We start from the raw sequence: 72,089 nt of genomic DNA, 5'->3' as shown, positions 1-72,089 counted from the left end.
TCGTTTCAGGCTCATCCTTAGCCATGGACACTCTGATCTGCAGAGCAATGGGTACGATACAAAATGAAAGTGGTTGAATCGTCTTGTTGAATACAAGAAATAACAGACATTGTTAATCAAGATAATATGTAAAAAGTTTGCGCAGACCAAGCCCTATTTGTTGAGCTCTTGCTGGAAAAGTAGGGATACAGTGAATCCAGATTTTGCCAAATCCAAGTTCCTTGGCCATATCAAATCTGAATTCTTAAAATCATGTGACTTTTCATCACACAATTTTTTTAACCCTTCCTTGTCTTAATCTGCATAAGCAAAGTCCATCAAGAAAGGATTCACCCTGGCACTATGGTGTCTAAGAGCCACATTTATCAAAGGTCGAATTTCGAGTTTTTAAAAACTCTCATAAATTCTAAATTTATTTTAAAAAAAATTGAATTTTTCAAATGCTGATGAATTAGATCTACCCGAAAACTGGAATTGAATTCAATTCGAATTTAAAATAACTCTAATATCAGGAAGGCTGCTAACAACTCCAAATTGAACCCCTGATGTCTCCCATTGACTTAAACAGCAATTCGGCAGGGTGGTGAACAGTCGGATTTGAGTTCTAAAAGGCCCAGAGTATGATAAATCTCGAAAATCAAATTTGATTTTTTTTTTTAAAAAAAAAAAAACTTGAATTGAATTTGAATAACTACCTAGTCGCATTTGACAGATTTGACCATAAAAAAAATAAAAAAAAATTCGAATTTAGAATTTTCAATTCGACTCTTGATGAATCTGCCCCAAGTGATAATTTTACCTAACAGAAGTTATCTGCTAGAATGAATTTAGCATTTCTTTGTTTTAAGTAGGGATGCACCGAATCCACTATTTGGGATTCAGCCGAATCCCCGGTGAAAGATTCAGCCAAATACCGAACCGAATCCTAGTTTGCATATGCAAATTAGGGCCAGGAAAGGAAAAAGTGGGAAAAAATCTTCTTTTGTGACAAAAAGTCACCTGATTTCCCTACCCGCCCCTAATTTATATATGCAAATTAGGATTCAGATTCAGTTCGGCAAGGCACAAGGATTCGGCCGAAACCGAATCCTGCTCAAAAAGGCTGAATCCCGAACCGAATCCTGGATTCCGTGCATCCCTAGTTTTAAGGCTGTATCCAGTCATGCCATTACACACTGCTCAGACACTAGGATTTGAGGACTAGATAGGACTGCAGTTACGCTTACCTCTACTTCACTGGGATCATTTTCATCTGAAAGGTTTGGAATCTCCACATATCCTTTGTATTTTACACCAGACTTTGAGACCCCTGCAAAATAAGACAAATGAATATGTGTGGCCCACAAAAGTTAAGAGAATAATTTTACACAAATGCCTGTTTGCCCTTACATAAGATATATAGCATAACTGAAAACCCCTCTTATAAGGGTGGTCCACCTTCAAAACGCTTTTTCCAGTTCAGTGGTTTTCAGATCGTTCACCATAAACCTTTCAGTTGCTTTCCATCATCTTTTTACAATTTTCCCAAAATTTAAGTTGAAAGTTGAATTTTCCTGTCTCTAGTGTTTTAATCAGGAAGCTCAGTTTCAGTCTGACAGCTCAGTGATCCAGGGGCATTTGGAAATGGTAAAAGTTGATACGTTTTGATACGTTTAGTTGATACGTTTAGTTGATACGTTTAGTTGATACGTTTAGTTGATACGTTTAGTTGATACGTTTAGTTGATACGTTTAGTTGATACGTTTAGTTGATACGTTTAGTTGATACGTTTAGTTGATACGTTTAGTTGATACGTTTAGTTGATACGTTTAGTTGATACGTTTAGTTGATACGTTTAGTTGATACGTGAAAACTCCTATTTATTGAATGCAGTGTGGAAAAGGAAAATCATAGTGACAAAGTCAGACCCTTGTTGAAAGCCCAATTGACAAATCAAGCAATATTACCGGTTGATTTAAATCCTCTCAACAACAACAATAAAAAAATTCTTCTGAATAAGCCACAATAACGTTTTTTTTTTTAAACATTCAGGGGCAGATTTTTCAAAGATCGAGGTGAATTTTTTAATTAAAATTTTTTTTAATTTCAAGCTATTTGTGTGTACTTCTATTAGGGAATAGTCCAAATTTGATTTGAATTTGATTCGAATTTGAATATCGAAATTTATCATGTACAGTATCTTTAAAAATTCGACTTCAACCAGTCGCCATCTAAACCCTGTCGAATTGCTGTTTTAGCTTATGCGGGACCTCCTAGAACCTATGTGGAGTCAATTGGTGGACTTTGAAAAACACTTTGATTCGAATTCGAACTAATGCACTATTATTCGTACGATTCTAATTCGGCCGAATACGGACCAAATCGATCAAAAACAGACCTATTCGACAAAAAAAAAAAAAACTTCGACTCATTTTGGTTGGTCTTTTTGAATTCGAATTTCAAAGTTTTTCAAATTCAACCCTTGATAAATAAAAAATTAAAAAAAATGACTGAAAAGGGTTTTTATATCACAGGCTTTTTTTTTAGCAGGGGCAAAGCATCATTCATAAAAAAATAAAAAATATTTTGTATTGTGTATGTTTTCTTGGAGAAAATCTTAATATATATTTATATATATATATTTCAATGTTTAAATGGCAACACTTAGAGTGACAACACAAATAACCAAATTTAGAATAAAAACATTCATGTGGTGAATAATGAAAGCTATTTAACAGTTTCCAGAATGTTCTTGGTGTATAATAAACTGCTCACCTGTCCAGTTCAGCTTGATATCCCACTCATAGAAGAAAATTAATTTTCCTTTTCGGTTGTTGATAGATGCTTCCCCTTCCAGCTTGCTTACTTCCGTTATATCACATGTCCCTTCCTCACTTTCCACTCTTATGCCCATCATTAGTTCTTTAATTTTGGCCAAGGACCAACTAGTGGCGTCTCTTTCAGTCCTGAGGAAAAATATAGAAATTTAGAAGAATTGTTATTAATCTTTGCAGCTAAACAAGTCACTGTCATTCAAGTTGCAACATTTTTTTCTTAAACATGTTCACCAAATGTAGTTTTTCCTGGATGTGCCGATATTAATACTGTCAATGTCAGAATGAGTAAGACTTGATGTGAGCTCAATGGTGATAGGTACCCTAAAGGAAGTCTTTCGAATATATATTTTCATATATGGTTTCTTGAGCTTTAAAAAGAAAACAAACAGCAAACCTAAATAGATGGATTTATCTCAATATCTCAATCTCTTTTAAAGGAACAATAACACCAAAAACTGATCGTGTTTTAAAATAATAACAATACAGTATAACCCCCATGTTATGTTTTTCAGGGGACCAGAAAAAAAATGATGTAAAATCCAGGAAAATGTAAAATCAGGGAAATGTATTATGCATAATATATAGGTGGGACCACAAAAAAATCAGTTCTGCTGTATAATGTACTGCTGCCCTGAACTGGTACAACTGGGGTGTTTGCGTCAGAAACAGAATTATAGTTTATATAAACAAGCTGCTGGTTAGCCATGGGGGCAGCTATTCAAAGCTGAAAAAGGAAGAAAGGCACAGGATACACAGCAGATAACAGATACGCTCTGTAGTATACAATGGGCTTTTTCTGCACGTATCTGTTATCTACTGTGTATCCTGTGCTTGAATGGCTGCCCCCATGGCTACACAGCAGCTTGTTTATATAAACTATAGTTGTGTTTCTGAAGCAAACACACAAGAGAAACCGATGCTGAGAGAGGAATAGTGAAGATAAACTTGATTACTTCAGAAAAAAATGCAGAATTTTTAATGGATTGTATTTAGAAAGTGTTTTACAATATGAAGAAAACATTTAAATATTAATTTCAGCAATAGTTGCCCTTTAAGGGTCAGGCCACACGGGCATATCCGGGGAGATTAGTCGCCAGGCAACAAATTTCTTCTAAGGGAGAGACAATCTCGCTGAACTGCCTTCCCCCTGCCCTCGGCTAAAATGAAAATCGCCTGCGGCAATGCTCATGTGGCGCTTCGTTTTCCGAAGTCGCCCAAAGTTGCCTCACGAGGAAACTTCAGACAACTTCGGAAAACGAAGCGCCACATGTGAATTGCCGCAGGTGACTAATTGTTGCTGGGGCAACTAATCTCCCCGAATCTGCTTGTGTGGCCTGACCCTTCTATGAACACAAAGAGCACATGTTTAAACAGCAACATTTTTCACCCTCATTCCAAACATCGTGCCATTAAGTGTAATTGTATTAATGGCAGTGCAAATGTTCTGCTCATTAAAATGTAGAATAAATAATGTACAAACATATAAGGAGCGGTTAGCCTTTAGGATTGTTAGGTACTTTTGTTGCAAATGCATTGGAAGGTACCATTAAATAGATGAGGAACTTACCAGTGCCAATTGTTCACGTTGGTGGCATCGGCTCTCATCTCAACGATCCACCGAGGATCCCCCTCTCCCCACTTTGCCATGGCTAAACCAATGAATTACTAACTACAAGACACTATGCTGCTATTTGTGCCTGTCACAGCTCTTCTATATTTTGTTCCCAGCTCCGTTTTTCCTGCCACCCTCTGCCTATTGGTTTGATCTAAACATCCATGAAGCCTCTCGGAACCCGTTGTAGAATCTCTCCCGCTCCCCGGCGCGATCACACGTTTCTCCTCCCTGGGTTCCTGTGACAAATATGTCCCAGCCTCTGTAGAAATTGCTAGAAACGCCTGGAAAGCCGGCTCAATGTTTTTCCGGTGTCTCTACATAGACTCCCCGCCTTTTCTTGGACGTAGCCACCAAATTTTGCTAGCTCGCCATCTTTCTTTAGGAGACCCCAAATCGACAGGATAGTATTAGCTATAGACCGTATCTCAGTATTGCCCGCCATAAAAATGGCTGCCGTATCGTTCCATCTGCGCCATTTTGAGGAAAGGCGTGATCCGGACCCCAGGGTTGGCTGATTTCCAAACAAAACTGGGCTACTAATATAGAGTCCAGGCGGATTTTAAAAGTACAAACTAGCCAATGTACGGATTCTTGCTACTTTTTGGGCTTTTGGCCTGTTTTTTACTTTGGAAACTTTGCCCTAATGTGCCAAGCCTGTATCTCCCAATGCATGTTGGGTAATGTAGTTTTTGTTCAACAATTTGCAGAATGCTGCGTTTAATAAAAGACTACAATACCCATCATGCAGTGGGACTGAAGGGTAGAATTTGGGAGTTACCATATTTTGGGCTTAGTATTCTTGCATTTTCCCGGTGACTTTCTTAAATTATGGGGCAAAAATCTGCTGACCACCAAAATGTTGAATTGTTTTACCAATATTTATTGAAATTGGATATGTATTTGGGCCTCGGGTTGCCACCTTTTCCGGAAAAAATACCACCTTCCTATATATTTATCTTTTTTCCCTATTAATAACATTGGGATCAACCATCATTTTTACCGGCCAGATGGCAGCCCTACATGGGGCCCCTATTAGGGTTGCCACGTTTTAAAAAAAAAAATATACCGGCCAGTGGTGGGGGCGGTAACTAAATGGGAGGGCCGGGCCACGGGTCGTGGCGCAAAAACGGGCGGGCCACTTTGCGAGAGGAGCAGAAGACGAAAAAAACTTAAGTTACCACCCGAGGGCTAAGGGCTTTTGTTGAGGGTATTACAAATTACCGGCAGCTACATTGCCGGTAAATTTGCAATACCGTCCCCGGCCCTGGCAGGTGTTTTACCCTAGCCCCTATACCTCCAGGGCCCCCCTTTGTAGTTATGGTGAAGGGGGTGAATCTTTCCCATTTTGCTTCACGGAAAAATGCGCAAATCAGTGAAAATTGAAAAACGCGTATTTTCACATATATTCATTTATTTTTTAGACTTTTTTTTTCACTGCACATGTGTTATTTTGGGCTACTTTTGAAGTGCCTCTTGGCTATTATTGGGCTGGTTTTGTAGCTGACTTTAACTGGTTTTGAAAAATTGGCAACCCTGGACATCCCACACTGCACTCGACCATACGGCATTCTAAATGGCTTGGCTAACATGAATCTGTGTGCACTTTCATATGACGTTTTATTAAATGGTCCTCAAGCTACAGTTGTAATAGAAGAACTCCAGTAGGGTTGCCACCTTTTCTGGAAAAAAAAACCGGCCTTCCTATATATTTATCTTTTTTCCCTATTAATAACATTGGGATCAGCCCTCATTTTTACTGGCCAGGTGGCAACCCTATCAGCCAGCCTAAAGTGATGTTGGAGAAAGTGTGATTGTTCTAGTTCTCTATCAACCGGAGCGTTTACTGTAATAAGCCTTTTTCAAAGTATTTTTTTGGCTACTTCGACCTTCGACTAAGACTTAGACTTAACGAACGTTTCGAACTAAAAATTGTTCCACTATTCGACCATTCGATAGTCGAAGTACTCTTTTAAAAATATTATGACCACCTACTTCGCCACCTAAAACCTACCGAGCATCAATGTTAGCCTATGGGGAAGATCCCAATAGGCTTTCTAGCCAATTTCTGATCGAAGGAAAATCGTTCGATCGATGGATTAAAATCCTTCGAATCGTTCGATCGAATGATTATTCCTTCGATCGTCTGATCGAACGATTATTCCTTTGATCATTCGATCGAACGAATAGCGCTAAATCCTTCGACTTCGATATTTGAAGGATTTAACTTCGACCCTAAGTAAATGTGCCCCTTAGTGTTTCATATTGCTTATGCTAATACATAGCTGGTGTATATAGTTTTACTAAATTGCCCATCTCGGTGCTGAGAACAGGTGGCATCCATAGGCTGCTGTATGTAAGAAGAATAAAAAATATTCAGACCGCAAATTCTCTCTTTGTTTTATGTATTGAATCTACCCTTAACATCAGGCTTGAAGGACTTGTGTCTCTATTCTATTTCGAAGTTAGACAACGATCTTCCGTATGTGTATCATTTCATCACATAATTTGGATCTGTTATTATGGCAAGATGGTCATTCCTTGACTATTTTATATATTTTTCGGGGATTTCCTGTACCTTTTGTTATTATTACCTGTATGAGGCTATCACACAGGCACTCATTGCCAGCCCAGTATTTAGCTTTACATTGGTCTCTCTATATCTCATACAGAACTACAGGGGAGGGGCTTTTCGTCATCCCCAGCTCTGCAATTTTTACATTTAAAAATCTCTTGAATGATATCTTAGATAGCTTGTATTTTTTTTTCGTACATACCAAGTTTTCATCCTACTACACTGTGTGTTTTATTTTCTTAAAAGTCATGTTAACCCCAAAATAAAAATGTACCTAATAAAATAAAACATAATTCTAAGCAACTTTCAAATATAGATTTGAAAAAAATGCTTTTAAAGTTATTTGTAAAAACAACTGATATTTAAAGCAGCATTTACCTAACTCCTGCTTGTCACTTTTTCAACAATTTTGCAAAGACAGGCCTGTTAATCAACTTTCTTATCTTACATTGTTTCAAAAGTTTGAGCCATCAGTGGAAAAAATAGAAAGGGACAAACACTTATTTTAGTAGCAATACATATACAAATAACTTAAAAACCTTACAAAATTTGTAATCAATGTATATTGAAAAGTTGTTTAGAACTGTGTTTACTTTTATAAGGCAAAACAATTATTCTTTTGGGTTGACTTTAAAAACTGGTTCAGTATTTATTCATTCTTTGAGCGAGGTCCTTTTTTGTCCTTTCGGGGATAGGTCATTTAGGGTGATTTTGTGGGTGGTCCCACAATTTATGTAAATTGTTCCAATAATTTGTTGTTTATTTCTGTTGACTTTTTTATCGTTGCTTGACAGCTGAAAGAGTCCAAGCACATGGTGAACAGTCTAGCCATAGTTGATGAAGATGATGGGGAACCTGTTGGAAGTAAGTACTTCTCAGACCTGTTGTTGATTCTGTTGATTATGGAGATACAGTCATATGAAAAAGTTTGGAAACCCTTCTCAGCCTGCATAATAATTTACTCCACTTTCAACAAAAAATATAACAGTGGTATGTCTTTCATTTCCAAGGAACATCTGAGTACTGGGTGTATCTTGAACAAAGATTTTTAGTGAAGCAGTATTTAGTTGTAGTTGTAATGAATTAAATCAAATGTGAAAAAGTGGCTGTTCAAAAATGTGGGTACCCTTGTAATTTTGCTAATTTGAATGCATGTAACTGCTCAATACTGATTACTGGCAGCACCAAATTTGTTGGATTAGCTCGTTAAACATCAAAATGAAATTGTTTTAAAGTAATACAAATATAATGCAGTGTTGCCCTGCACTAGTAAAACTGCTGTGTATGCTTCAGAAACACTACTATTGTTTATATAAATAAGCTGCTGTGTAGCTATGGGAGCAGCCATTCAAAGGAGAAAAGGCTCAAGTTACACAGCAGATAAGCTCTGTAGAACATAATGTTATCTGTTATCCATTATATAACCTGTGCCATATAGCCATTTTTCAATTTCCGACATTGCTACTGAGCAGCTTGTTTATATGAACTATAGTAGTGTTTCTGAAGCAAACACATCAGTTTTACCAGTGCAGGGCAACATTACATGATATTTTCATTACTTTAAAACACTTCCAGTTATTGGTGTTACTGTTCCTTTAAGCCTTGATTTCATAGACAGGTGTGTCCAATCATAAAGGTATTTAAGGTGGCCAATTGCAAGTTGTGCTTCTGTTTGACTCTCCAACAAATATTGTTCAGTATCATGGTTTAGGGGAAGGCTACAAAAAGCTATCTCAGAGGTTTAAACTGTCAACCAGGGCCGGGCCGAACCAGCCAGGCGCCCCAGGCAACCCTGCTGGCCGCATCGCCCCCCTCCGCGGCGTGCATGCGCACTCGAACCTGAGTGCGCGCATGCACACTGACCGTATACGTCACCACTCACGTAAGCGTGCATGCGTGCAAATGAGCACAACGAGAAAAACTGCAGACCAGACTGGGGTAGGCAGCAGTGAAAGGTACGTGTCTGGCACCCCTAAAACTTTGCGCCCTAGGCACGTGCCTACTCTGCCTACCCCAAGTTCCGGCCCTGGTTTCAACAAAGGAATGTAATCAGGAAATGGATGGCCACAGGCTACATCTTGCTGCAGATGGTGTATCTGTACATCGTTTTACTATTCAGCGCAATTTGCACAAAGAACATCTGAATGGCAGGGTAATGAGAAAGAAGCCCTTTCTGCACTCACGTCACAAACAGAGTCATTTGTTATATGCAAAAGCTCATTTAAACAAGCCACAGTCATTTTGGAACAAAGTGCTTTGGACTGGAGACAAACATTTAGTTATTTGGTCATAACAAAAATCGATTTGCATGGCGGAAGAAGAACACCGCATTCCAAGAAAAACATCTGCTACCTACTGTCAGATTTGGTGGAGGTTCCATCATGCTGTGGGGCTGTGGGGCTAGTTCAGGCACTGGGACCCTTGTTAAAGTCGAGGGTCAGATGAATTCACCCCAATATCAACAAATTCTTCAGGATAATGTTCAAGCATCAGTCACAAAGTTGAAGTTACACAGGGGTTGGATATTCCAACAAGACAATGACGCTAAATACTTCGAAATCTACAAAGGCATTTATGCAGAGGGAGAAGTACCAGGGGTGCTTCGCCAATGAGGCAAGTTGAGGCTGTCGCCTCAGGCAGCAGCGCCCCACTAGGTACCAGGGGCAGCAAAAATGCTGCTCCTGGTACTTTAAGAGCAAATTTCCAGGGGAGGGGGGGCAGCAGCAACTGCTGCTGCCTCAGGCAGCAGGGGCCAGGATCGCCCCTGAGAAGTACAATATTCTGGAATGGCCTTCACAGTCCCCTGATTTGAATATCATCGAAAATCTATGGGATGATTTGAAGCAGGCTGTCCATGCTCGGCAGCCATCAAATTTAACTGAACTGGAGAGATTTTGTATGGACGAATGGTCAAAAATACCGCCATCCAGAATCCAGACACTCATCAAAGGCTATAGGAGGTGTCTAGAGGCTGTTACATTTGCAAAAGGAGCTAAGTATTGATGTAATATCTGTTGGGGTGCCCAAATGTATGCACCTGTCTAATTTTGTTATTATGCATATTGCATATTTTCTGTTAATCCAAAAAACTTAATGTCATTGCTAAAATACTACTATTTCCATAAGGCATGTTATATATTAAAAGGAAGTTGCTACTTTGAAAGCTCAGCCAATAATAAACAAAACTCCAAAGAATTAAGAGGGGTTCCCAAACTTTTTCATATTTTAGTTGAACAGAAATGTCAAACAATCCTCCTGTGTGCTATGGGTTCAACGCAAGAACCAGGTCACAGTTGTAAGCGGATGAGTAAGGCGAAAAGTAGGTTGGCAGCATACATCTTCTATAGTTTCCCATTATTTCTATAAATGTGTGATGGCTGGCAATACCATTAAAATATATTATTACAATGCTGTCTCTTTGGCTGTAAGAGTAGTATTGTTATGAATGAATGAATGGTATATTACATTGCTATAACTCTTGCAAAAGGCAGAGTGCAATTCAGAGCAATGTTCTAAAGCATACTTTATTAATGCGGGGTCTACTTTTTGTGATGTTGTCCCAATATGATCTCCATTCATAAAAGCATTGTTAGCATTCTGTTCCATGGAAAATATTGATTTATGAGAAAATGTATATTGTTATATTTAAACATGTTTTTCTTATGCAACCCCAAGGGATTTTTAAAAGTAATGGAACCTCTCCAGGGCAGGCATTTAAAGGGATTCTGTCATGATTTTTATGATTTTGCTTTTATTTCTAAATTACACTGTTTACACTGCAAATACATCACTCTACAATATTACATTTATTTCCAGCAAGTGCATTTTTTTAGTTGTAATATTGGTGTGTAGGCAGCCATCTCAGGTCATTTTGCCTGGTCATGTGCTTTCAGAAAGAGCCAGCACTTTAGGATGGAACTGCTTTCTGGCAGGCTGTTGTTTCTCCTACTCAATGTAACTGAATGTAACGCAATGGGACTTGGATTTTACTATTGAGTGCTGTTCTTAGATCTACCAGGGAGCTGTTATCTTGTGTTAGGGAGCTGTTATCTGGTGTTAGGGAGCTGTTATCTGGTTACATTCCCATTGTTCTTTTGTTAGGCTGCTGGGGGGGGGGGGGAAGGGAGGGGGTGAGATGACTCCAACTTGCAGTACAGCAGTAAAGAGTGACTGAAGTTTATCAGAGCACAAGTCACATGACTGGGGGCAGCTGGGAAACTGACAGTATGTCTAGCCCCATGTCAGATATCAAAATTAAATATAATAAAAATCTGTTTGATCCTTTGAGAAATGGATTTCAATGCAGAATTCTGCTGGAGCAGCACTATTAACTGATGCGTTTTGAAAAAAAAAAAAAAAAAAAGAAATGAAGTGATTGTGTTAAAAAAATGACAGATTTTAGCGAAGTCCGACCAACCCATCAAAATTATTGTTCGGTTAGTGGGATACGAATGATCATACATCTTACGATTTTTCGGCCGACATCTGTCAGGAAATTGATCGGCCAGGTCAAAAAATCTTTGTCGGTCCCAGTGCAATCTATCTATGTTTGCAGGGCCAAGCAGGCAGCTCCCCTTTGTTTTCCTGGCCAATTGGTCTTTTTAGTCGATGGACAATTCGTACGATCGTTCCAAGATAATCGTGGTCTCACGATGATGATCGGATCTTTTAAAACTCTCTCCATCTTCGGCAGGCATAAGTTCCTCGCATTTTTTTTGTGCAATCTTTGTTCAACCCATTGAATTAAAGCTGAAAGTTTGCAGTTCAACTGCATCTGAGTTTTAAAAAGATTTAAAAATCATTGTGGTAATGTACAGAACCAAAATCTGTCCAAAGATTTATGGGCCTAACTGTATGCCACAGAAGCTATGGATCATCTCTACAAAAACTCTCTCTGTTCTCTTCACCGTTATGGGTTCGCCAACACACTCGGCAATGAGTTGTAAGAGATGCAGGCCGCTGAATAAGAAAGTAAAGGACTGAATCTGCATAATGCAAGCCTTCTCTCTCCTGCTTCATTTGCATATATTTAATCAGATTGGCTGACTATTGCCAGCCAATGGAATTGAAGATATGCAAACATTTAGGTAATAAAGATAAAAATGTTTTTATGACATAGGCTGTTAAATTAGCTATATTATCCAAAAGGTGAACCTCCCATTTAAAGGCCTTTGTAAAATGCTGTTCTATAAAGTTAGAATGTTGAGGGCTGGCTGCTAAGGCCCTCCAGAACGCTGGGAAATATAGTACAGAGATTTTTCATCAGAAGAGCATTGGAAGTCATTTTTGAGAATATTGCTTATCTGTACCCCTCATACATCATAGTAAAATAAAGAACATCTCAGTATTGCACATTTCTCCACAGTCTAGCCTTTCTCAACAGCATACTTGTGTGTGCAGGCACATTTCAGGGGCTGCTGCCACCTGAGGCAACAGCCCTGATGCCGCCCCCCCCTCCCGACCTGTGAGTGTGGCATTCTTTGCTAAATTGTTCACAATTTTAATTCTGACACGGGAGGAATGGAATGCTCGGGACCTGTGGTTTTCTGGAGAAGGGATCTTTCCGTAATTGGGATCTTCATACCTTAAGTCTGCTAAGTCATGTAAACATTAAATAAACCCAACAGGCTGGTATTGCTTCCAATAAGGATTAATTATATCTTAATTTGGATCAAATACAAGCTACTGTTTTATTATTGCAGAGAAAAGGGAAATATTTTTTTAAATTTTGAACCATTTGGTTAAAATGGAGTCTATGGCAAACAGCCTTTCCGTAATTCGGAGCTTTCTATATAACGGGTTTCCAGATAACGGATCCCATACATACACATATATACACAATTCATTATAGTATATTCATTACAAGTTCAACTTTAAATTCTTGTAAAAAAAAAAAAAACACAAAAAAATAATTGGATTTTTATTCTTTTTAAGCAGCTTACAATCTCACAAATCAGATATTTCACTTTGACTTGTGTGCCACAACATCCATGACATACTGTTTTATAAGAGCATTAACAAGGACATTTCTCAATCATTACCAAAAAGTAATGAACATAAAAAACGTTAAAGTATTATCACATAGAAAGGGACATACAAGTCTGAATTCTTTCGGGTCAGTTACTTTGAACTTCATACCAAAAACATACAATTTAAGGCCATTTCAGAGATTTCAAGTGAATAAGACAGACTGCAGGACTCAAAGAAGCTGAATGGGGGCGTTTCTATAGAAGCTTGTTTTCAGAACTGGTGAAATGTACATTTAGAAAAAAAAGTCTGCATTAGCAAACATTAGAAAGTTACATTTGCACAAGTAAACATTAGAACCCATATTATCCAATCAGAACTTTCTTTATACATCTGCAAATTATCGGATCTCATCATCCTCCATTTATGCAAAGTTTGGTCTGATATTTCAGCCTGTAACATTAAAGGGATTCGGTCATGATTTTTATGATGTTTTTAGTTCTAAATTACACTGTTTACACTGCAAATAATTCACTCTACAATATAATATTTAATTCCTGAACCAGCAAGTATATTTTTTTTAGTTGTAATATTGGTGTGTAGGCGCCATCTCAGGTCATTTTGCCTGGTCAGGTGCTTTCAGAAAGAGCCAGCCCTTTAGGATGGAACTGCTTTCTGGCAGACTGTTGTTTCTCCTACTCAATGTAACTGAATGTGTCTTGAGTGGGACCTGTATTTTGCAATTGAGTGCTGTTGTTGCATCCACCAGACAGCCGTTATCTTGCATTAGGGAGCAGCTATCTGGTTACCTTCTCATTGTTCTGTTGTTGGGCTGCTGAGGGGAAAGGGAGGGGTGATATCACTTCAACTTGCAGGACAGCAGTAAAGAGTTTATCAGAGCACAAGTCACATGACTGGGAGCAGCTAGGAAAGTGACAATATAAATTAAATATAAAAAGAAATCAGTTTGCTCTTTTGAGAAATGGATGTCAGTGCAGAATTCTGTTATAGCAGCACTATTAACGTCTGCGTTTGCAAAAAAAAACATTTTTTCCATGACAGTATTCCTTTAATATGTATATATATATATATATATATATATATATATATATATATATATATATATATATGGTCCCAGATGTTTTAGTAAAATAAAATCCACCCTGCAGTGTCCAGTGCCAATTAATTCCCCCGATATGGATCTCATCAAACAGTTCGCAGAAACAATGGTCATGGCAAAGTGACAAGCCTGATTTCAGACACAGCTATCCAGCCAATCTGTGTCAGAGTACTCCTGACAGCAAGTTGTATTGCAAACCCCAGACAGCATATTAAATAGCACCTATGCTGTTAACAATTTGAAATGAAAGCATTCCAAGAGCAGGTGCAGCAACTCACTGCCCACAGCTCTGGCGAAGGTAAGGTTAGAAGGTTTTTAAAATGAAAAAGACAGGAGGAATCAACAGTGTGAGAGTTGCGCTGTATCTCAATACTTTGTGCAAGTACGTTATATACAAATGAGTGTAAGTAATAAGCTTGAGTAGCTGCCAACAAATCGTATCCACAGTGCTGAAGGTTAGTACGAGGAAGACCTCAAGCTTAATGATGTGGAGTTTTCACTGGTCCCGTTTCCAAATAAATAGAAAACATTTAAATATCTATAAAACGGCACCTCCTCTCCATCCAAGAAATAATCGAAGACAGAGGTGTATAGAAGGAGAGATTGTCGTAGCCCTCCCAGCATGGGATGCTGACAAGGTGTATATATATTCAAGAAGTATCCTGTTAGTTGGCACAGACTCCCTCCCCCTCACTTCTCCATCAAGATATTAATCCTCCGTCTCCTCATATGTGGTTTCATCAAAAGGTCGGTCCAGTAAAGGTACAAAAAGATGACGAGAATATTTCAGTTGCAGGAGATCTCCCACTTCATTAATCTCTCTCAGGGCCTGCAAAATAAAGGAGAGAGACGGTGTGTTGGTTAGGGCACATGAGAAGCACTCACATGCAGCACACAGGAAGAATGGGAGAAGAACCTATGAATGATGGCCAAAGAAATCAAGGAAAGCCTACCAGGAAGCAGGAGCAATATATTTTGCAGGGCATACAGTGCAATACTGCTCACTCGCATATCTATTTTTCATACAGTTATAGGATTTGATGCTGAAAAATTACCAAATTGCATGAAAGGGGAACTATTGCGAAAATGAAAATTTAATATAAGCTTGCGCATACTGAAATAAGACGTTTTCTTAATATAATCCATTAAAAATTCTGTAGCGTTTCTTAAGTAATTAAGTTTATCTTCACTGTCCCTCTCTCGGCATCTGTTTCTCTTCATTCTGTCTTCATGCAGCAGTTGGGTTATAGGGGGCTCCTTTTGCCCAGAAGATGTATTAGAGCTCACTCTATTAAAATCACCAGACATCATGTCTCTCTACATGCAGAATTTGTGAAAAAGGCAGTTATTTTGTTAGATTTTGTTTGAGTGAGCTCTAATACATCTGCTAGGAAAGGAAGCCCCCCTATAAGATATATTGGATCTAACTGTCAATGAATATCTGACACCCAACTGCTGCATGAAGAGAAACAGATGCTGAGAGAGGGAAAGTGAAGATAATCTTGAATATTTCAGAAACTGTACTAAATTTTTAATTGATTATATTTAGAAAATGTATTATTTCAGTATGCAGAAGCTTATTTTAAATTTTAATTTTCCAGATAGTTCCCCTTGAAACATAGATCAGCCTCCTTGTCTGTTCAGATTGTTGATGAAAGAAAACTGGGCCAGACAAACTCCCAATTTACCATAATGGGGTCATCAACCAACCTGAAACTGAATGAACCTTAGTTTATAGATGAATCGGTGTGGCCAAATATTACAAGTATTACTGCCTTCCAGGTGTCAACCTCCAAATTTTACCGGTGTGTTCCTAGCTTACTAACATGTACAGAACAGAAAAGAATGAGAGCATACAATAGTTTGTAGAGGACAAAAGTAGCTCACCGCATCAAGCATCTCCTTTGTGTGGGCAGCAGATACACAGAATCGAGCTCTGGATTCAATAATTGGGGTTGCTGGGAATCCCACTACCACTACCCCAATATTTCTCTTCAGCATTTCTCTGCCAAATGCACTGGTAATAGAGAAGAATAGGGCATGGTTATAGGAAAACTATGCAACCAGACATCAGTTTCCATTGATACAAAGTTTGTTTGATAATTCCCAGGGTGGGATACCCACAAACAGTATGGGAAAGTTGCTGTCATTGATTCATCACAAATGGTTTGTGGAAAGACTGTTACCATTTAGAAATGTAAAGTCATATAATAGATACCAAAAGGTTCATCAGTAATTTATAGAAATGTCTGACAATTTATATAGATACATTTATATAGATTATCTATAGATTATTATCTATAGATTATTTAAAATAAAGTGCTAGTAACCCAGTCTTGCCAAATATGTGCTCGTGTAACACAATTTATACAAGCTTTAACAAGCTTTTTTGCAACCATGGTTTGGACAGGAGGGCAGACAATATTATCACTGGTCCTCTACATATCTGTAAGATAAAAAGCTTTTCTATACAAAATAGGACTGCTTCTCCAAACAATATTCTATTTGCTGCTGCTGGACTCCTGCAATCCTTAAAGGAGAAGTCAACCCCTACATGCAAAAATCCTGGCCTACCTGCCCCCCTGGGCAAATGCCCCAAACTTGTTATTAACCCCCTCCATGCAGGTCCTCTCCTGCTGCGTTCACAGCAGCCATCTTCTCCCGAGCGCTCTTATTCCTGGATTCAGCAGCGTTTTCTGGCGCAAGCGCAGTAGGAGGCATTTGCCAGTGCGGATCTACTGCGCATGAGCCGAAAGTCACGAAGTTTCCGAAAAAAGAAACTTTGTGACTTTCAGGCGCATGCGCGGTTGGAGGCATTTGCTGGTATGGAGCTACTGCGCATGCGCCCGAAAGTCACGACGTTTCAGGCTGCTGGGGGGGAGGAGGGAGGATGGTGATATCACTCCAACTTGCAGTACAGCAGTAAAGAGTGACTGAAGTTTATCAGGGCACAAGTCACATGACTGGGGGCAGCTGGGAAACTGACAATATGTCTAGCCCCATGTCAGTTTTCAAAATAAAGCTGGCCATAGACGCAAAGATCTGATCGTACGAATCGAGGATTCGGACCGTGTGTGGAGAGTCCCGACATTTTTCGTCCGGCGGAGATCGGTCGTTTGGTCGATCGGACAGGTTATAAACTTCCTGTCAGCTGCGGATAATATCTCTGCGTGTATTGCTGATTGTACGATTTTCAGTGGGAGACTGTCACTAGCTTTGTCGGACATAACTATTGTATGATTGCTGTTAGGGGCAGAACATCGGCTGATCTGTTCTTACTACTTCTGAATGGCAAGACTTTGATCTTTATGGTTAGTGGCAGGTAGGGATATGGGAAAGTCCGATCGTACGTTGATTCGTATGATCGGATCTTTGCGTCTATGGACAGCTTTTAACATAATAAAATCTGTTTGCTCTTTTGAGAACTGGATTTCATTGCAGAATACTGCTGGAGCAGCACTGCAGTCATTAACTGATGCATTTTGAAAAAAAAAAAAAAAAAAAAAAGAACATTTTTCCCCATGGCATCCCTTTAATTTAATTACTGTAAACACCGTTTACAGGCTTACACTGAAACAAACACCAGTACTTACCCAATCTTGGCTGGCATATACAACATTAGCGGTACCACTGGGGAGTCACTGTTTCCATAGATAATAAATCCCATCTCAGTAAGTCTGTGGCGAAAATACTTTGTGTTCTCTGCCAGCTGTTCCACATGTTTCCGGCCTGGGTAGAAAGGATCACAAGAATCTAGGAATATTGTATGCAACTGACGAAAAACAATTGTTATTTTGTCTTTTAACATCTTGTCATTGCAACTGAACTGAAACACAGATTTGCTTGTTTTGTATAATAAAAAAAGGTCCTTCTTGTACCATTTACATTGTATGGGAAGCATGTGGCTAAACAGGTACTAAAGGAGAAAACGATTGGAAACGCATCATCTGCTGATGTTCTAGTCAACATTGGCATATAAAAATGTACCCGCTTGCGCTCCTCTCGAGAATTAGGAGGCTTTATGCAAAATTTGGGGGGTTGTGGAAGCACTCTAAAGGCTAAATTAAAATATATTTAAGTATAATGCAAGTGCTACTTACAATGCACTTCCCTGGTCCCCTGTCTCATAAGTAATTCAGTATAAATGCAAGTGCATGTGTTTACAAAACAGGGGTTTTTAGTTATATTTTCTATATTTCAATTTAGCCTTTAGAGTGCTTCCACAACCCCCCGAATTGTGTTTATAGGAGGCTTTGTTTAATTTGTCTTGGTGTTTTTTCTATGTATACTAACAAATTTTTGATGTTGCTGGTCCTTTAAAGATTCCTATGAAAGTGTTTCAATATGTGATTAAAAAAAAAAAACAACAACAACAACCTGATGTATTTCTAGCTGCTGATAGACTGAAATTAAACTTTTTTGTACAACTACTTTACCACACATACCAGGAAAGCAGAAACATTATTTTACTTCTTATAGCAGCTTAATAGGTAAGAGGTCTATTATACGGAAACGGTTATGAAGAATGATCTGAAATAGCATTTCCTATAATGTTCTATTTAACCAAATGTCTTTTTTCTCTAGAATAAAAAGACAATGCCTTGTATTTCATATTAACTAAGTTAGCCTACATTCATACGGATTAAGGTAATGATAAAATAAAATTGATCATAGTGCGTTACAAGTTTAGCTTGTAAAATCCACTGGGCCAGGGGCTGATGTGAAACACCGTGGATTATGTCCACACTATTTCAGGAATAATACCCATAATACTATAGAGTCATTTGCATATTAATTTACATAAAGAAAATATTAAATACTAAGATTTATTAAGGGTTGAATTGAAAATTCGAGTTTTCAAATTTTTTATGGTCAAAACTGTCAAATTCGACTAGGGAGTTATTCAATTTCGATTCGAGTTTTTTTAAAGAATTCAAAATCCATTTTCAAGATTTATCATACTCTGGCCCTTTAAGAACTCAAATTCGCCACCTAAAACCTGCCGAATTGCTGTTTAAGTCAATGGGAGAGGTTCAGGGAGAAAAAAAACTCGGATCGAGTTTTTAAAATTCGAATTGAATTCAATTTGAGTTTTCGGGTCGATTCCATCCATCAGAGTTTAAAAAATTAGGTTTTATTAATAAATTTCAATTGGTCGAATTTAAAATTTCTGGGGGTTTAGGGGAGTTTTTAAAAACATGAATTTGAAATTCGACCTTTGATAAATGTACTTCATACTGTATTTATTCTGGTTTTTATTTATAGTAAATCTGATATACAGAAAAGGTGTGTACTTTACATCTTGATTAGCTATGCCTTTCCCAAGACAGGCCAGCAGACCTTGACCTGATTGTTCTCAGAAAAGGGTCTCCCCACATGTCCACCACTGCATTCAAGCAAATGCCGTGAAAGTAATTGGCAGCAGAGCTTTCTAAAACTGGAGTGGCAAAACACCCAGAATCAAGCTATGTGCCATTGCCCTAAAGATAAAATGCCAATTGATCTTGCTTAAGCAATACAAGACTCCCTTTTGAGACACCCGAATAACACTTGCCCATGCAAGAACAAAAAGTCTTTCAGGAGTAATCTTATCTTTCCAGCTTTTTCAGCTGTAAACAGACATTTATTCTGAAAACAGTATCCCTTGGTTGGAACCAATTGGATCTTGTGCACAAAACGTTTAAGGCTATGTATTAATCTACTTTTGGCCTGAAATAAAGTTCTCAGTTCTTTTACAAGCCTGTCTGTTGGATTCACGAGTGCCTGCCATTTTCTGTTTGGTTGAATACCTCCACCTTGAGCTGTAGGTCTGGGGCATGTGCACCCAGACTACATGTTTATACTGGTGAGATTATAAACTCAAAGGCCTTTTTTTTCTAAATCTGTTATCTAGAAGTCCATTATCTGTAAAGGCTCCAATATTTGTAATTTTCCTTAGGGACCTATTTTAGCAAGCAAGTCTAAAGCTAGCCATACACGGGCTGATATATAGCTGCAGACAGACCGAGTTGGCGGCCTATTGGCCCGTGTGTGGGGCCTTCCAATGGGATGCCTCGGGCGATATCTGGCTGAAAGTCGGGCAGATGTCGATCAGTCAGGGTTATTGCCTTGCATTATGATCTGATTATTGGGCCCTAAGAGTTTTCTGACTTAAATAATCATTTTGCATGAAGCCCGGATCGCTCACCTCAAAGTGGGCATATCAGGAGAGATCCGCTTGTTTGGTGTGTTCTATGTGTATTGCCACCTTAAAGGAGAAGGAAACCCTGTAGAAAAAAGCCCTGTACCCCCCCCCCCACCTCGATGCATCATACCTCCCAGTCAGCTTACCGAAGACATGGAAGAAGGATGCCGTGAAGTCTGCTGCCAGAATCTGCGGCAAGAGGTAAGTATTAAGTATGGGGCGTTTCCCGGGGGGGAGGAGGGTCTACGTGGGGTGGGGGGGAATGGGTTTTCTTTCTACAGGGTTTCCTTCTTTAAGAGGACAGATCCCATAACTATACCAGAAAGTCAGCAAACGTGCCCTATAGTCTCTCTCTATATAGTCCCCCATGTCTTTTAGGTCGGACTAATTTTAGCCACTGTGTGCCTGCATGTCCCTATACAACAAGTCCTGGAAGTGACAGGGATGTGGGTTAATTAAAACCTGTCAGAATGTGATCCACAGCTCCAAAGAGATTAATACAGGCATCTATCCTGCCCTCTTTCTGAATTTCAGATTTTCTCCTAGCTGCCCAAAGGAAATAAATTTATTTTCTTTTTCAGACAACCGCAGAACCTGGAATTAGGGATTAGTTCTCCTTTAAACAATTACAAAGGTAGACCAAGTATTCCATTCCCACATTTAAATATTTTGTTAAAGCCCCCGTTACAGTAATAACTGCCTGTAACAACCAGAACTGTGAGTAAAGTGAAGTAATGTGCAATCTGAGTAGTAAAGTATGGTAGTCTGTAAATTGACTTACCTACTGTAGATCCATCTTCTCCCATAATGCATTTCATAGAGCTAATGATCTGCTGGGCCACTGGTGGTGACATAGAAGTGGCATATGCAGAGCTGTGAGAGTGAGCCCGAAGGTAATCAATGAGAACCTGGCAGATAAAGATTCACAGATTTCATATAATAATTTATCTACATACATTCATATGTACAAATTCAGGCCATCGTTTGTTTGTTTAGTCAGGCCATGAGCCAACTGATCATTTAAGACAATAACATTCATAACAAATATGGAATTACATCATATTACATGAAACAGAAAAAAATCACCAGCTTGATACTACATATATCTAGAGCCAAAAACTCATCCTGCCAAGATGGGGGTTTAGTTTGACTAGGTAGTCTAAGGGCTTGGACTTATTCTTTTGCAAATGCATCACATTAAGCCAAAGTTTCTATGGAACATTGTTCTATCAGATATAGTAATATTTATGGAATCTGTTATCCAGATACCAGTTATCCACAAAGCTCTGAATTACAAGAAGGCCATCTCCTTAGACTCCAATTCAATAAAACATTTTTTTTTTTAAAATCTATTTCCCTTTCCTCTGTAAAAATAAAACAAAACCTTGTACTTGATCCCAACTAGGATATAATAAATCTTTACTGGATGCTAAACAATCTTGAGTTTATTTAAAGTTTACATGATTTTTTTAGTAGACAAAGTTTGGAGATCCAAAGACCCCTTATCTGGAAAACTGCAGGTCACAAACATTCTGGAGAATAGGTTCCATACCTGTAGACAGTTTAATTAAAGATCCTTTTAAAATAATGGAATTACCTTGCTGCCCCCGATATAGCCCCCAGCACTTCCAAAGCTTTTTGTAAAGGTTCCCATCATGATGTCCACATCTCTGGGATCCAGACCAAAGTAATCAACTACACCACGACCATTGGGACCCAAAGCCCCAATACTATGTGCCTCATCCAAGTAGAGGTAGGCTTTGTACTTCTTCTTCAGAGCAATAACATCAGGCAGTCTGACTATGGAGCCCTCCATACTGAAAGAGTAAGAGTAATTCAGTCTTCTATTCTTCTCCATCTTCCCTCAGCAAGCAATACCTCACTTTTACCTGCACAGCACCCACATACACTAAATTGCATTCTTACAGCAGTTTTCCAAATTACACGTTTAAAAAAAAAAAAAACTTACCTGTAGATTCCTTCAACCACGATTAGGATTTTTTTCCATGGCCGATGTGTCCGTGGTTGGCCCTGTACAATTGCATCTCTCAGCAGCTTTTCCAAACTTTGCATCTCTATACACAAAAACACAAAAATCAGTTGATGCTTAATACACTGTTATGTGAACTGCATGCCTTGTAGTTTTTATCTTTAATATATTTGGAAATATCAATATTTGGGCTTCACTCAAACTGTATATAGGACATGTCATTGGGAAAAAAAGTAACTTTGCAATCAACAAATTGCAATTTTCTTCAGTAGAAAAGGTGAGTTCACTGGTCCTAATAACTTGTATTGCCCCCTTTGTCAGAAACTTTATAAAGGTAGAATAGTGACAACAGTTGTGCTGAGAAATTCTAGAGTTCCATGAGACTTCTTTCAGAATTTTGGATTTTAGTACTGGCCCAAACTTCCTGGGATGGCAAGGACAAGTTAGCAATTGTTTAAAATTGTCTCTACTTGTAGATGACCAATGTCCACCTGTTTGGCAATCCCTTTTCAGGCTCACAGCCTATAAAAACGTATTTTTTAGGGTCAGGGCACACAGGCAGATTCGGGGAGATTAGTTGTCCGGCGACAAATCTCCTCTTCTTCTGGGCGACTAATCTCCCCTGCCTTCCCACCGACGGGATGTCACTCTGAGCGATTCATTTTCCGAAGTCGCCCAAAGTTTCCTCGTGAGGCAACACACACACACAACAATGTAAAAAATAAAACAGGTTTCCCCAAGATCCTCTCGAATGATAAATGTAGGGGCACACTTAATTTTTCTGCATGCAAAACTTGCATTTTTGCTTATTTAAATTACACAATTGACTACAAAATGTAAATAGTGCATGATATTTGCTATATTGTTTCTCTTTCATCTATAAACATTATTGAAAGCAACATCCAATATATCTGTGTGTTTATCACGTCTATATACTGTAGTACAATGTTTTTACTCACTATTGTGCTTGAAAATACGAATGGTGGCACCAGAAAGACGGGCTCCTAGTACCAGAGAAGAGTGGTTCAGCTCATCACTGAGGATTAAGCAGCCCTGGGGTAAAAAAAAAACTAGGGAAAGTCACAAAGTGGCTAATTAAAAAAAAATAAAGAATATGTCAGCTAGCAAACACACACAAAATAAAAGCTACAAACCTTTCCAACCAGTGCTGGGATATTCATTGAGTTTGTGGCAAAGCCCATTCCGTATGTCATGGCAGCCTCCACACCAAGAAATTTTGCAACTAGTTGTTCTAGCTCCTCATGTTTATCCATATTTCCTATGCAAAGGCAGACAGATGGTGAAAATGTAAATATAAAACCAGAACAATTGGCTCAAGATAAGGCATGAAACAGACAGAAATGGATAGAAAATACAAACTGTATATAAATTAAAATACATGATTCTGATTCTTACAAATATGTATTTCTAAAATAACAGAAATAAAATATTTGTTGTCTTCTAACAGAGGAAATGCAATTGTAGAGGTACCAACTACAATTAGAATGGACTTGTGTTTGCAATTGCCTGGAGGAGCAAGTCATCATGTGGGCTCAATCGGTATTTTGTTTTGCTTCTTCTTTTCCTTTACTTCTACTTCCACATCAACTCTATCAATTGCACCAGCTTGGTGATTTATACGCATGTTCATCCGCATAAACGGATTTAACGTGTAAATTACAGCATACGTAATGTGTATTAAAACTAAGTTAAATTCCGCAAGAGAAATAAAAGAATCAAGAAATTGATATACGAGAATGGAGCATATTATAAATACGCATTACGCATCAACAACATACGTGTAAAAATAAAATGTTTCGCATAATTAACGAGTAACGCGTAAGTTACTTCAACTCTCACTCTTTGATTCAATTTAGTATTACGCGTAAGAATACGCAAAGTACGCATTAGAAAAGTTTAAGAAACTACAAAAGATAGTTAAACATAGATTGCTCTCAACAGAAGACAACTTTATATTTTTATCTATGTATCTTTATATGTTAGCAAATGATATTTGTTAAGGTCTCTGATTAAAACAGTCAAGTTTATACTGTATGTTGATGTAAAAATCTTACTAATATTGATGATGTCATTATGATGATTGTTATTTTCCTGGAAAAATTTTTCAATAAAAATTATTGAAACCTACTTCTACTTCCATTATAAATGGATCTCTCGGAGCAAAGATGGCCAGACATGGTGAGCTCAGCTAGTTTGGTGAGGTTGCCAAACAAGCAGATCTCTGCCCCATTTGGCGCAAATCCCCACTGACACTGGGCTGGGGAAGGACTAGAGGTCCGGCTCATTCGGGCAAAGCAGAATTTTTTGTTACAAATTTTTTTTTTGCTGGCTTTAGTGTGCGTCGTACCCACCAGCGCAGATCATTGGTCATACAGCAGAGCCCCGTTGAATGAAGACTGCATCAACGCACTGGTGTGGTCTGCGCCAAACAACATTTGAAAATCGGATACATATCGGCCTGATTTTTGGCCAGATATTAGGAGTGAAGGAAAGTCAATGGGCCCCTTACATTAGGCACTAAGCTGCTGATGGTCTGGAAAGACTGAGTCAGCAGCTTTTATCATCCTGTATATGGCCAGCTTTAAAGGAACAGTAACAAAAGTGTATCAAAGTAATTAAAATATAGTGTACTGTTACTCTACACTGGTAAAAGTTGCGTATTTTCTTCAGAAACTCTCCTATTCAGTATAACTGGAGGAGTCATGGCTGGACTTTGGCTGTTATTTTACCTGCCTATTGTTCTGTTGATAGGCTGCAGGGGGGGAGAAGGGAGGGCCGCGATCAGATCAGCCTGATATCGCCCACCTCAAGGTTGGCAAATCGAGGAGAGATCCGATTGCAGTGGCCGAACTCCTGGAGGTGCAGCGGCACCAGGGACCGTGTCCCTGCATCCCCCACCAGCGTCTATTCGAACGAGTGCGCATGCGCGCACCCAGCCGGCGTGGAAAACTGCGGTGGCCAAAACTTCAAAACGAGTCTGCTGGCGTAAGAGAGGAAACAAGGATTTATGAAGGTACTGTGTGTTGGGCTGCAGATCAGTGGGGGCAAACCCGGAAATCTCTCCATCACTTCACTGCTCAGTTTTGGGATGTGAGTGTGTGCCATCCTGCTATGGGTTCTGGGGGGGTATGTATACATGGAATTGCACTGTGCCATCCTACTATCAATTCTGGGGGTATTTATAAATGGAATTGCACCGTGCCATATTACTATCAATTCTGGGGATATTTCTACATGGAATTGCGCCTGTGCCATCCTACTATCAATTCTGGGGGCATTTATACATAGAATTGCACTGTGCCAGCCTATCAATTCTGGGGGTATTTATACATGGAATTGTGCCTGTGCCATCCTGCCATGAATTCTAGGGGCATTTATACATGGAATTGCGCCCGTGCCATCCTACTATGAATTCTTGGGGTATTCATACATGGAATTGCCACTGTGCCATCTTGATATAAGTTCTGGGGGTAATTATATTTGGAATTGCCATTCTGCTATGAATTCTGGGGGGTATTTATAAATGAAGTTGCCATTCCTCCAGGATTGTTATGGGTATTTATACATGGAATTCTACTGTGCCATCCTGCTTTCTGGGTGGGGGATGGTATACAGAAAATACAGGGTTAAAGATCTTAGTACAAATTGAATCCAGAAAATTGTCCAATTGCATCTTGGAGTCCATAATTTGGATCTTTATACCTTAAGTCTACTAGAAAATCATGTAAACATTGGGTTTATTTAAAGGACCAGCAAGTCAAATTTTTTTTTTTAAATTAGTTTGTATAGAACAAAAAAAAAACCACCAAGCCATATGTACCTTTAAAATTGCAAAGTCTTTATTAAAAAATAACTTACCGAAACTCAGCACTCGATTTCTCCTCCCTTTCTCCTATAGAAGGCAGGGAGGAGAAATTGAGCGCCGCATGATTGATCATCGACCTGTCGCCTTTTCTGAAGAGGAGTTTCGGTAAGTTATTTTTTAATAAAGACTTTGTGATTTTAAAGTTACATATGTCTTGGTGATTTTTTTTTTTTCGTTCTACACAAACATTTAAAAAAAAAAAAAAAAAAATTGACGTTACTGGTCCTTTAAATAAACCCAATAGTCTGGTTTTGCTTCCAATAAGGATTAATTATATCTTAGTTGGGATCAAGTACAAGCTACTATTTTATTATTACAGACAAAAAGGAAATCATTTTTAAAGGAGACATTGTGTCATACTGATCTTTTAATATAATATTCCCCCTTCATTGTAATGTGCAGTGATGCAAAAATAAAAACATTTTACCTCTGAAAAACATCATTATGTAAGAGCTGATGAGAGATGCTTACTCTTCAGCGTCTAGGCTGAAATGAGGAATGGGAGTGTCTCTTTATTCTCCCACAGGAAACGGTCATCGTGTTGATTGACAGCCAGTACTCTTTCAGCTCTATGTTTTTACTCAGGAACTACTATTCCGAATAGGTATATATGTATGTGATGAGCAAACATATTGATCATATTAGTGTTAGCTTTACTTGAACAGTTTGACTGCTGATGTGCCAGATCTCAGCACCAAAACACAACATTTCTCTCTGAAAACTACCCTGCCTGCAGAATAGAAGGGGAGCAGCCATGCAGCGGATTCTCTGCCTGTGGAGAATCCATACTGTCTAGCCCTAGCCTTAACCTTCAGTGCTGCAGTAAAGAGTGACTATCAGAGTACAAGTCACATGACTGGAAGGACCTGGAAAACTAGGAAGATAACTAGCCCCACATAATTTCAAAATTAAATAAAAATAAATATATCTGTTTGCTCTTTTGAAAAGCAGGTTTCAATGCAAGATTCTGCTGGAGGAGAAGTTTTATTGATGCATTTTGTAAAAAAAACATGTTTTCTCATGACAAAATTCCTTTAACCAGACATACTCACCTATTTCCTGCCGGGTGCTGCACATTCCCACTCCATACTGGCTCAAAGCTTTCGCAGATGCATCAGCACACAATCCAGTGTTCTGCGCAAATCCCAGATAGTTATAGGAGCCCATGTTTATTACACCCTTAATCACTCTGCCTGTAAACCTGGAAAGGAGAGAGAAAAGTGAGAGAAAACAAGTGTTAAGAGCACTGAACTCCACTTACTGTGCATTTCAATATTTTGTCCTAGTTGGGACCTTGATCAATCCTTGATAAAGGTCCAAACTGGGACCGAAATGTTGGAGTGTACAGTAAACTCAAATAAATGAACTAATTTTCATTTCACAAATAGCAATCGGACCATGTTTTCCCTCAGGAAAACCTTTTCGCAAAAAACACTGGAAAATAGCTGTAGATCATATAATATTATAAAAACAGGACACAGAGGCGTGATTATCAGCTGGACACAGGTGAACCAACTCCACAGGTATGAACCAAACTATACAGAAAAAAATAAACAAATAAAAATATTTTTCTATCTACAAGGGGTCTGGATGTTCTCTCTTGCAGTACTGCAGTTATATATCACACTCCTAAAAATACAGGCAGGTTAACTGGCTCCTAATGAAATTGAGCCTTCTCTGCGTGTGTTGATGTTATATTGTTAACTCAATTGGAGCAGGAACTGATGTGAATGATGTATAATTTCTGTAACATGCTATGTAATATGTTAGGATAATGATAGTAAATTCCCTTTGACATTTAGAAAAAAAAATCTGTAGTGTGAATAAGGCCTAGGCCTTGGCATTGTGCGCCACTTTTCAGATTTGCATAATTAGTTAAGTGTACCCTCTGCTGGTAAGATCAGACAAATATTGTAATATTGAAATTTGTTTTTAAAGGAAAACTATACCCCCAAAATGAATACTTGAGCAACAGATAGTTTATATCAAATTAAGTGGCATATTATAGAATCTTATCAAACTGGTATAAATATTAAAGTAAATATTGCCCTTTTACATCTCTTGCCTTAGACCACCATTTCGTGATGGTCTGTGTGCTGCCTCAGAGATCGGCTGACCAGAAATACAACTCTAACTGTAAAAGGAAGCAAGACATAACTCTGTCTGCTAATTGGCTCATGTGACCCAACAAGTATGGTTTGTTTGTGTGCACCGTGAATCATACAATCCCAGGGGGCGGCCTTTATTCTTTAAAATTGAAGTTTTCTATTTATGATTACCCAAGGGCACATAATACTAAAAAAGTATATTATTATGAAAATCAATTATTTACACGAAGCAGGGTTTTACATATTAGCTGTTTAATGCAATATCTTTTTATAGAGACCTACATTGTTTGAGGGGTATAGTTTTCCTTTAAATTGTTTGTAAGTCTTTTAAAAATAATGTCATGTTAAAATGACATTTTTGGTTCAGAGGCTTGAACATGGTTTATATAAAAGATTCCGTGCCATCCAAGTTGAAATAGTGCAATATGCCACACATTTACATTTCAAAAGAATCAGGTAAGCTCTGTAGAATACAAATTATAGTTCTAGATATATAGTTAGAGATCACAGGTCATTCATGGCTCTTTACAAAGCGAAACCCTTTTTTCATATAAGATTGGACATTTGGGGACAAATTTACTTATGGTCGAATATCGAGGGTTAATTAACCCTCGATATTCGACTGCCGAATGGAAATCCTATGACTTTGAATATTGAAGTCGAAGGATTTACCGCAATTCGTTCGATCGAACGATTTTTCTTTGACCTAAAAAAGCTAGCAAAGTCTATGTGGACCTTCACCATAGGCTAACATTGACTTCGGCAGGTTTAAGGTGGCGAACTAGGGAGTCAAAGTTTTTTTTTAACAGTACAGTACTTCGACTATCGAATGGTCAAATAGTCGAACGATTTTTAGTTCGAATCGTTCGATTGTCGAAGTAGCCAAAAAAAAGAAACATTCGAAATTCGAAGTATTTTTTATTCTGTTCCTTCACTCGAACTAAGTAAATGGGCCCCTTGTTGTCAATAAATTGCTTATGTGTTGATTTTGGTTGGAAAGCGATCATCTTTAAATAAATTAACCATATATATTCCCTTTAGTGTTAGTTTAACAGATACCAAAGATATTTAATAGCCAACAGCACAGCAGCAAAAATTGCTTTAATAAAGTGTCACATCAATTTTCCTTATTAGCTTGTTATTCTGTGAGAATATGCATTGAGGGCAGATAGATCGAGACAGATTGAGAGGGGCTGCATTTAACACAAGCAGCCAAATTCTAGTGTTCTGGTGCTTTGGACACTGTGCATTGATTACTACCTACAACCTACAGCAGCATAAGCTTACATCTGGTTGAAAGAACCCCATCTTTTTATCCTTTTAAATGGGTTGTTCACTTTTAAAATAATTTATTATGCTGTATTATGGTTAATTGTCTTTTTATTCAACAGCTTCTCATTTGCAATTTCAATCTGGTTGTTAGGGAACAAGTTACCCTAGCAACCATGGATTGATTTGAATAAGAGACTGGAATACGAATAGGAGAGGACATAAGTAGAAAGATGGGTAATAAAAAGTAGCAAAAACAATACATTTGTAACCTTTTTGGGTGTTTTTTAGATTAGGGTTAGTGACCCACATTTGAAAGCTGGAAAGATTTAGAAGAAGAAGGAACCACTAAAAATCAATAATGAAGACCATGTCGAAATTTGCTTAGAATTGGCCATTTTATAACATACTAAAAGTTAACATAAAGGTAAACCTTCCCTTTAAGTTATAATCATATGTGTTTTGTCTAAATAACAGCTGCATCATGAGACTACATGTGATTTAATTTCATCAACTTGCTCGAAGCCTTTAAAAAAACAAAAAACAACCAAAGTTAAATCTAGTCTGACTGGGGCATCAACTGATCAGACTCAGCCAAAGTTTTTGTAACTGACCGACAACTGACTGGGGGAATTCTTTTTTTAAAGCCTTTTCCCCCTCACAGGAACCGGAGGGCAATCCCTAAAGCCGCCAATGCCTGCAGATAACCACCAGTAGAAAGCACTCTTTTCTTACTTTGGGTAATGCAGCTAACTTGTACATTTTCTTTCACAGGTCATGATAACAGGGCTAGAAGAGCAGGAGAGAGAGTATTTTGACAGATTACACATACATTAATAAAATGGCCAATGGCAGCACAACTTACAAGAACAGCTCTGCCCCTGCGGTTAACCACCACAAATAATTTCCTGACCCTATCATTAATGCAACAGCAGGGATACACCATGAATATTGTTAAAGGACAAGAAAAGCCTTTTTTTTTTACTTATTGCATCATTTAACTAAAGCCGCTTACATCATGCACGCCCTTTCTGACAATTTGCGCATGTGTGAAAATTCCTCACAGCAACATGGCTCCCACAGAAGGCAGCATCTACACATGTCCCGAATCAGATGAATACATATTGCACACGTGTGTCGGTCTTGGTTTTGAGGAGAGCAATGCATTTTGGGTAGCATGCTTTCTGTACTTCGGCACTGGATCTTTTAAACAGCTTCACACTTCAGCGAAATGCCTGCACTATTAGCCTGCATTGAGGTACGTCTTTCCTTGCACAAAAAAATGTCCTATATTGATATGTACTAGTAAACCATCTTAAAATTCCGGTGTATCCACTTCAGGATTCATCATTAAAGGAACAGTTCAGTGTAAAAATAAACTGGGTAAGTACAAAGGCTGTGCAAAATAAAAAAATGTTTCCAATATAGTTAGCTAGCCAAAAATGTAATGTATAAAAGGCTGGAGTGACTGGATGTCTAACATAATAGCTAGAACACTTCCTGCATTTCAGCTCTCTAACTCTGAGTTAGTCAGCAACTTGAAGTGGGGCCACATGGGACATAACTGTTCAGTGAGTTTGCAATTGATCCTCAGCATTCAACAAAAGCAACAGTTATGACTCATGTGCCCCCTCAAGTCACTGATTGGTTACTGCCTGGTAACCAATCAGTGGAAAGCAAGACACGTTTTAGGTGGCAAATAGTCGAATTCAAGTTCTTAAAGGGCCAGAGTATGATAAATTCCGAAAATCGAATTCTTAAAAAAACTTGAATCGAATTTTAACAAATCCCTAGTCGAATTTGACAGTTTAGGCCATAACAAAAACTCTAAAATTCGAATTTGAATTTTCAATTTGATCCTAAATAAATCTGCCCATACTGGTACCATGTCTTCCACCTGGTTCCTCTCTAACATTTTTCTTCCCCCCAGCGATTATGCCCTTTCTTCTCCTTTAATGTAAATGACATTTTCCACATGCTTAAATTAAGCCTTATAAAGGACTTACTTGAAGGTCCAGTTGTAGTCATCAGTAAAACGCTCCATAAGGTCTATTCTCTCTCCAGGAACACTGCAAACTGGCCTGTTCCAGTTATCTCTGATCCTCATGTATAGATTTCTGGTGTAGAAATTCTCAAAGTCTTGATAGAGTGGCACAAAGTCCTGCAATGTACCTTTCAAAGTCAGATATAATCACACGGCAATGCAAAAGCAATAAAAATCAGTGACAATATTTTGCAAATGCCTAAAGTTCATGTTACCATTTTGATGGCTGCTATGTATAGTAGTAGCGCTTCCCTTAATTCCAGGGGGAGGCAACTACAAGCTACTTGAGCAAGCTGCAGCAGTGCATAAAGATCTTGGCTAGTGAAGGTACGATCCATGCAATCATTGAAATATTCTCCCCTGACAGACTTAAGAGTCTTGCTTAAAGGGGGATCTCGAAAATGAAAATGTAATATTCAGTAAGCTTCAGCACACTGAAATGAGAAATTTTCTAAATACAATCAATAAATATTCTGTACTGTTTCTGAAATAATCAAGTTTATCTTCACTATTCCTCTCTCAGCATCGGTTTCTTTTCATTCTCTTTTCCTGCAGGAGTTGGGGGTCAGATATATCTTATAAGGGGGCTTCCTTTTGCTTAGAACAGGGGTGCCCAAAAGGTAGATCAGGATTTACCAGTAAACCTTTAGATGGTGATCAGTAGATGTATTACACTATTAAATTCCCAGACATCACGTCTCTCTACATGCAGGATTTGTGCAAAGGGCAGTTAGTTATTTTGTTAGATTTTGTTTGTACTGAAATCAGTTTGAGTGAATCTGAGCGAGTTCTAATTCATCTGCTAGGAAAGGAAGCCCCCCCCTATAAGATATAGTGTATCTAACTGTCAATGATTATCCGACACCCAACTGCTGCTGAATGAAGAGAAACAGATGCTGAGAGGGATAGTGAAGATAAACTTGTTTATTTCAGAAAAAATGCAGAATATTTAATTGATTGTAGATAGAAAATTTTTTATTTCAGTATGAGGAAGCTAATATTAGATTTTCATTTTCATGATAGTTCCCCTTTAAAGACATTATGCACTGAATGTGATTTTTAAGGGCTTTCCTCCTCCAGCCGGAGAAATCTTACCACACTGAACTGTGCACTGCATATACATATAAGGATGCAACATGGTATTGACATTTTAAGGTTCAAATTTGGTTTGGAATTGGACTGAACCTGTTGCTGAGAATTTCGTATTAGGCTGAATAAAAAATTCAGGATTATAAGTAGTTATAAAAACAGAAATGAATGTTACGGTCAACTTTGGAAGTACTTACCTTCTGCTCATCCCTTTCAGTTGCAATGTGACACTTCTCAATCTTCCAAGTTCTGAGGAAATCTCTTAGGTACCCAAACAGAGTAAGGATGCCATAGCCCATGTAAGTGAGAACGGCCACTATCATTGGGGTCTCTTCAAATGCTTCATTAAAAGATCTTTTATACAAACCCCCATTATGGACCTGTGAAACAAATACAAATGCAGAATTCATACTCATAGAACCCAAATACACACATCTCATTTTCTTGGCAAAAACTGGTAGATGATGGAAGTGAGGATATGCTCTGGCTATTGAATGCTATAGCTTTTTGTTTAGCAGCCCACTATTTTGAAGGGTTCAACTTTCCCTAGTAACGTAGCTGTGGTTTGCACTGGAAACTGGACAGTGAATAAAAAAAGGATGTGAATAGAAAGATAAGTAATAAAAGTTAAAATAAGTAAGTAAATGTAACTAGGGATGCACCGAATCCAGGATTCAGTTTGGGATTCGGCCTTTTTCAGCAAGATTCTGCTTCGAGCGAATCCTTCAAACCGAATCCAAATCCTAATTTGCATATGCAAATTAAGATTTGGTTCAGTATTTGGCCGAATCTTTCACGAATCCAAAATAGTGGATTCGGTGCATCCCTAAGGGTAAGGCCACACGAGGAGATTCGGGGAGGTTTTGTCGCCTGGCGACTAATTGCCTCGTCTTTTGCGCGACTCTGCGTTTTTCCCCATAGGCTAGAATGCAAAGTCGCCTGCGCTAATGCACATGCGGCAATGCGTTTTCTATAGTCGCCTGAAGTTGCCTCACTGAGGCAACGCCAAGGCAGTTCGGGGAGATAGTCGTGCAAAAGACGAGGCGATTAGTCGCCAGACGACAAAATCTCCCCCGAATCTCCTCGTGTGGCCTTACCCTAAATGTAACAACAATAATTTTAAGAGGAATAGTATTCTGGCTTCTGAGATCAGTGACCCCTTTCTGAAAGATAAAAAAAAAGCAGAAAAGGAAAGCATATCATTTAATAAACCATAAAAAAATTAAAACCAACTGAAAAGTTCAGAACATATTAAAAAGTGAACTATCCCTTTAACCCTAAAAGGGTTGTATGTAGTGATATGTTACTGCTTATGAAAATATATATGTAATTTTGCGAATGAAGCAAGAAGATCACACCAGTAAATCAGAAGTGCTGCTTTTTGCAGCATCTTGTCTATGCCGTTGCTACATATATGGCCCCTCTGTGGAAGAAAGTTTTATAAGAGAGATTCAGTTGATCTGTCTACAAGGACAATCCAGCTTTCCTATAGCTACAATCGGTTAGACAAATACCAGTAAAAGTTATAGGAGCTTGTAATTTTAACTAGTCACGTCAAAGTGAAAACCTTTTTTTCTATATTTTGCTTGTATCGGTTCATCCAACACCTGCAAATAAACGGTCTCTTGTAAAAAATTGCACAATAAAGGATAAGTTGGTGGTTAATTGATTGTATTTGGAAAGTTTCTGATTTCAGTATGACAAAGCTTATATTAATTTTTGCGATAGTTCCCCTTTAATCAATGGAAATCAGAGACCAACAAGAGTACTGTTAGCATCTAATGTACCTCTAACAAAGCCGTTCAGAACCATTCAGTATCAACTATTTGTTGACTTTATAATACCAATAACTACCAGAATCAGTATTACTGGACAACCACAGAACTTTAAGATAGCATATAAACTTACCTGAATGACATAAACAATAGAAGTGATCAAACATATGACACCAGCATAAATTTCACAGGGCCACAAGGGAACTAATGGTAACCACAAGATAATATCTCAACTCGCATGGCTAATAACGTTTATATGTAAACACTAGGTGTTTATAACAACCCTTAAAGGAGAACTAACCCCTAAAAAATAATAGGGCTAAACATGCCATGTTTTGTATACTGCACTTATTGCACCAGCCTAATGATTCAGCTTCTCAATATCATCAATGATCCAGGACTTCAAACTTGTCACAGGGGATCACCATCTTGGAAAGTGTCTGTGACATTCACATGCTCAGTGGTCTCTGAGCAGCTTTTGAGAAGCTGCGATTAGGGGTTATCACAAATTATCAAGCAGAAAATGAGATTAGCCTGTAATATAAGATGATGCTACAGGGCTGATTAAATGCTGATGCTAATTGCACTGGTTTCTGTGCTGCCATGTATTAATTATCCGTATTAATTACTAATCAGCCTTATACTGTGACATTTCTATTCTATGTGTACTGTATATTTTGAGTCTGTCCCTAAGCTCAGCAACTGACAGCACCATGAAGCATGTGCATTGAATCAGCAGAAAAGAAGATGGGGAGCTACTGGGGCATTTTTGGAGGCACGCATCTTCCCTTCTAAAGGCTAGTGGTTGCCTGGGGCTGGTACAGAAGCTCAAAACATAATGTAAAAAAGTTCTAGCTACTTATTTAGTTTAACTTTCCGTGTCCTTTAAGAAAAAGTGGCCAATCGGCAGCTTTTGGGCCCGAGGGTCAACAATCTCATCATCCCGATGGTGCCCACCTCAATGGAGGCATATTGGTGAAAGATCTGCTCCTTTGACAACCTCCCCAAACATGTGGATATTTAAATGTTTGGCCAGCTAACACACTAATCAAGCATAGAATATTACCAAAGTAAGGTGTCTGACTAGAAAAATATATATTTTACCAATGGACTACTGACTCAATTAAACTGCTGTTTTAACAGCACACTAAGCCTTGTTGCAGCCTGTATTTTTGTGTTTGTGCATAGGCTAGAATTATCACTCAGTGTATACTTTATGTGCTATAAATACAGTAAAAGCCAATAACCAAAATTACAGGTTTCTAAGACATACTGAATAGTTGTGACGGCTATTTTAGATGCTTCTGTTCAGCTTGAGGGGGGTCACATCTGTCCTTTTAAATATACTGATAAAACAAGACTATTGTTTGTTTTGTGCAAGTTTTCATGCGTCTCTATATTGTACACACACTCTGCTTGCACAGATAAGAAATGCTACATCTGAAGACATGAGCACAGCCCAGGAGAAAATGACCTGTGTTAGTAGCTCAGCAGCATAACACTTGGTTATATTTTCAGCAGGGGGAGAGCTCATGCAAGATGTATTAAAATAAAATGTGTATGACAACTAAATAAAGAAAATTAAAAAGTCTCAGATATTTCCTTTTCAAAAATCAACTTGCTGTGAAAAAAAAAGGAGAACTAAAGCTTTTACAATACCGTGGCCCCCTCCAGAGGCCTACCTCCCACCCTCCCAAACCACATCACTAGGGACCCCATAAACATCTGTTTGCTGTAGCTTGTCATGAAAAGCAGAGTAATGCAGCAAGTTTGGTAGTCTTCATATTGCACGACTTTAGCTCCTCTTCCCTGCAACTGCCAACATTCATGTATCTCAATAATAATTATTATTATACAAAAGCATTTAGGGTGAAATAAACACGTAAAGGCACATTTCTTAAAAGAAAATATACTGCCTTATATACAAGCCAAACCTATTTAGTAATCCAGAATGATTAGCAAGAAGCCACAATTCAGGCAAGCCTACATCAGATGTTCAGTGCCATTGCACACATTTAAGTGAAAACCTTGGACACTTTTAAATGGAAGTACCCAGTAGGGTGATCTAATGGATCTCTTTGCGAGAGTGTCGAGCTGTTTTGATCTACTGATCTACCAGTTCAAGATCTCTTGACAGATACTGATGCACATTTTGGACAACCCTGGGCTGGAACATGTAAACTTATTAGAAATGGCGAAAGCTTCTGGATGCCCCAGAGAGTGAATTAATGTTTGCCTGCAATGTTATAGGAGGGTATGGCATGACAAGTCAAAAACAAAAATCTAGAGTGACCTACTGTTTAGTAGAAAAGAAGCCCAAATATTTCTTAAAAGTAAAAAAAATCTTTATTAGGACATAGATACCTGTGTTACAACGTACCAAAACATAATTAACACAGCAAAACAAAATAAATAAATTCTAAATGGCAGAAAAAAAAGACAAAACAAAACAAGGCCTGACTGGGTGTACTCTGCTGACAGACACATGACCAGATCCCACTGAGAATTATGTCAGATGTCAAGTGAACAAGGACTTAATGCACATTACACCAGCGAATTCCCATAAGTGGCACTCTGAGTGCTACTGACAAGTCCCACAGCGCTAGGAATTGTAGTTAATGTAGCAGCCACAGGTTGGACATCATTTAAGTAAGGAGAGCAAATGCCCACTATTTAAAAGGATACTGTCATGGGAAAATATGTTTTTTTTCCAAATGCATCAGTTAATAGTGCTGCTCCAGCTGACTTCTGCATTGAAATCCATTTTTTTAGATTTGATTTTGAAATCTGATATGGGGCTAGACATATTGTCAGTTTCGCAGGTGCTCCATGTCATGTGACTTGTACTTTATTAAACTTCAGTCACTCTTTACTGCTGTACTGCAAATTGGAGTGGTATTGCCCCCCCTTCTCCCCCCAGCAGTCCATCAGCAGAACAATGGGAGGTAACCAGATAACAGATGCCTGGTAGATCTAAGAACAGCACTCTATAGTAAGAATCCAGGTCCCACTACGACACATTCAGTTACAAAATACACTTGGGGTAGGAATGAAATTTTACATGGTAGAGTGAATTATTTGCAGTGTAAACAGAAATAAAAACGACACCATAAAAATCATGAGAGAATGCCTTTAATATAAACACTGCTTTCTTGTCTATTTTTGAACAATCACCACTCTCTAGTATTGCCATGGCAGTCAATGATGTTATAGCCCCATCCACCACCCGTGGATTACTTTCTTCTTACATGGTTATTGCTCAGTAAAACGAACGAGCAATGGTTGTTCTACACATGGAACAAAACATACGAGCAGGAGTTGTCGATGGACAGAGACCTCACTTTTGCACTCAGGGGTCATTTAACAATACTGGGCAAATTTGCCCATGGGCAGTAACCCATGGCAACCAATCAGATTGTTGCATTCATTGTTCTGCTTGCAGCTGGCTTTAATAAGCTGCTCACTGATTGGTTGCTATGGGGAACTGCCCCTGGGCAAATGTGCCCAGTGTTGATAAAGGAGGCCCAGCAGTAAACAAGTTATTGCGAACAGCGTAGAATGCTTATTCTACTACATAACTACTTCTCAGATACAGCTCTTGGCATTAATGTGAGAAATGCAATGCATAACTTTTAGTGGTTTTAATTGTTAATCACACGGTCACTTTAAGAAAAAAAAAAGCCATATAAACTGCTCCCAGCCTAATGGATAGTGAACTTTAGCCCCGCCCAGTGGTCCCACATCCCCCAGTACTAGCGGCTCTCCCTCCTCACCTTCTCCTCAGCTATCATTCCATTTCTCAATGTCCCGTTCTCACAGCGCTGTACTCCATTCATAACAGGTTTATGTGAGTGGCTCAGTCCGGCGGAAATCTCCACAGCACCGAAACGCGTCATACTCGGCCTCCTTCTTTGGGTACCCGGGAGCTCCGGCTTATTTCCTGCTTGCTCGTAATTCCCTACCAGCTGCACTTTCACTCACCCCTATTAGACGCACTAAAAACACACCCCTGTCACTAAACCTCTAGCTTCTGTCACCCGCCACGCCTAGCTTTCCCGATACCGGAAGTAGCCGGAACCCGGACAGCCAATTGCTTAGTGTAGCGTCACTGCCAGGCAGCTCAGAGGAAAGGGAGCTGTAAGCCAATCAAGAGAGACTGAGGGCGGAGAAAACTAGGGAGCGGCGTCAACGTCACGCTGAGTTTAGTTGCAGCACGTGTTTGAACTAAAGTAGAAGCCCCTTTTTACGTTTTTTCAGGGGACCAGTAAGAATGGTGTAAAATGCAGGAAATTGTAAAATCAGGGAAATGTATTAGTGAGAGCACAAAACAACAATGTAAAATTATGGAAAACTTCAGGGGATGTGAAATTGAAGTTCTACTGTGTGTAGGGTTGTCATCCGGCCGGTATTCTAACGGCCTAGCCGGTAAAACACCTACCAAGGCCGGGGCCGGTATTACAAATTTACCGGCAATGCAGTTGCGGGTAATTTGTAATACCCTTTAAAAAAAGCCCTCGGCCTGCCCCCAATTCGCGCAGAACTTACCTTTTTTTGTAGTGTTCTTGACATCGCCACGATGTTGCTCCGCCCCATTTTGCGTCACGTTGCGTAGCCCCGTCCTTTTTGTACCCGCCCCCCACCGGCTGATTTTTTTTTTTCAGTAAAGGTGGCAACCCTAACTGTATAGTGTCAGACTGGCCCACCGGGATACCAGGAAAAGTCCCGGTGGGCCCAGGTGTCAGTGGCCCCTCATGCTGCTAAACATTTGGCCTATTTCATGGTCATTCCCTATTTCTATGAGAACACAGTGGCTGAATAGTTGGAATGATAGATTACAGTATGTTAAGAAAAGAGACTAGTAGAATAGAGGTTAAGTGAGGAGAGGAAGAATAATAGTACTGAGAGTTGTCCCCTGGTCTAAGATTACTTGGTGGGCCCCTGGTCAAAGGATTTTGGGTGAGCCCCTGGTGTCCCAGTCCGACACTGCCACTGTAATAATAATCCCAGTATAGCGGAATCACTCAGCCCTGGGAGTGGCAGTTAAATGAGTCTGCGAGTGTTTTGTGACCAGAGTTTCCATGAGGAAGTAAACATTCCTATTGTGCACATGGCCGGCATTTTACTCCACTGTGTCATGATGTTGACATATCAATAAAGAAAAAGTGTTTATCTATAGGACATACCTCCCAACATTTTGGAAATAAAAAGGGTGACAAAAAAATTGGCACAAATGTTTTTTGACCACGCCTGTTTTGTGGCCACACCCCCAAATTACCATGTTCATTTTACAAAATTTGACAGGTTATGAAAGTTTGAACATATTTCTGTGTTTTATTTTTCCACTATTACAGTTTTGCTAATGAAAGTGAATTGCCCTTTATGCTGTGAGTCTAACATTTCCCAAGGGACCTCCTTATCTAAATTGCTACAATTACTTATTTGCTTATCTCAAAATTGTTACAAAGTATCTTATCTGAACCCCTGGCTGTTCTGGGCTCTCTGCCAAAAGCCATTAAGTTAGAAACATTGTATCTTTTTTTAGCTATTCAGCGCAGAGAAAATCAGGACTTTCCAGGACTGTGGGCTAAGTTGGGAGCAGGTCCGTTTCAGACTTTAATGCCGCCCCCGGTCTGGCGTGCTTACCTTAATATCGCCAACAGGGGACGGAGGGGGGCTCTAGTGAAAAAAGCGAAATTCAGTTCTCTGCGCTAGAAAAGCAGAATTTCCGGTTTAAAAAGCTCTTAAAGTTACAGGAGTGGCTTTTTGCCGCCCTGGTAACTTCTGGGCTGCTGCCGCCTGAGGCAAGGTACTCACCTTGCCTCATGGCAGAAACGCCTCTGGTTGGGAGGTATGCAATCATGGTGCTTCATTTTCTGAACTCGTCCGAAGTTACCTCGTGGGATTAAAAAAAAACCACAGACACATTGGGGTTCAGAAGAATTAAACTTGTGGCTTCAGGACTTCAACTTTGCCTCATTTCGTGACTTTGGGTCTTTTTGCAGCTTCAGAACTTCAATTTCGGCAGTTTTTGTGACTTCGGGTCTTTTCGCCACTTAAGGAATTCAATTTTGGCTGTTTTGGGACTTCGGGTCTTTTTGCCGCTTCGGGACTTCGGCTTTGGCTATTTTCGTGGCTTCCGGACTTCGACTTTTCGGCACTTCCGCATTCAGGGCTTCAGAAGGAGGCGCCACGGCTTTGGTGCTGTCAAGGGGGGCCCTCTTTCAAAACTTCAGCACCGTCGGGCCCCCCTTCAGGCCCGGGCACAGTACACTTGTACCCCCTGTGCCCCCCTGATGGCGGCCCTGCCTCTGGCCGGTGGGAGAAGAGGAGATTTGTCGCTGGGCGACTAATCTCCCCGAATCTGAGCGTGTGTCTCTGTCCTAATGGAATCTGCAAAATTTAGTGACCAGTTTCCATGAGGAAGCAGGTCCGGACTGGCAATCTATGGGCTCTGGCAAATGCCAGAGGGGCTGCTATAAGGTGCCATAGAAAGTCAGTATTTAGTGGGCTGGTGGGGGGTGTTTGGGCCTCTGCGTGGGCTGATTGGGCCTCTGTGTAACTGAAATGCCAGGGCCTATTTTAATTCTCAGGAAGTACGCTATTGTGCACATGGCCGGCATTTAACTCCGCTGCATCATGATGTTGACACATCAATAAAGAAAACGTGTGTATCTATAGGCTCAGAATTGAGATTATCTACACTACCAACAACTGTATATTATGTGCTAGATTCAGGTAGAACTTCATATCTGTCTCTTCAGCAAATTTTCCAATGTTGCATAATATACGCTTATATGCAGGTTGAGAAACAGTCCAACATGGTTTTATTGCAAATCTGCTGTTGGGCTGTTACCCTGATGAAAATTTCCTGATTGGTGCTGAAACTTGTTGGTTATGAAATGCTGCATTTACTCCTTCTGTACTCACTGTCCCATTTTGCTTGGTTAAAACCATCTGGGTGCTTCTTCCTCATTGATAAACATTATGGGCAGTGTTTCCTTAAATAAAACAAAAACTTCATGAATGCCCTTTTTTCTTTGTATCATGAGTTCTGTTCATTGGATGACACAATAAAACAGCTTTCATTACAATTTTGCAAATTTAGTTCACTTGTTAAGAGCATCACAACACCAATACTGTGCAAATCTCAAAAGATTTTTTTATCAGTAAAATACTCATACTATCAGGAAAACAATCATACTTTCAAACGGCAGTGAGAGCCCCTTCAACTTAATTCCCTGAACTCAAGCAGCTTTGTTTGTTTCCCTGTAGTGGAGCTGGGGACTGTGTAGAGATCTGTATCCACAGACCCAGTGCAGTCTGCATATTCTGTTTATTAATCAGTCTTGCTATATCAGCTTCTATGTCAGATATTATTTGACTTGTGCTGTTTTGATATTTTATGACGATCCCTAAGCTTAACCTCCCAACTGAAGCTCAGATCACACCGAGCATGTCTTGGTCTTGCAAAGATGCTTAACAAAGTTACAAGATGGTGACCTCCTGCGGCCAACTTTGAAAACATAAATCATTTGTTTAATTAGGCTTCTTCATTTTAGCCGGAGGAGGGCAGGGGGAAGGAAGTTCGGGGAGATTGTTGCCCTGAAGAAGAGGAGATTTGTTGCTGGGGCGACTAATCTGTGTCTCTTTCCATCTTGCAATTTTAATTGCTATGTTGTTGTTGTTGATCATAGACCATGGGAGGCCTCGGTGAGGCTACAGGTATATTATCATGAGTTTGTATTGTTTATCTTTCTATTAATGTTTTCTTCTACTCATCTTGGAAGGTGAACTTCCTCTTAATTAGGCTAGATAGATTATTGCAACATCCTAATTTGATCACAGAATTGAAATCAGAACCCAAACTGCTGTATTTAAGTCCTGTACCACCCTAGGCACTGTACCTAACTGTGCCCCCCAATTTAGGGAAGTTATATGATGCGCACAGCTGCTTGTCACTTCTCAATCTCCCAGCTACACTGCTGGCTGTACGCAGAAAGTCTTATTTTTCATAAAATAATTTAATCAATTATAGAAGGAGCCCTAAAGCTGCCATTCTAGGCACAGGCCCTCAAGTGTCTATATAAATTTATGGCCCTGCCTTATAATAATCAGTGGTTCCAAGAGCTTTGCAATCAGCCACACATTTTCTATAGACTTTAATATCTTCTGAAAATGTGATGTAAGCCATACGCTGGCCAACACTTTGATTTGAATGATTGGCTTACTCACTGATAAAAATATTATAGGAAAACAATCTTGACGTTTTCAGAAGGTGATTAGATTAAAACATGATCTAGGCAATGCATATTATATGGTTCCTTGTTTCAATTTGTGTCTGGCACACAAATTTCCCATTGATTGACGCTGGTCTCTGTCCATCAGTGATGGGTGTGACCTAAGATTCCTCTTCAAGAAAATGTGGGTAGCCAATCACATCTCAGAATCCACACAAGGAAATATAATTTTTTGACACTAGATGCCACCTTTAAGGAATGAATGGATGAACTTTGTGAGGAGGATTGAGGAATTACTTATTGGTGTAAGGAAGCACACTGTGTATTGCACAGGCATATTGATAGTGTCAGCATGCCCAGAAGAGACCCCTACTCCTAGGTAGAAGGGTGTAACCCCTACTGTGGTGCAAAGGAAAAAACACACACAAAGAGTAGGAAAGGGCCAATATGAAAGAGCTAATGCTTAGTTTTGTTACAATCACTAATATATACTTAACTGTAGATACCTATGCTTATACAGTCTTGTGAAAAAATTAGGACACCCCATTAAATATTTAGTTCTTTATTATGAACTGTTTACATATCAATATCTAATCTTGTTTTTATTTATCTCTGGAAAAGAATGTGATTTAATTGTAGGTAAACAAAAAAATAACCTTGATTTACTGTGTATTCTAACTAACTAAGTTAGGACACCCTACACACTAAAAGTTATTGTCACCCCACTGCATCGTAATGGGACTCTCGATTTCTTTGTTTTCAGCCAGTCCTTGGTAGACTGAATGGTATGTTTTGGGTCATTGACGTGTTGCAGAGACCAGTTCCACTTCAGCTTTAATTTTCTTACAGATGGCCTGACGTGTTCCACAAGCACCCTCTGATACACAGTAGAATTCATGGTGGATTCTATGATGGTGAGCTGGCCAGGTCCTGCTGCAGCAAAGCATCCCAAACCATGCCACTTCCACCTCCATGCTTCAAGGTTGGTATGAAGTTCTTTTCCTGGAATGCTGTATTTGGTTTCTCTGTTCTGGTGTCCATATAATTCAATTTTAGGCTCATCTGTCCAAAGAACATTATTCCAAAAGTCTGGGTCTTTGTCTATGTTTTTTCTGTCAAACTTTAGTCTGGCCTTGATGTTTTTCTTAGAGAGCAAAGGTTTCCTCCTTGCACACCTCCCATGCAAGTTAAAGTTGTGCAGTCTCTTTCTGATTGTAGAGGCATGCACTTTAATATCAACAGTGCTGTAGGTCCCGTGATGACATTTTAGGGTTTTTGGAGACTATTTTTTAGCATCTTGCAGTCTGCTCTCAGGGTGAACTTGCTTGTACGGCCAGACCTGGGCATGTTGGCAGTTGTTTTGAAACTCCTTCACTTGTAGACTATTTTCCGGACAGTGGAATGGCTGATTTCAAATTCTTTTCAGATCTTTAAAAAGCCCTTACCAGACTGATAAACTGCTACAATCTTCTTTCTAAAAACCTCATACAGCTCTTTTGATCACACATGGTGTTCAGTCTCACCTTAACAGCCAGGTGCAAACCATACTGAGGGGCACATTTACTATGGGTCGAATATCAAGGGTTAATTAACCCTCGATATTCGACCAAGTTAAATCCTTCGACTTCAAATATCGAAGTTGAAGGATTTACCACAATTCGTTCGATCGAAAGATCATTGGCATGATGTAGGCTGAGACAGTGATAGTTGCAAAAGAGGGAAGATAAAATATATGAGGATTCTCCTGTAACCCACAGACTCATTTTAGCCTTTCTTCATGTGTCCCCTCTCTCTTTCTGTACAGGAAATTTAAAGGAATATTTTTCACAATATGGAGTTGTAAAGAGATGCCTTTTGGCATTTGTAAGTATTATTGCTGTACACACATTCCTGATAAAAGAAAGGCTATAGGATTTTCGTATATCTTGTATTATGTTTTTTGTCCTTGAGAGATTTCTAATCAAATTGTATTGTCAGTGTAACACTAAAAATTATCATGCATCATTTGCACTTTAATTAGTGGCAATGTCCTGTAAGTATGGTGCATAGAGTATTTTTAACCTAGGGCAAAGACACACGCTTAGATTCAGGGAGATTAGTCGCCCAGCGACAAATCTCCTCTTCTTAGAGGCAACTAATCTCCCCAAATCACCGGCGGGATTCATTTTCCGAAGTTGCCTCAGGGCAGAAACGCCTCCCGCCTGCTAGAATGTAAATTGCCGGTGGGATTCCACTCGGTGTGCTTTGTTTTCTGAAATCGTCCTAAATTGCCTCACGAGGAGAGATTGCAGAGAGATTAGTCGCCCGTAGAAGAGGCTATTTGTCGCTAATCTCCCTGAATCTCCACGTGTGTCTCTACCCTCACGAGGAAACTTTGGAAAACGAATTGCTCCAAGTGCCATCCCACCGGCAATTTCCATTCTTGCCGGCGGGAAGGCAGTTCGGGGAGATTAGTTGCCGCGAAAAAGAAATTTGTCGCCGGGCAACTAATTTCCCCAAATCTGAGCGTGTATCTCTGCCCTTAGCCCATGCTTTGTAATGATAATTGTACATGCACCATTTAGAAGTTCATTTCTCATTTGTTTATAAAATCTAGGCCATTCATTTTTTTTTTTATTTGGACACTGGAAATTTATAACGAGAGTGCCAATGACAACAGGTTGACAAATTATTACCGTAAGGTATCATAGGTATGTTATGCAAGATATTATAGATAGTTGGGGACTGACGGGAAAATATTTAAAAGTGAGACAGAGGATTCTTCAGTACGTTACCTTTTCTTGAAAAGAACCTTGGGCAACCAAACTATAGTGAGAAAAAATGGCAAATGGGTTTGCCAGAAGCATCCACTTGTTTTAAGCTGTCTAATACAAGTTACACAATGAAAGCAAAGCTCAGATTGATGACTATAGATAATTACATTCATGCAATGAAACACCTATATTTGTAAATCATGCCCAAAGACATTCATAGCAATCCTTTACTGAAATATATGTCACTGTGCTAATTACTAGAATAAACTGCAACCGATGTCTATGCAACAGAACAATTTGCTGTACTGGATCCTGTAGTTCTGCACATGATTAGTGCAAGCCAAGAGTCAGTACCAAATTAATTTTACATTTTTTTCCAGGTTTTTTTTTTATATTCTTTTGCCTTTTTGCTGTAGCTTGTTGGTCCAATTGTCGCTAATTCTGTACCCACAGGACAAAACTGGTTTCCACCGTGGCTATTGTTGGGTTGGATTTGCTTCTGAAGAAGGTTTGCAGAACACATTACAGAAGGATGCACATCAGCTGGAAGGATCCAAAGTAAGAGAATATTGTTTCTGTATAGTCACACTGCAAAGTAAATAAGCTTGTGTAACAGCTGTGTATTAGAAGTTAAATATTAGTCTATGCTCAACACAAGCCTAATAATAGGGATTGTAGTGAAAGTGTTCTGTCTATGCTAATTAAATGATCCATATTTTCTGTTCTTTATTCATAAGGTACTAATGGATAATTGTTTTACCCTTCTCCCTTTACCACATAGAAAATTGGATAAGTTCTTCTATCCCTCAGCTGCCGCCTGTTTCAGGTTTACAAATAAAGAGATATTATACAAGAGGTTTAACTGGGAAGGATAATTTTCTATTCATACTGTTCTTCCTTGGAAATGCTTATAGTTCAGAAATTAGATTGTCTTACATGCAGGTATGGGACCTGTTATCCAGAATGCTCGGATAGTGGTGTTTTCTGGATAACGAATCTTGCCGTAATTTGGAACGTCATACCTTAAGTCTACTAGAAAATATTTTAAGTATTAAATAAACCCAATAAGATGGTTTTGCCTCGAGTAAGGATTAATTATATCTTAGTTTGGATCAAAAACAATGTACTGTTTTATTATAGAAAAAAAAAGGAAAATCATTTTTAAAAATTTGGCTTATATACAGTAGATAAAATGCAGTCTATGGGAGACAAACTTTCCGTAATTCAGAGCTTTCTATATCAATTATAACAGCTGCCTTTAATGAAACTCTGCTCAGCAGGGCCAAAGATCAGAAATGTATCCAGTAAATGTAACAATTGAGAACAGTTTACAGTCAGCAAACCCCATTCCAGAGCTGCTTCAGAAAAGCTATAAGAAGGCAAAAAAGGAAATTTAAGCTTTAATTGGAAAAATAATGGAAGTAGAAAGTAGAAAGTAACTGAAAAAAGCATGAACTTTAGTTAACTCGAGGGGGGTCTGTAGCATGCTTCTACAATTAATTTGCCTACACTCTGATCATTTTTACTCAAGGGTTCAGCCACCTCATTTTCCACCATCATTTCTTCCTTTATATTTACGGTAAACAGATATAGCCCTCTACTTTTACATTTTCCACATCCCTTACAAAGTATATCGTGCTATATTACTGCTCAGTGACTTATTCAACAATGCTATTGACTTTTTTTTTTTTTTAAATATCTGATACCAGCTTGTAACTTGTGTAATTAAAACTTGTGTAATTAAAACTTCTGGTCCTTCCTGTCATTATGGATGCCACAAATGTCTACCCCCTGCCTTTCTAACTTTGCATTGGCACAGGTACCGTCATAGGCAAAATATCTGTATAACGAATTCGTTTGGGCATATATATCACTGCTTGAACAATTGCTTAAAGGAGAACTAAACCCTAAAAATTAATATGGTTAAAAATACCATATTTTACTTACTGAACTTATTGCACCAGCCTAAAGTTGCAGCTTCTCAATAGCAGCAATGATCCAGGACTTCAAACTTGTCACAGAGGGTCACCATCTTGGAAAGTGTCTGTGACACTCACATGCTCAGTGGGCTCTGAGCAGCTGTTGAGAAGCTAAGCTTAGGGGTCGTCACTAATTATCAAGCAGAAAATGAGGTTTGTCTGTAATGTAAGCTGATGCCACAGGGCTGATTATTACATTCTGATGCTAGTTTATGTGCTGCCATGTAGTAATTATTTGTATTAATTACTAATCAGCATTATATTGTGACATTTCTATTCTATGTGTACTGTATATTGTGAGTGGGCCCCTAAGCTCAGTAAGTGATTGCAGCACAGAGCATGTGCAGTGAATCAGCAGAAAAGAAGATGGGGAGCTACTGGGGCATATTTGGAGACACAGATCTTTACTGCTAAAGGGCTGTGGTAGCCGTGGGCTGGTACAGAAGCACAAAACATAATGTACAATATTTCTAGCCTACTTCTTTAGTTAAGCTTTAGTTCTCCTTTAAATAATATGTACACTGCAAAATCATTTAATAAAAAACAATTACCACTGTTTTAGCTAAACTATTTTTTTTTGCAGCTCCAGGTTCTGCAGAACAAAAGACTATTAGGAAATACAAACAGACATGGGCTAGGAGAGAGCTGAACAAGAAATTTTATTGTATGGTGGATTAAAACTTCAATAAACACCATAAAAACACTTTCCTCTTTGCATGATTCTAGAGTTGTATATACAAAATCATAACCTTTTTATTGCAGGCTTGAAGTTGCAACATTTGTTCTTATGTTGTTAAAGCTTTAACAGACAGCTCATGTGGATTGTATATGGCCTGAATTAGTTTACCTTCTTTACACTAGGCAACTTACCAAGATTGCAGATTCTGCATTGAATTCACCTGCTTTTGCTCCATGAAAGTATTGGTGTGCTTAGGGTACATATTAGCCAGTTATTTGAATGCACTGCATGATTGAGCCCTGAAAACCAAAAAGGGATTTTGCTTCTATGCTGAGAATAACACTCTGACTCAAAGATGTAAAGGTGAGTAGATTATATACTTAAGTTTCCGAGCACAGTTGTAACAGTAAATAGTTCTACAATGGTGAATTAGAAATGGCCTTCTTTAGCTGCAGACACCATTAAGAGATACCCAAGTCATCTACAAGAATATAAATATTTATTCCTCCACCCTCCCAACCCCACTCTATTGGGAAACAAGCTGTGTCAATTAGTTATTAGGCTGCATGGCCCCTCTTCTGCAAGTCACACAGGGGACTCTGTCCAAAACTGGTGGGGGTATTATAGGAAAGTCTCCAGATACACTTAAGATATTGCATATTTATCAAATGAAAGAATATTCACACTACATATTCGCTGCTTCACTTTTTTTTTCCAACTGTTGAAAATAGTTGAAGATAGAGCATATCAAACGACGACTTATACGAATATCCTAAATTAACTTCTGAGTGTGTTTATACTCCACCAAATATATCAGCAATATTCATTCTTGCAGTGCCAGGTTCAGCACAGCCCCTGTTATTACTAAATGCGCCAGGAAAAATATCCTGCAACTATTGTATTCCTTGCGGTTTCTTAATTTGATAGTATATCCTGTATTCAAGCAAGGACCAACAATTCTGAAAAAAAGCACAGGTTTTGGACTAGGATAATACAGTTATAGTGTGCAAGTTACCCGCAGCAGTAACATTTTTGTAAGTAAGCACAGAAATCCAAATTCTAAACAACTCATTTACTGGACTAAACAAAAATAAATATGTACATATGGTCTCCATTGTCCTGAACCTAGTCCTTAACAGTCCCATTAATGAACAATTGTGCCACCTCACTCCTTCCTGCGCTTCTTCATATCATGGTCATGATCTTTAGCCCGACCACTATCAGAGGGACGCTTAGATCCTCCATGCTGTTTAGCCTCCTCCAAAAACTTGTCCAAACCAAAAGGATCCTCTTCAAATTGCACAGGCCCCTCATGGCGCTGCCTGCGATCTGCACCAGAAAAGTCCTTGTCAGGAACAAACCTGCAATGGAAATCATTAGGGGATTAGTATATGCAACAAACATCTCAAAACTGCAACTGGTATGAAGAAACTTATTAGAAGCAAATCCTATGCCATAAGACTCTATTCCTACTAGTGAAGAGTGTGTCACAGCTTCCGGTGTCCCTTTCCATTTTAACACATCATTCTGTTTCTCAAATTTTAGTTACCCACTCACCTGTTGGTTTTCACTAATGTGTCCAGGTCATCACCATAAACATCGTTGTCCGTATTCTTACTGGGACGGTAGATGTTCTGCGCCAGTTTCTTGTTGCCTAACCATGGCTGGTCATACACGTTATATACCTCATCCTCTCCACCAGCAAAGCCACTATCCATACCCTATGTTAAGAAACAAGAAATAACATATTCCATTATTGTCTATGATAGAAATTAACTTGACAGAACATGCATGCATTAATGGTGTTGCACCAAATGCGTTCATTATCATTAACCCAAATTCTTCAAAGGCCAATACTGAGATAAATCCGAATGTCTAATTTGTCTACTCAAATTTGTTCAAATCAAATTGCATTGTGCAAACCAAAATTGTTTCAGTCAGTTGTCCAGCACTTTAAAGCAAGACTTTCTGAAGCAGTTAAAGGGATTCTGTCATGATTTTTATGATGTAGTTTCTAAATTACATTGTTTATACTGCAAATCATTCACTCTAAAATATAATCTATAAATCCTGAACCAGCAAGTGTATTTTTTAGTTGTAATATTGGTGTGTAGGCAGCCATCTCAGGTCATTTTGCCTGGTCATGTGCCAGCACTTTAGGATAGAAATGCTTTCTGGCAGGCTGTTGTTTCTCCTACTCAATGTAACTGAATGTGTCCCAGTGGGACCTGGATTTTACTATTGAGTGATGTTCTTAGATCTACAAGGGAGCTGTTATCTGGTTACCTCCCCATTGTTCTGCTGATGGGCTGCTGGGAGGGAAGGAAGGGAGGAGGGTGATATGACTCCAAATTGCAATACAGCAGTACAGAGTGACTGAAGTTTATCAGAGCACAAGTCACAGCTGGGAAACTGACAGTGGGGTTCATTTATCAACACTGGGCAAATTACCCATAGCAACCAATCCTTGAATAGCTTTTTAATGCCAGCTGCAAGTAGAACAACGAATGCAGCAATTTGATTGGTTGCCATGGGTTACTGCCAATGGGCAAATTTGCCCAGTGTTGATAAATGACCCCCAATATGTCTAGCCCTTGGTCAGATTTCAAAATGAAATATAAAAAAATCTGTTTGCTCTTTTGAGAAACGGATTTCAGTGCAGAATTCTGCTGGAGCAGCACTATTAACTGGTCCGTTTTGGAAAAAACATTTTCCCCTAACAGTATCCCTTTAAAGGGCATTTGCCTTTCTAGGAGCAATTTCCAGCCTAGCCATCCTAGATGGTTAATGAATGTACCTTTTAGTTGTTTTATGACTGTGGAGAAAGGGTAGTTGCCCGTTAGAATTTTTGAAAAAGGGCTTTCATCATGAATTAAAGATAAAGTATGAATTGTTCTGAATAAAAGGGCGAGACGATGACTGAATGGTTTGATAGTAGAGTTTAATTAGCAGAAACCTTTTTACCTGTGGTGTCTGTGAACATGTAAGAGCCGCAAATGCCATCATCTGCCCCTCCCACTGTTGCTCTTTCAGCTTGATATCTAGTTTTAGACCGCTACCCCTAGACGTTTGCTCCCTCCTTTGCACGGCCAGAGTTACAGAATGCAAAAGAGTTACATGCCCTGGGTTCTAGTGCCCCTTCCCCATTGGAATCTAGGCACATGCCTCTTCTGCTTATCCCTAATTCCAGTGCTGCACCCTTCTATTTTAAAGTGCTGCAGAATATGGTTGGTGGGTGTTAAAAATATGAATGCTATGTTAAGACCAAAAGTCTTTCAACCAACAATGGAATTTTCAAACAGATCAATTTGTCTAGTAATTACTTTTAAAGCAAGACCAAAGATAGCGTCCAGACAGGAGCAAACAATAAGATCCCAAATAGTATGAATAAAAAAAACAGGAGGAATGAAGAATCAATTATGTGTAAAGAGGGCTGGCACTGTGGGCACCTTTTAGTGTTATTTTAAACAATGCATGAACTATATAAAAGTGTTATTGCATTTGTATAAAGATGGGAAAATTATATACTTAAAGAAGGTGGACCCCTCCTAGGCACCCCTCAGTGAATATAATCACATGTTTATAAAAAGCCAACATATTCTGCAGCGCTGTTCAATAAATGTAGGTATGGCTATATGTATTGAACATCCAATTACATACCAAAATAAGTGAAAACTACCAAAGATAGGCGGCTGTATAAGTGGTTAGTAGTCTTACTCTGCTTTGGTTGAAAAGTCGTTGGTCATACTGGATTTCACTGGATGTCCTCTGATTAGGAATTCCAAGCGCAATCTGTTCACTAATGTCTCTTTCTTCATTCCTTTGGAGTTTGGACCTAGCAGCAAAAATAAATGAAAACTTTGCAAATAGATTTGAATAAATTGTCACTCAGTCAAAAGGATGTATATTAAAGGGTCACTGATCACCCCGATTTTCGTTTTTATCCCACCAGATGGGCAGGCTAATAGAGCCAACACTCTGTTATGGTATATAATAGACTTTTTTCCATAATAAATATACAAATAAATAAAAAAAATAGCTGCCGCCAGTGCTTGCATGTTTGGTGGGTAAAAAAATCAAAAAAAATCTGTGACCATTTAATAGCAAAGACTCCCAAAGAAAATGCAGTAATTTAAAACTCACCTCTTGTCTGGGGCTGCCCTAGATATGTTCCGTTCATGTTGCCGTTCCTTGCGTCTCTCATGTCGAATATCATCCCTCTCTTTGGCTTCTCCATCCTCTGTACCAGAAAGTTTAATATGTTAATTTTACTTATGGTTTAATACAACTAAAATTTTTGGTGCTGAAATTATTTTCTTAATATCCCCAATATAGAAACAAGAAACTGTCATATATCTGCCATGACATCTACTCATATCCTCATGTATCCATTTGAAGACAAGTGAAGCATAGCACATCTAAAAAGCTACAGTAGTTGTCTAAAACCAAAACACAAGGCTAGCTCATATACAAAATAATCAAAAGCTGTACTTCTTCCTGGCCATCAGTTCCAGAGACAGTACCAAAATCAATTTCATGCTTAGACCTTTTTCTGTATGGGACTTGATCCCAGCTCTGCGTTCTCTTGCAATCTGTGCCAATTCCCTAAGTTTTTCCTCTTTTTTCTCCTTCTCCTTTTGTGCCATCTTGCGCTCCACCTGGGCCCTCATCTCCACAGCTTCACGAGCCTAAGGACAATAACATTTAAATAAGTACAAGGCCTACTTTCAAAATTTAATTTCCTAGAATTACAGGGGTAGATGCATACGTATACAATGTTCACAAACCTTTCTGTCAGCAATGTACAAGGCTTCCGCAAGCTTAGCAAAGTTCTCATTGATATGAACAGTCTGCAGCCCTCGGCCATCAGCAGCCAAACGCTTGTCTAGTGGGATGGTATAACCCTACAGGAGTCAAAAACAGATGTGAAATAAACACCAAAACAAAGACCAGTGTAACGATTCTGGTAAGCCCAACAGTCTGTAGCATATAAGTTCAGCCTGGCTCCTGCATACAGATCAATGATTTGGCTTCTACCTAATTTAAACCTATCCACCAGTCTCGGGGGCAAATTTATTAAGGGTCGAATTGAAAAATCTAATTCAAAATTTTTTTTTTTTATTCACAAAAAAATTGTGAATAATCCAAATTCTATTCGAATTTTAATTGAATTTTGATGTATATCAAACCATGGCCCTTTAAAAATTTGTATTTGACTATTCGCCACTTAAAACCTGCCGAGTACATGTTTAAGTCAATGGGAGATCTGAGTCCTTTGTCAAAAGAAACACTGCAATTCTTTCCTTCTATTGTGTAGACATGGGCTTCTGTATCAGACTTCCTGCCTTCAGCTTAAACCTCCTTGCCCCGGGCGTGAGCATGCTCAGTTTGCTCCTCTTCCCCTCCCCCTACTCTGCTGTAATCTGAGCCCAGAGCGACTCAGGCAGGAAGTGGTCACACCAAGCTAATACTGCAGCTGCTATCCTAAACAAACAGAGAGCTTCTAGAGCTTTTTACTCAGGTATGGTAAAACATTCTACAAAATAAATATAGCATTCTAGCTTGCACTAATGCAGCTATTGGCAATAGAATGCCTCCATAGCTTTCCTTCTCCTTTAAGCCTTCCTGACATTCAAGTTTTTTTCGGAGAAAAAACGTGATTTGAGTTTAGTCAAACTGGATTCGAATTTTTGTGTCGTTGATATTCGTGTGGGTTTAAAATATTTGATTTTTTTCATGAAATAACCCACCGATTGAATTTTGAGTAAAATCTTATTAAATTAAAATAAAAAAAACACATGAATTCTAAATTCAACCTTTAATAAATGTGCCCCTCAATGTCGTTTGTAGATATTACCTCCACTGGAAGATGGTTTATAATATAGTATAAAAATTAACTTTATCTATTTGTTCTTTCTATCTAACTACATTTCTGTAGCAGTGTCTTTACAGTTCACATTTTCATTTTTGATAGATGGCTGAATGTACTTTAGTTATGTTGTGCAGGATTTGCACTTTCAAATTCCCAATCATACCTTGGCATTCTTCCAGTTAGAAATACATGGGGGGATTCTCCACTCTTGCTGTTCCTTGACAGTCATCTAAAATAAAAAAAATTAAATAGTATCACTTTACAAATTCAACTCAGATGACTCACATCAAATCCTTTTATCTGTAAAATACACCAAATATGGTAAGTATGGCTAGCTTTTGCCATCATTTTTAGCAATGTTAATCCAAACACAACTTTTTTCCTGTGCATAATCTGTAATTATTCTTATGAGAAAAGGCTAACATATTAAGATACATTACTGCTAAAATTACTGGGGGTGACAAATCTAATTGTTAATCTGTGACAACAGTAATTATCTTTTAAAAATGCACTGACCCAGGGTTTGTTCTGCAGAATGTTGCACTGCCATTATAGATTTTCTTTTGTGCCGCCCTGGGCAGGCACATGCACAGTACAGAAATTCTTTGGCATGAACAGACCTTAACTTGCTGATGGGGATAGTTAGGAAAAAACGTGTTAAAACAGTTTGGATTTTCCCACATGAAAACTCCAACACATTGTCTTGAAGTGGGTAAGTAGTTACAATAACTTGTAGCATGCTTTATTGAATTTGAGAAGTAAATCGCAATTTGCACGGCCTATATAATAAGCATTCTTTATGTCTTTCTGTGGTTATGGAAGTCCTTGGTGACTTCTAATATCCTTGCATTTTACAACAGGGATGCATAATTATCTTTTCAAGAGCCCCTACATGATAATTTTAAAAAACTGCTTTGCAGTTTCGTTTTGCGGTCACAATTAAACATGATGAACACATCTTACCTTTCTGCTGGGGGAATGCATTACTGTCGCTGGAGGAGATGGAGGTCCATGTGGAATTTTCTTATTAATTCTAGATGGGAAGACAAAAACTGACAAGTTAAGAAGATGCTTGAATATATGTTAGTTTCTACTATTTACTGCAGGAATAAATGTGTTCACTGCCTCCTGTGGCTATTGTACAATATTTCAAACAAAAGCATATTGTAGGAAGGAATTCAGAACCTACTCACTTGAATCGAGGTGGCTCCATGGGGTCCTTTTGCATCTCCACCATCCGAATCACCCTCTGTTTGGCACCAGAGTTAAAAGCCACCCCCTGTTGAGAGGGTGTGTACCTACAAAGAGAGGAAAAAATTCAGTATATTAATTTTTTCAAATAATTTCAATTCACAAAATTATGGTAACAGATATTTGTTCTTCATAAGGAATTAGTATCAGACTTTTATTTCTATAAAGGCAGACAGTGATGCATTACCTAATATACTGTGCAGGGGCCAGTTTATCTGCAGCCCGTACAGGCATCGCTGCAGCAATCTTCTGGGACACGGATTTGTCCAGAGCCTGTCTTGTCTTCTCTGTGAGCTGTTACCAAGTGAAAGAACTTCATTATAAACTTATATATTTGTCTATATGTATTTTGTGGTCACAGCCTCAATGCACCCCGCCTAATGGTTTTAAAAATTAGTGGTGAGCATAACTTTCCCTTGATCTAACAAGCTGGCTGTATTGCATTGCTGTGCCAGTATAAATATTATACTTGGTCTGAATAAGCAATCGATTTCCTCTATTCTAATTTTTAATTGTTAGGCCTGATATATAATCCAACCCCTTGCACTTCATTTGTGTTGTAATGCAACATGCTTGTTGTGTTTTGATACCTTCCCTCTAACAGTCACTGTATGGCATGTCTCTGCTGGATTACTTTACCTCTTTAATAGCTTCCTCATCAGGTCTTTGTAGTTCAGGATCATCTTCATCCATCACCTCTTTAGGTACCAGGTCTGTGTACTTGCTGAAAAGAACCTGTAGAGGAGTAGTCAGACATGTCACAAACTGGGCAAATTTACATAGAGGAAGGAACAAAGCAATAGCAAGATTTAGTAAGTTTATTACTTATCTTCAAACAATGCCTTGAAAGAAAACAAAGACTACATTTTAACTGCCATTAATAAATATCTAATAGAACTTAACAAGATATTGAAAATTCCTCACAGGCTCGATCTAACTTATTTACTGATGTGAATAAAACTATTTTGTAGAAGCACAGATGGGATCTATGGAAGCATGTTAATTATTTTGATTTAAATAAGGCTTATGGTTTTGACCAAGTCTTCAGACATACCTTATCTTTGGATTGTCCCTGTCGAGCAATAGCATCATATTTTATTTTTCCTTCTGCATCCACCTGCACAGCCAAGGCATTGGACATTTTCTTTTTTCGCCCCATGTCCAGTGGGTATTGTGCCACATGTATCTCTGGAAAAGCACCGCCATCTCCAAAATCCTATAAAAGGCAAAAAAACTGAATTAAGATGGGTACCAAACAACAATCCATTTCTTATAACAATTTTTTTTTATTTTTTTGCACAAGCAACAACTTATTTTTTTTGCTTCACTTAGGGCCCATTTACTAACACTTGAATGCATCAGTTAATAGTGCTGCTCCAGCAGACTTCTAAAATCCATTTATCAAAAGAATCAGTTTTTAATTGTGAAATCTGACATGGGGCTAAACATATTGTCATTTTCCTAAGTGACCCCAGTCATGTGACTTGTGCTCTGATAACGTCAGTCAATCTTTACTGCAAGTTGGAGTCATATGACCCCCTCGCTTCCCCCCCCCATCAGATCATCAGCAGAACAATGGGAACAGCTCCCTGGTAGATACAAGAAAGAAGTTGTCTTGGCAAGTCTAGTGGAACAGGACATTTTACCTCTGTTGATGCCTCAGTAGCTCCCCATATTATTTTTCTTCTGATTCACTGCTTAGGAACCAAATCAAAATATACAGTACAGATAGACTATAAATGTCACAATATAAGGCTGAGTAATTACTAAATGAATACTACATGGCAGCACAGAAACCAGTACCCCTTGTGACAAGTTTAAAGTCCTAGATCATTATTGCTATTTAGAAGCTGAAACTGGTCCAATAAGTTCAGCATATAAAACATGGCATTTTTAGCCATTCATTTTTAGGGTTTAGTTCTCCTTTAAGTAATATTGCACAAATGATACTGTGTAAAGCTCTTCTGCAGGTAAATGAACATGTTTACAATGCAAAGGTTATTTATAGCTTTCTCAGTGGCAGATGTGTGTGTGTGTGTGTGTGTGTGTATGTGGGGGGGGGGGGGGGAGACAAGGCAAAGCAGAGGCCTGGTTGCAGGATGGAAAAAAGTGGAGGAATTGACAGTTCTGTATTTAGCACCTATGCATGTTGCAGTGGATCATGAGAGTGGGAGCAAAGGAGGGGAATCTTAATACTAAAGTGACAAAAGTCAAGCATATGTGCAAGCTATGCCTTAAAGGGGTTGTTCACTTTCAAATACTTTTTTGATTGTTCACCAGAAATCAAGATTTTTTTTTATACTTTTTCCAATTACATTCCATTTTATATTTGTGATGGTTTTTCTTATTTTGAAGTGTAAAGTTTCATTTTTCACCTTCTAAAGCAGCTCTGAGAGGGGGTGTCACCAACTTATTTAACTGTTCAAATTGATACATTTATTTGATACATTTGTTATCTTTAGCTCTGCTTAGCAGATTTCCTGAGTTTCATTAAAGGCAGCCGTTAGAATTGATACAATAGTTGCTAATATTCCACAGATACTGCTGAGAAATGTATTAACTAATTGCAGCAAACTGTAAGGGCAGAGACACACTGTAGTCCTGTAGTGATATACCTTTGATTTATATAAGGAATTGAGCACAATCCCCGAGTTTTATTAAAGGCAGTCGGTTTAATTGAACAATACTTGCTAAAAACAAAAAAAAAAACGTTGTTTTCCGAAGTCAACCGAAGTTGCCTATGTAAAACCCTGCTTCATGTAAATAAACCATTTTCATAATAATATACTTTTCTAGTAGTATGTGCCATTGGGTAATCATAAATAGAAAATTGCCATTTTAAAAAAATAAGGGCCGCCCCCTTAGATCGTATGATTCACTGTGCAACAAACATACCAAACAAACCATACTTGTTAGGTCACATGAGCCAATTAACAGACAGAGTTGTGTCTTTTGCTTCAACACTTCTTCCTGTTACAGTTACAGCTGTAGTATTTCTGGTCAGGTGATCTCTGAGGCAGCACACAGACCATCACGAAATGGTGGCTCAAGGCAAGAGATAAAGGGAAATATTTACTTAAATATATAGACCAGTTTGGTAAGGTTCTTTAATATGCCATTTATATAGTGAATAAAGTACCCCCTCTTGCAAAATATATGGATATTATAAGTTACCAAGGAGTTTCATGACCATATAAAAACACGAGGCCAAAGGCCGAGTGTTTTTATACAGGTCATGGAACTCCGAGGTAACTTCTAATATCCTCATATTTTACAACTGGGGGTACTTTATTTATTATAATACACAAGTTTCAGTGAGCCATGTGACAGAAATGACATCAGAACTCACCGTTTATAAGGATATAATTTACAAGATATTCATGGCTTTTGTGTATTATTATGATATAAACTATCTGTTGCTTAAGTATTCATTTTTGGAGTATAGTTTTCCTTTAAACCGATGTGCTCCTCCTTTAAAGTCCTGCTATCTATTTCTCATTTTATTTTATTAAATTCTTCTTTTCCCAATCCCTTATATAAATCAAAGGTATATCACTAATACAGGACTAAAACAAGTAAGCAACACAGAGATCAGTTATTTCTTACTTTGCCGTGTTAAAATAAACTCTATAGCAGTCTGGCAGTACAGCAGAGGAAGTGATCTGTATTAGTGATTACCAATAGAACAGCTTGCAAAAAAGGGAGAAACACTCAGTTATAGAGCAAGAATTACAGGACTACGATTATGAGATTTGAGACTTTATTGTAGACCTTTTTTTGGATGAGAAAGTTATCAATCCTAGCAATTCTTTCACGTTAATTAAGCATTTTATCTAGTGCAGCGTGCCCTCCACTAACTGCAAATAATATGACAGCTATGCGTTAGTCTATCACTTACAGCAGATGGCCTATTATATTAGAAGAACCTCATAACGCATGAGTGTCTAACATTTATATTTGTTTTATATTGGGCAAACACACACTTGGAAAGAGAGCAAAATTCCCGGTTTCCCTCCCCGCCCCTAATTTGCATATGCAAATTAGGTTTTGGTTCGGCCTGCCAGAAATATTTGTCTGAATCTGAATCCTGCTGAAAAAGGGCGAATCCCGAACCGAATCCAGGATTCGGTGCATCCCTGATTCTTTTTGACATGGTAAAGCAAAGAGGCATCATAGATAGTGATTTATCTGCAGCCCTTAGTTTATTTGAACGCTAGCTTTTTCTGAAGGAAAACAGAGCTGCAAGGGGCAATTTATGCAATTAATTTTTACTTTATACCTGAATCAATGAAATGGTATAACCATTCAAATCATGACGGATGGCCAACTGCAGGACAATACAATACCTCGAGGGATCTGGGAACCCATCCTTTCCTGTGGCCATAGGGAGGTGGTTCACGCCGTGATGACACTAGAGCTGTCTGACGAGATTTCTGTGCTCTCAGCTTTTCTTCTGCCTCTAGCTGATCCTGTGATAACTGTGTTGGAGCAGGCAAAAAACTGGGAGAAAATAGGATGAAGAAGTTACTGTTAATGGACTGTGAAGAAAAGCATAAATCTCCTATTGGAACAAGAATGCTCAAACATATATCCCAGCATAAAGCAACTAGCGTAAAAAGAAAACCTAAAAAGAATTATCTTGTCATTTGTTCACAAGACTCAATGATGTCACCAGACAATAACCATATTGAAATAAGTGTAAAGTATGCTTTACATTATATTACTCTCCACTTTTACTTGAGTTTTTTTTAATTTTTTTATATCATGTGAGGGCCTCGATGACGATGAGATTTTTTTCATCTTATCTGGGATATGTGTTTGAAGTATTTTATGTATGTCTTGAAAAAGGGATTGCCTATGATTAAGTGCTGGGTAGGCATGAAACGCTTAGGCTCCATGTGGGGTTATTGATATGTTTTTTAATATGATATAATATTTATACTTTTATAACAGCATGAATATAGAGAACATGTCTTCAAAAAGGCCTGGATTATAGTGAATAATGTACCAGCTATTGTAAAATATAAGGGATGCACTGAATCCACTATTTTGGATTCGGCCGAACCCCTGCATCCTTTGTGAAAGATTTTAACTGAACCGAATCCTGATTTGCATATGCAAATTAGGGTTGGGAAGGGGAAAACATTTTTTTACTTGTTTTGTGACAAAAAGTCACGCGATTTCCCTCCCCACCCCTAATTTGCATAAGCAAATTTGGATTCGGATCGGCCTGGCAGAAGGATTCGGCCGAATCCAAATCCTGCCTAAAACGGCTGAATCCCAAACCGAATCCTGGATTCTGTGCATCCCTAATTATAAGTCACTGAGGAGTTCTGAAGTTTTGGGATTTTATTTGCACCTAGCATAATTTTTAACTTTTGGCTCCTATGGCTACAACACTATCCATGCGATAAGTTTCTGAGTCCTACAACTGCCTTTCTAAATCAGCTCGGGGAGGGGTCGCAGACTCTGTAAACTGTTCTAAATTTATACATTTCTTTTCTTTTGGCCTAGTTTCATTAAACAGAGCTGTTGGTATTGATACAATAGTTGCTTATATCCCACAGATACGGCTGAGAAATGTATCAAATGCAGTAACTAAATGTATCAAATTGTTATCAGTTTAACATCTGTACCTGGATTACCAAACTGCCAGACTGAAACACTAGAACAGGAGTGCCCATACTTTGCTAATGCAAGTTCTACTTTTAGTGATGTTGGCCGATTAGAATCTACATCCATAATAGCAAGTATGTTTCTGGTGAACAATGTGAAAACAACTGCAAAAAGTGGCTGGAAGGCGAACAACCCCTTAAAGTGATACTACCACTAAAAAATATTATTCAAGATATTAATGTACATCAAAAGTTACCTATAGCTCATGTTGATCGTTTTTCATAGGGCTGCTTTTGTAAGTAATTGTTACTTGAAGTTCTTAAACATGACTTTTTTGCCAACCTGACTGTCCCTTCTCAACATGTCAGTTTCTAATGCTAACAGACTGCTGAAAATCAAATACAGCAGCCCCCTCAGAAAGGAACATGAGGGATCAGATGGGTAATGTAAATGCATCTGTTAATTTGATGGCAACATTTTAGATAGCATGCGAAGACAATAATATGATAGATGTAAAAAAAAAAGGTTTAATTTCTGGTGTCAGTGGGGCTCATTTATCAACACTGGGCAAATTTGCCCATGGGCAGTTACCTATAGCAACCTATCAGTGATTAGCTTTTTAAAGCTAGCTGCAAGTAGAACAATGAAAGCAGCAATTTGATTGGTTGCCATGGGTTACAGCCCATGGGCAAATTTGCCCAGTGTTGATAAATGACCCCCAGTATCTCTATAAAGTCATTTAAGCAAATATCCATTTCAAAACAACATTACCCATAATGCACCATTAAAAAAAGGGTTCTTGTATAAAAGTAAAATCACAACAGATAAATTGTGACGGGAACATTACACTTTAAACTTACATTTTGAAAAAATTGTAAAAAAATAAAAGATGGAAAGCAATTGAAAAAAAAGTATATTTTGGTGAACAATTTGAAACCCACTCAAGTGAAAAAAAGTGGTTGCAAGGTGGTTTAAAACAAACAGTAACACCAAAACATGGAAGTGCCCTAAAGTAATGAATACATGATGCATTGTTAAAACTGGAGTGCTTTCTTCAGAACCTCTGCTATAGTTTCTATAAACAAGCTGCTGTGTAGCCATGGGGGCAGCCATTCCAAGCTGAAAAAAAGTATAAAAGGCACAGGATACACAGCAGATAACAGAACCTTTCTGTAGTCTCCAATGGGATTCTACCCTGCTTATCTGTTATCTACTGTGTATTCTGTGCTTCAGTGGCTACAACACAGGTCACTACATAACATTGTTGTCTTCCTTTATAGGGGTGGTTCAGCTTCAGGTTAACTTTTAGTATGTTATAGAATGGACAATTCTAAGCAACTTTTCAATTGGTCTTCATTGGTTTTTTTTTTATATAGTTTATTAATTATTTGCCTTCTTCTCCTGACTCTTTCCAGCTTTCAAAAAGGGGTCAGTGGCTCCTTTTTGAAAGCTGGAAAGAGTCAGGAGAAGAAGGCAAATAATCTAAAAACAAATCCTTTCTAAAGCTACACATTTATTGTTATTGCTACTTTTTATTACTCATCTTTCTATTCTGACCCTCCCCTATTAGCATTACATATACTAATTCAAATCAGTGCATGGTTGCTAGCGTAAATTGGCCCTAGCAACCAGATTGCTGACACTGCAAACTGAAGAGCTGCTGAATAAAAAGTGAAATAACTCAAAAACCACAAATGATAAAAAACAATCGCAAATTGTCTCAGAATATCCCTCTCTACATCATACTAAAAGTTAATTTAAAGGTGAACAACCCCTTTAATTTTTACATGTTACTATTCCTTTAAGCAATGGCACAATCGAAAAACACACAATCCTGTTTTGATAAGATACTTTAAACGACACACGCAATCCATAGTTTATTTTTGGTAACCACAAATAGAAAAGTAATAAAAAAAAAATTAAATGTAAAATGCCAGCAGAAAAAAAACAAGCTTCAGGCAAAAGAGATATTGTTTTGTACAGGAGGAGCCAGTCCATGCTCAAGGGGTGTAAACCAAGCAGCTAAGCAAAGTGTTCTGATGATTGAAAGACAAAGAAGACAGAACTGAGTCTCCACTTAGCGTTCAAGAAATGCCAGATGTCCATCTAATTTCCCCAGCCTCTCCTATCCGCCTTTTCTCGTCTGTTTATCCCCGAGCTTACCTGGCTAGCGCCATTTTCTCTGTCGATCTCTTCCCGGAAGTGCAGCTAGGCTATGGAGGAAGTGACCTAAGAGACAAACGCCGCGAGCAAACGCGGTGCACGCCGGTACTTGTAGTTTTAAGGCAAAGCTAGTCAAGTTGGGTCTCGATTATGTCGGTATAAAAAGTACAAAAACAGTCCCGTTCTGCAGCATGTGATAAAAAGCAGCCTTTGTATACGTCAGGCTAGGATCATATAATGGTATACTGAACAATGCAGAAAATCAGCCTTACTATTTTGCATTTCAACCCAATGAAATCTATTGAAATGTATAATCCAAATTAGTTACATGTCAGCAACTGTATATCAGCCATTGAAGAAGAAGAGGCCCCAGTCGCCTCCCAGTTATTGCAGAGGCTGGTGCAGGTTGCATAATATTGCCTCCTTTGCTGATGGCTAAACCCGAACGGGGGCTGGGCAGATAGCATTGGGGGTGGGGCAGTGATGTAGGAACAGGCATGATGACATCAGAGGTGGGCACAATGGTGTTGATGGAGTTATGACACGGGGTGAGGCTATTGCATCCAGGGCCGCCATTAGAAATCACGGCCGTACAACAAAATTTTCAAATTTTCGGGTCCACCCACCCACCCAAGCCCCACCTGAGATCCCGCCCACTCCATACAACAGTTAAAATTCCACACAGACATCAGTGCTAAAAAAAGTAACCCCCTCACACACACAAGTTATAAAAAGCTATTGATGGTCAGAGCCCCTTTTAAAAAAAAACCTGTGGTGCCAGGCCCCCCCCCCTAGAAGTGTTTTAAAAAATTGGTGGTCAGGGCCCCCTACAAGTTAAAAAAAAAATTGGTGACCAGGGCCCCCCTATACGTTAAAAAAAAACATTGGCGCCAGTGCCCTCCTTACAATTTAAAAAAAAATTGGGACCCCAAAGAATATTTTTTAAAAAAACATTGGTGGCAGGGGCCTATAAAAATAATACATTGGTGACTTTGGGTCTTTTCGCCGCTTCGGGACTTTCAACTGTTCAGCTTTTCGCCAGTTCCGCATTTCGGCTGTTCGGGACTTTGAAAATGGCCGCAGACTTCGGCGCCTCAAGGGGGCTGCCCGGCTCTTTCTAAAAGTTTAGCACTGCCGGGCCCCCCTTCAGGCCCGGGACACTCATACCCCCTGCCCCCCCCTGATGGCGGCCCTGATTGCATCACTTAGATGCCACTGTCAATGTTTTTAAAGTGTTGATGCCCAGTTCAAAACCACACAGGTGGCAACCATATTGCTATTCTGCTTGGTGAGTAAGCCCAATCCTTTAAATAAAGGAATGAGATCTATTATACAGAAATCAATTCACCAGAAAGCTCTGAAATGCAGCAATGCTAATTTAGAAAAAAAAAAATTTTTTTGATTGATTTGCTTTTTTTCTGTAATAATAACAAATTAACTGCACTCAGGGCCGGGCCGAACCAGCCAGGCGCCCCAGGCAACCCCGTTGGCCGCATCGCCCCCCCCCTCCGCCGCGCGCATGCGCACTCGAACCTGAGCACACGCATGTGCACTCGAACCTGAGCGCCCGCATGCGCACTGACCGGATACGTCACCCCTCACGTAAGCGTGCATGCGCGCAAATAAGCACAACGAGAAAAACTGCAGACCGGACTGGGGTAGGCAGCAGTGAAAGGTACGTGTCTGGCGCCCCTAGTTCTGGCCCTGACTGCACTTGATAGTAACTAAGCCATGTTGGGGTGAGTATCTTAGTATTTAAATGTTTTTCGTGTATTGGCCAGATTATTGCTCAGGATTCATAAGGCTGAAAACCAAACAGGAAGTTGACACCCGAACAGGCCTTACAAAAACTGACCTGTTCTGGTCAAAACCAAATTGGTGGCAACCCTAAGGTTGCAGCATTTACTGTAATCAATTGTTGCCCTGGAAATACTTCAGTTGTATATTCTCATGTAGAAAATTGGCCTGTCCAATAAAAATAATGTTTCATACCAACGTTAATAGGGAAACACAAAAATGAAAAATGGCAAACCATCTGGTGGTTTCCTCTTTAGGATAGAACTACATGGTGTGTTTCCGGCAGATCTGACACGGTGCCGGAAGTCGCCCATGTAGTCTAGTCTAGTCAGCAGTGGTTTGGGGCATTTTCTCCCCTGGCAGCACCTGTGAAGAAAATACTCTGTAGCCATTAGCCAAAAGATGTACCTTCTCACACCACACCCTGACTATCCCACAACATTTTAGCTGTATCTTCTCTGAACTAGTTAGATGGTAGTTGCTTTGATTATGTTTTCTCTAAACTACTGTGGTTATATAGAGGAACTGTGGTTATATTTTGCTGGGACAAAAGGCTGAACTTGTGAAGTGTATTTTTTTTGTGTATTTTTTTTCCAGCCCCCGCTTCTATGAAACAAATTTGCTAATAATTTTACTGAAAAGCAGGGATGTAACGATAGACAAAACAGGCCCTGCAAATGCTGCCCAGTGGAACTGATAGGCAGCCACAATATATGTTCATGGAAAATATCACATTCCCAAAGTTTAGGGGCCCAATTATTTTGCTGTGGGGTCCAATAACTAGTCAGTGGCATATATTCTGTAAATAGTAAACATAATTAACATACCGTACTAATAAAGTCAGTCAGTTCACTGGGGGCCTGTGTAGTCTACCTTATGTTTTTTATTTATTTTAGGGTCAGAGGAGTTTGCCCTAAACCTTTGGTTCATCACCCTCATGTTCCCGATAATCAAGCGATGATCCAAATCCTGGCACCCACTCATGGGTCCGAGGCAAAGCTACTCATGTAAAGTGAAAGCTCCTTCTTATACCAGAGTTCTTTGAAAACCCACAACCCAAGTACTTACTTGTGCACTAATGTGTTTTAAAACCGCTATGCTACACGAAGGCTTCTATGTGTAAGGTGTTTTTCTCGTGGCAACCCATTTCCTAATGTTCATTTCCTATTAATAACATTGGCATCAAGCATCATTTTTACCAGTTAGGAGGTATCCTAAATGCAGCTATAACATGAGGTTCAGGCTCACATTCCCCAGATAAGCAGCCCAAAAACAAGCAAATGAGCAAGCAAAAACTAAATAATTAGTTGGGTAGAAACAATTGTAAGCGTTACATGCTTTTTGTTGCACCCTCAGTCTTATGGTGGCCACACATGGGCTGATAAAAGTTGCTAACTCAGTCATTCCTGCCCAAGGCGGTAGCTTATTCCATGTATGGGGCTCAGCAACAGGCCTGTTTGACTGATATTATACTGAAAATCAGCCAGTTCTCGATTTAAAAATTCTACTGTTCCAGGAACACATGGGAAAGGGAGATGCTGGCAGAATCATCTCCACAATCTGCACCATGACACTGGAGAAATTGTCTGATATGAGCTCAGAAGTGTATAAATTCTACAGCTGAATGGAATTGTGGATTTCCTGGTAGAGCCCTTCTAAACAGTAAGCCCATTAAACTATCTTATCATAAACACAGATAAAAGGTTTAACCCACAGTTATCCTTTAGTCCCCCTGTGGTTTTAAACGGAATTTCAATTTTCAATTTTATATTTACAGTAGTTTGCTACAGTTCTTATTGCCTATATTGCCTATATTATATATTGCAAGCAATAAGCAGGTAACATTTACTATTTGCCTATTTAAAGGGGTGGTTGACGACTTTTTCCAATTACTTTCTATTTTTACTATTTTCTACGAGTCACTGTTTTTCTAATATTGAAGTGTAAAGTGTATTTTTTTACCTTCTAAATCAGCTCTTGGAGAGGGGTCGCCGACCCTGTAACCTTTTCTAATTGATACATTTAGTTGATACATTTCTTACATTTGTACTTGCTCAGCACAATCTTTGGGTTTCATTACAGGCAGCTGTTAGAATTGAGACAATAGTTGCTAATACTCCAGAGTATTGTTGCAAAATCGTCACAGTTTAGAGTCTGCACCTGAATTACTGAGCTGCCAGACTCAAACACCAGAGACGGAATGTTCAACTTTAAACTTAGATTTTGGAAAAACAGTAAAAAATAAATAATGGAATGAATTGAAAAAAGTCTTTATTTCTGGGGAACAATCTGAAAACAATTGAACTGAATAAAAAGTTTGGAAGATGACTTTAAACTCTTTAAACTCTATCAACTAACTGGTGTCTAAAGGTTAATGCACCTTAGCTGTGTTAGAATGAGACCCACAAAATATTATGGAGTGACCAGCCCAATACCCAGACCGTAATCCAATAGAAAACTTGAAGGGTGACATCTAAATGCTGTTTCTGAGGCAAAACCAACAAATGCAGAAGATATGTGGAATGTAGCAGGTGCCAGAAGTTGGTCGACTCCATGCAACACAGATGTGCAGCAGTTCTCAGAAACATTGGTTATACAACTAAATATTAGTTCAGTCATTCAAAGGAAAGCCCTGAGGATTAACACAAATTTGATAGAATTTACAGCAGAATGTGTAGTGTTCCCCATGCATTTGTGTGTATAGAAATAAAAGCTATTATAAGGATTTTGAGCTTTATTCAATTTTTTAAACAAACTGCTATTATTCTGAACACAACTGTAAGGGCTGTCATTGGATATTTGGTAGCCACTATGTGGAATGGTAACCTAAAGAAGACTCTGTTTGGCAGTACACCTGATTTTTAAAGGGGAAGGAAACCTAGTCAGCGCAAACCCATGGGTCACAGCCGAAACGTTAGTTTCTAAATAAAAGCATTTATATTTTGGATAAGTCCTGTGAGTGCGGCTGCTATTTGGGAGGACTATATATATATATATATATATATATATATATATATATATATATATATATATATATATATATATATATAAATATATATATATAAAAGCACTCACAACTATTCTCATCAGTTCAACATGAAAAAGATTTATTCCACACTCCATTCTACGCGTTTTGACCCACACAGGATCGTCATCAGGACACATCACATGGGGGTCAAAATTCGTAGATTTGGGTGTGGAATAAATCTTTTTCATGTTGAGCTGATGAGATCAGTCTGATCAGTATTCACACTCCAAGGCAAAGCTATTCTTCCATATGTAGCTAGGGTGCACAGGTTATAAACACCAAAATATAATGGTGCAATATCTGTGCGTGTATTCGGGTGGTGCTCAATCTGGAAACCTTGTTGCAATCCTTGGTTTCATTAATCCATAAAAATAGAAAATTAGATGGCACACACCTCGGCAATTGTGCAATATACATGTGGTTTATTGACATCCACACACGACATTTTGGAGGTACAACCTCTTTTCTCAAGTGCACTCCTTGAGAAACGTCTGACTAGAAAAAACTCCCTTTAAAGTATAATATACAAAATTACCTATAGGTCATGTTGATAGTTTTTCATGGATAGGTTTGTTTTTGTAAGTAATTACCTGAAGTTACTAAAATGTACTGTTTTTCTAAGACAGTCCCTTTGCAACCTGTCATTTAGAATTAGAACACTAATGTGCAGAACAAATATGGCAGTCCCCCTCATAGAGGAACTTGAGGGTTCTGATAGGAAATGTAAATCAGCAGGTACTTTTATGGCAAAGTTATAAAGCTCATGCAAAGACAATCTCTTGATACTCAATTGTGTTCAGAATAGTAGAAGTCCGACAGCATTAACCTGATCAATCACTGTTTTTTGACAGAAATCATATTTCTACATGGTAAATAGTTTACTAGTAAACCCAACAGTCATGACATGCATGCTGCTGATGCAAATACAGCACTTATTTAAAGTGATACTGACTAGGGATGCACCGAATCGAGGGATTCGGCAAGAATTTGGCTTTTATCAGCAGGATTCGGATTCAGCCGAATCCTTCTGCCCGGGCCTAACTGAATTCAAATCCTAATTTGGATATGCAAATTAGCGGCGGTGAGGGAAATCACGTGACTTTTTGTCTTAAAACAAGGAAGTAAAAATGTTTTCCCCTTCACACCCCTAATTTGCATATGTAAATTAGGATTCGGTTTGGTATTCGGCAAAATCTTTTGGGAAGGATTTTGGGCCGAATCCAAAATAGTGGATTCAGTGCATCCCTAATAATGACACTAAAAAAATTATTTTCAAAATATGAACATAACAAGTTACATATACAGTCATATAAAAAAGTTTGGGAACCCTCTTGATTCTTTGGAGTTTTGTTTATCATTGGCTGAGCTTTTAAAGTAGCAACTTCCTTTTAATATATAACATGCCTTATGGAAACAGTAGGATTTCAGCAGTGACAACGTTTATTGGACAAACCGAAAATAAGCAAAATGCATCATAACAAAATTAGACAGGTGCAAAAAAATTGGGCACCCCAACAGAGATATTACATCAATACTTAGTTGAGCATCCTTTTGCAAATCTAACAGCCTTTAGACGCCTCCTATAGCCTTTGTTGAGTGTCTGGATTCTGGATGGCGGTATTTTTGACCATTCGTCCATACAAAATCCTCTCCAGTTCAGTTAAATTTGATGGCTGCCGAGCATGGACAGTCTGCTTCAAATCATCCCATAGATTTTCGATGATATTCAAGTCAGGGGACTGTGACAGCCATTCCAGAATATTGTACTTCTCCCTCTGTATAAATGCCTTTGTAGATTTCAAAGTGGGTTCAGGGTCATTGTCTTGTTGGAATATCTAACCCCTGCTTAACTTCAACTTTGTGACTGATGCTTGAACATTATCCTGAAGAATTTGTTGATACTGGGTTGAATTTATCTGACCCTTGACTTTAACAAGGGCCCCAGTCCCTGAACTAGCCCCACAGCCCCACAGCCACACAGCATGATGGAACCACCACCAAATCTGACAGTAGGTAGCAAGTGTTTTTCTTAGAATGCGGTCTTCTTCTTCCACCATGCAAAGCACTTTTTGTCATGACCAAATAACTACATTTTTGTCTCATTAGTCCAAAGCACTTTTGTTCCAAAATGACTGTGGCTTGTCTAAATGAACTTTGGCATACAGCAAGCAATTCTGTTTGTGGCATGAGTGCAGAAAGTGCTTCTTTCTCATTACCCTGCCATACAGATGTTCTTTGTGCAAATTGTGCTGAATTTTATAATGATGCACAGATACACCATCTGCAGCAATATGTTTTTGCAGGTCTTTGGAGGTGATCTTTGGGTTGTCTGTAACCATTCTCACAATCCTCCACATATGCCGCTCCTGTAGTTTTCTTGGCCTGCCAGACCTGGGTTTTACAGCAACTGTGCCTGTAGCCTTCAATTTCTTGATTACATTCCTTACAGTTGAAACTGACAGTTTAAAACTCTGAGATAGCTTTTTTTTTTCTGGTAGCCTGGAGGGCTTTGTTCTGCCTTCCCTATGCTCCCTGTGTTGCCATACTCTGCTGCCCTATGGTCCTTAGGTGTGCATACTCTTTAGTTGTAATATTGGTGTGTAGGCCCATCTCAGGTTATTTTGCCTGGTCATGTGCTTTCAGAAAGAGCCAGCACTTTAGGATGGAACTGGTTTCTGGCAGGCTGTTGTTTCTCCTACTCAGTTGTAATTGAATGGGTCACCTGTTGTTAGATTTTTTAATAAAACAAAATTGATGTTACTGATCCTTTAACCCAGGGATCTGCAACCTTGGCTCTCCAGCTGTTAAGGAACTACAAGTCCCACAATGCATTTGCATTTAGACTCCTTCATTAGACTCCTTAATTGCATTGTGGGACTTGTAGTTCCTTAACAGCTGGAGAGCCAAGGTTGCAGATCCCTGCTTTAACCTGACTGTTTTGCCAACCCGACTGTCCCTTCTCAGCCTGTCAGTTAGAGATTCTAATGCTAACAGACTCCTGCTGCACAAATATGGCAGCCCCCTCATAGAGGTAATGTAGAAAATGAACAGCACCATCGACTTGGATGTGGTTTAAAAAGCCTTTATTTGTGCTCTTGTGGGCATCCCTCCTCGTTGTTTTATATCTACTGTCTCCAACACTTGGAATTTCAATTGGTTTACTCTATGAGAATGCTCAATAAAATGGCCTGCTACTGCCTGATCTCTTTTTCCAGTATTAATAGCGGACTTATGTTCCCTCGTGCGTTCACGAACTGTTCTCTTTGTTTGACCCACATATGCAAGCCCACAGGGACATTTGATTATATATATAGCATATGTTGAACTACAGGAATAACGATCTTTGATCTTTATAGTGTATCCTTTCCTAGGATGAAAAACAACTTACATGGTCTGTCAATGAAAAGTGGTCGTTGCAGAACGTGCACCATCAAGAAAAGATACTAAGAATCGGTGTGCTGACTAATATTTGTTCTTCAAGCCCCCTCATAGAGGAACATGGGGGTAAGAAAGGTAGAGTAAAAGCATGTGGCAAATACTTTTACGGAGAAATTATAAATCGTATGCAAAGACAATTTTATGATAGATATAACATTTTTTATTTTCTGGTGTCAGTATCTCTTTAAGGACGAAGGCTGCAAATGCTGTGCAAGCTGGTTATAGTGCATTTCTCTCTAAGTAAAATGGGTTATTCCAGACATTGTTCAGAAGAATAACATACTTTGATTAAAAGTTGATTGGAGAGGGGAAAACATATAAAGAAGTGCAGAAAATAATAGTATTCTCAGAAAAATTATGTGAAATGCTTTAAAATGAAGAAGAAAATGGATAGAACAATAGCCAAAATGGCAAAGACTCAGCTCCAGGAAGATCAAAAACGGTCTAAAGTTTCCTGTGAGTACTGTTACAATTAGAAGACGCCTATGTAAAGCCAAGCTATCTGCAAAGTTCCATTATTAAAAAAAAGACACACTGAAGAGGTTACAATTTGCCAAAAAACACATTGACTGGCCTAAAGAGAAATGGTGCAACATTTTGCATGGTAGCGCAAGTATCATGAAATGGGGATGTTTCTCACACTTTGGTGTTGGGCCTATTTGTTAGTTCTGTGATCCAAAGGAAAGCAAAATCTTGAAACATTTTTCAGTTTATACATTGAATGTTTGAGTTTGTAAAGAAGAATGCAGACGCTGCTATTTTTTTTAACAGTCTAATATTCCCTTTTTTTCACTTTCTGTAAAGAAATAACACAAATTTGATACATTTTTCTTCATGTTTT

General features: G+C 38.8%; 4 protein-coding genes and 1 pseudogene across 4 annotated transcripts in view; 2 read left to right on the top strand and 3 right to left on the bottom strand.

Annotated features, from left to right (window-relative positions):
- The window catches only part of ahsa1.S (AHA1, activator of heat shock 90kDa protein ATPase homolog 1 S homeolog), an 11,770-nt gene extending 7,117 nt beyond the window's left edge, over positions 1–4,653 (bottom strand). The window contains 4 exon segments of the mRNA NM_001086688.1: positions 1–37; positions 1,227–1,309; positions 2,755–2,945; positions 4,384–4,653. The exon segment at positions 1–37 is cut by the window's left edge and continues 81 nt beyond it. Coding sequence (NP_001080157.1) covers positions 1–37; positions 1,227–1,309; positions 2,755–2,945; positions 4,384–4,463 — 391 coding nt within the window. The 5' untranslated portion in view covers positions 4,464–4,653.
- An 8,257-nt stretch (positions 4,654–12,910) lies between these two features.
- Positions 12,911–38,482, bottom strand: sptlc2.S (serine palmitoyltransferase, long chain base subunit 2 S homeolog). The gene is given in 12 exon segments (NM_001092294.1): positions 12,911–14,919; positions 15,978–16,107; positions 17,684–17,819; positions 21,056–21,182; positions 21,872–22,091; positions 22,244–22,349; positions 23,224–23,317; positions 23,419–23,543; positions 27,203–27,351; positions 31,534–31,688; positions 32,858–33,040; positions 38,209–38,482. Coding segments are annotated over 12 exon segments (1,668 nt in total). The 5' UTR covers positions 38,332–38,482; the 3' UTR covers positions 12,911–14,799.
- Positions 38,483–42,914: 4,432 nt separating this feature from the next.
- Positions 42,915–48,797, top strand: LOC121397767. The gene is made up of 5 exons (XM_041575214.1): positions 42,915–43,051; positions 43,522–43,654; positions 44,389–44,535; positions 45,879–45,983; positions 47,988–48,797. The coding sequence occupies exons 1-5, from the start codon at positions 42,915–42,917 to the stop codon at positions 48,051–48,053; spliced, it is 588 nt and encodes a 195-aa protein (XP_041431148.1). The 3' UTR covers positions 48,054–48,797.
- Positions 48,047–63,013, bottom strand: snw1.S (SNW domain containing 1 S homeolog). The gene is given in 14 exon segments (NM_001096434.1): positions 48,047–49,444; positions 49,641–49,804; positions 51,801–51,918; positions 52,227–52,323; positions 52,630–52,771; positions 52,871–52,987; positions 54,119–54,184; positions 54,919–54,988; positions 55,149–55,253; positions 55,394–55,500; positions 55,846–55,941; positions 56,261–56,422; positions 59,553–59,706; positions 62,986–63,013. Coding segments are annotated over 14 exon segments (1,608 nt in total). The 5' UTR covers positions 63,000–63,013; the 3' UTR covers positions 48,047–49,248.
- An 8,295-nt stretch (positions 63,014–71,308) lies between these two features.
- The window catches only part of LOC121397766, an 8,022-nt pseudogene continuing 7,241 nt past the window's right edge, over positions 71,309–72,089 (top strand).

This window comes from Xenopus laevis, chromosome 8S, assembly GCF_017654675.1.
Source record: "Xenopus laevis strain J_2021 chromosome 8S, Xenopus_laevis_v10.1, whole genome shotgun sequence".
Classification (NCBI taxonomy): Eukaryota; Metazoa; Chordata; class Amphibia; order Anura; family Pipidae; genus Xenopus; species Xenopus laevis.
Note: the sequence above shows the minus strand (reverse complement) of the source record. Positions and strands in the feature narration are given on the sequence as shown.

Coding starts and splice junctions, on each gene's coding strand:
- LOC121397767 (XM_041575214.1), top strand. CDS start 42,915: ATGCCACCTTTAAGGAATGAATGGATGAACTTTGTGAGGAGGATTGAG. Junction 44,536..45,878: donor AGAGATGCCTTTTGGCATTT/GTAAGTATTATT, acceptor CTGTACCCACAG/GACAAAACTGGTTTCCACCG. Junction 45,984..47,987: donor ATCAGCTGGAAGGATCCAAA/GTAAGAGAATAT, acceptor TTTTTTTTGCAG/CTCCAGGTTCTGCAGAACAA.